Here is a 72,089-nt window from a genome sequence, read left to right on the forward strand (position 1 = left end):
ACTGAAACATTGACTGTAGAAGAATCAATCAATATCAGGTTTGATGATAAGCTTGGTTCTGAAAAACCAAAGCAGTATGATAATTTTGCAGATTGTGATATTGATGTATCAGAAGTTGTTGAGCCAAGAAGCAACGCATCAGAAGCAGAGCTTCTCAGAAGCAAAGAATCTGAAGATCAAGTATCAGCTTCTCTGGAGAATCTAAGCATTTCTGAAGAACCATCTGTCAGAAGATCATCCAGACTCATTTCTGGTCATTCAGAAGATGTCATTCTTGGAAAGAAGGATGATCTAATCAGAACAAGAGCATTCCTTAAGAACAATGCAGACTGTCAATTAGGTCTTGTATCTTTGATCGAGCCAACTTCTGTTGATCATGCTCTAGAAGATCCAGACTGGATAATTGCTATGCAAGAAGAACTGAATCAGTTTACAAGGAATGATGTTTGGGATCTTGTTCCTAGACCAGATGGATTCAATATAATCGGTACAAAATGGGTCTTCAGAAACATGCCCAGTGAGAAAGGTGAAGTGGTAAGGAACAAAGCCAGACTGGTGGCTCAGGGTTACAGTCAGCAAGAAGGGATTGACTATACAGAAACCTTTGCACCAGTGGCCAGGTTAGAATCTATTCGTCTATTAATTTCATTTGCCACTCAACATAACATCACTCTCTATCAGATGGATGTTAAGAGTGCCTTCTTAAATGGTTATATAGATGAAGAAGTTTATGTCCATCAACCTCCTGGTTTTGAAGACTCTATGTCTCCTAATCATGTTTTTAAACTAAAGAAATCGTTGTATGGATTGAAACAAGCTCCCAGAGCTTGGTATGAACGCTTAAGTTCTTTCCTTCTGGATAATGGTTTCACTAGAGGAAAAGTGGACACTACTCTCTTTTGTAAAACCTTTAAAAGGGATATTTTAATCTGTCAAATATATGTAGATGATATTATTTTTGGAACATCTAATGCTACACTTGGAAAGGAGTTTGCTGAGTCTATGCAGGCTGAGTTTGAAATGAGCATGATGGGAGAACTCAAGTACTTCCTTGGAATACAAATAAATCAAACATCAGAAGGAACGTATGTTCACCAAACCAAGTATGTGAAGGAACTTCTGAAGAAGTTTAATCTTCTAGACTGCAAAGAAGCCAAAACTCCTATGCATCCAACATGCATCCTAGGTAAGGATGAGGTAAGTAAGAAGGTAGATCAGAAGTTATACAGAGGTATGATTGGATCTCTTCTATATTTGACTGCTTCTAGACCTGACATTCTTTTCAGTGTTTGTTTGTGTGCTAGATTCCAATCAGACCCTAGAGAATCTTATTTAACTGCTGTTAAGAGAATTCTAAGGTATCTGAAAGGTACTACTAATGTTGGCTTAGTTTACAGAAAATCTAAAGAATACAACTTAGTAGGATTCTGCGATGCTGACTATGCTGGAGACAGAATTGAAAGAAAGAGTACTTCAGGAAGTTGCCAATTTCTTGGAAGTCATTTGATCTCCTGGTATAGCAAGAAGCAAGCAACTATTGCTCTATCAACAACAGAAGCAGAATATGTCGCTGCTGCTGGTTGCAGTACACAGATGCTCTGGATGAAGAGTCAGCTAGAAGATTATCAGATATATGAGAGTAACATTCCTATATTCTGTGATAATACTTCTGCTATATGTTTATCTAAGAATCCTATTCTTCATTCAAAAGCTAAACATATTGAGATTAAACATCATTTCATAAGGGACTATGTTCAGAAGGGTGTTCTATCTTTATACTTTGTGGATACAGACCATCAATGGGCTGATATCTTTACAAAACCCCTGGATGAAGATAGGTTTAAGTTCATTCTGAAGAACATCAGTATGGATTTATGCCCAGAATGAGAAGATGAGAAGTTCTTATGTATGAGTATCTTCTGAAATGAAAGTGGATTATTTTTTAATCAGAAGTTCTGATTAAAATCTTTTAGAAATTATGATTCGGTTATTACTAACGTTTCATTGTCTAAGTTGATTCAGAACCTCTTTTAAAGCAAAACAGCTGTAACGTTTTATCTCGGGATGATAAACCTGTCTTTACTGTTCATGGATAAGCGCGCGTGCAGTTGAAGGGACGCCGACCATAGGTAACTGTGCTAGTCACCTCATTTGTCTTTATTATCTCTCCTCATGTCACGTAACATTAAATGCCATCCATCATTTGTTTCATTTTATTTTAAATACTCTTCAAACGCTTCTCCTTCCCTCTTATATTTTCTCTATTACACTTTGTCTTTGCTTTCCTTCTCTATCTCTCTGCATTCATATCAAACCCTAGTTGTTCATTATCTGCAAATCCATCATGAACTCTTCATCAAGCCCAGGAAACCATGAAAATGATGAAAACAAAAAGAGAAAAGCTGTTGAAACATCTTCTTCCAAACCCAAAAAGATAAAGATCACCTATGACCCTCTCAAGGTGAATCCATTCGAAGCAAAGTTGTCTGGAAACTATTCTAGACGTGTGTTTCAACCCCCTGGTGAAAGCCCTCCATCATCTCCATCTTCTTCCTCATCTTTTTACCTTCAAGACTCAACTTCCCCTGGCGCAGATTTTGTCTTAGCTAGGGTCTTAGTCTTTGGTCTTAGTAGTTTTCTTTCCTTGTTGCATCTGCTTGTTAAACATCTTCTCATGTAATATCTTTTGATTATCAATGAAAAGTTTCTTTGTTTTTACATTCCAGTGATTTTATTTGTCGTTTTATACATCTGAATCTTTTGGAATATTCTTTTTGATGTTATGACAAAAAAGGGGGAGAAGATAAATGATAAATGATTTGATTAATCTATCAGTTGCTGGGTAAAGCTCCCACACATTTACTAACAAGAACTGCAAGTTCTATATGGTTTAAGTGTTTTGCAGGTATAAAGAAGTGAAGAGAATCTTCAAAGCAAAACCATAAGAAGCGTTATTCTGTAAAAAGAATAAGCTTATGGAAACTGAAGCAAGCTGAGTGCTGTCAAGCTTCAGAATCAGAAGCACTGATAATAGAATTTGATCCAAAATTTGTCTATTTGCTTTGACAAAATTCTATTTGCTCTGATACATTATTTTAACCTATATGGCTGTGATACATATCATGTGTTCTAATATACATTTTATGTTCTGACTCGTTCATGCTGACTTTTGTCGTTTAGTTTTTGTTCTGTAACATTTCAGGATGTAGAGATGCTCTGATGATGCTCTGGTACATTCAACAATGTTCTGATACAAATCTAGCATGAAGTGATGTTGGTAGAAATTCAAAGCTCTGAAGCTATCCGAGGGAAGCAGAAATCAGAAGCTGTGAATGTTCTGAAGATCAAAGAAATTCAAGTTCTGAAGCTGTCCTAGATGGAAGCAGGAATCAGAAGTTGTGAATGTTCTGAAGATCAAAGAAATTCAAGTTCTGAAGCTGTCCTAAATGAAAGCAGGAATCAGAAGCTATGAGTGTTCTAGGGATCTAAAGAAATTCAAGTTCTGAAGCTGTCCAATGGAAGCAGAAGTCAGAAGCTATGAATTCTCTGAAGACAGAAGATTATGTGATCGTCTCTACCGAAATAATCAGGGAAGTCTTTTATTAAAGTTCTTCGAGTATTTATTTCAGGGGGAGATTATTTATCTCAGGGGGAGATTGTTAATCTCAGGGGGAGACATATTCACATGCTTATGCTATAGCTGTGTAATTTGTCTTTTGCCGTCTACTCTTTCTGATCGCAAATTCATATCATTTATATATGTTTTTGTCATCATCAAAAAGGGGGAGATTGTTAGAACAAGATTTGTTCTGATCAATTATCTTAGTTTTGATGATAACAATAATATGAATTTTGCTTAAGACAATATGGTACTCTAATCAAATGCAATTTCCTTTTCAGGAAATATATAAAGAGTATGCATAATTCAGCGCTCAGAAGCTTTGTCTCAGAAGGTTCCGCATGCAACATCAGAACATGGTCTGGCAAGACATCAGAAGATGGTCGAAGCAGAATCAGAACATGGGTCTATGGAAGCATCAGAAGAACATGAGATCAGAAGCAGAAGCACTGAAGTTCTCATGGTATCACGCTCAGAAGCACTTCAAGGTCAGAAGATCAGAAGATGCTTTGCACCAAGCTGTTTGACTCTGATGATATTCAAACGTTGTATTCACAAACATCAGATCAGAAGGAAGTACAAGTGGCAGGCTACGCTGACTGACAAAAGGAACGTTAGAAGCTATTAAAGGCAACGTCAGTAGACACAGCGTGAACAAGGCTCGAGGTAGTTGACAAAAGCGTATAACATTAAATGCGATGCTGTACGGAACACGCAAAGCATTAAATGCACTCAACGGTCATCTTCTCCAACGCCTATATATATGAAGTTCTGATGAGAAGCAAGGTTAACGATTCTGGAACAAAACAACTCAAATTAACTTGCTGAAACTCTGTTCTATTCAAAGCTCAGAATCTTCATCTTCATCAAAGCTCACTACATTGCTGTTGTAATATATTAGTGAGATTAAGCTTAAACGTTAAGAGAAATATCACAGTTTGTGATTATAGCTTTTAAGAAGCAATTGTAATACTCTTAGAATTGATTACATTAATTTGTAAGTAACTAGAGTGATCAAGTGTTGATCAGGATACTCTAGGAAGTCTTAGCTTGTGTCTAAGCAGTTGTAATTAGAGTGATCACGTGGTGGTCAGGATACTCTAAGAAAGTCTTAGCTTGTGTCTAAGCATTTGTTCCTGGAGTGATCAGGTTGTGATCAGGATACTCTAGAAGACTTAGTCGCGGACTAAGTGGAGAACCATTGTAATCCGTGCGATTAGTGGATTAAATCCTCGGTTGAGGTAAATCATCTCTGCGGGGGTGGACTGGAGTAGTTTAGTTAACAACGAACCAGGATAAAAATAACTGTGCAATTTATTTTTATCAGTCAAGTTTTTAAAGCTACACTTATTCAAACCCCCCCTTTCTAAGTGTTTTTCTATCCTTCAGATCTTTGTTAGTTAAATTAGTTATTTCCGTCAATTTTTAATTTTAAAAATCTTAGGGGTACCAACATTGATGGTAGGCATGATAATGGGCGGGTCGGAGACGGTTTTTACCTCCCTCAAACTCAAACGCGAATTCTCTATGAATGTAGGTTCTCTGCCCAAACTCAAACGGGGATGGAGAATTAAAACTCAAACCCGTCCCAAACAGGTTCGGATTGGGTTCAGGTATCCCCGTCCCGCCACAATCTATTTAGTAAAATTAATTTTTTTTAATAAAAATATTTATTTTTCAAAAATCAAATTACATTATAAGTAATAAAATAAAACAATTTCAAAAAATTTCATACATACATTTTAAATATTTTAAATAATAAATACAAATCAAAGTATCAAAACACCAGCCACATTTTTAATAATATAAATTATGAAATATATATAATTATGTACATAATAAAATAAACGGGGCGGGTTCAAAGTGGGGACTAGTGTCTCCATTACCCATCCCCATATTTTATAATTGGGGAAAACCCAAATCCGAACCCAAACTCAGTCAAAGCAGGTTTTTCCCGTCAACTTCGGGGTGAGTTCGGGTGAGTACCCGCGGATATGGGTTTTATTGCCATGCCTAATTGATGGTGGTCGACCAAAGACCCTATTAATTAATTTTTAAATTTTAACCACTCAATTTTTTGATAAATAGGACACAATTAAATCTCGAAGATTTGTTGATTCTAACGGTGAACCATCAACGTCTATTTTTTTTATTTTTCTTCATCTCCTTCCATCTTCTTCATGAACCTTCATCCAAAATACAAAAACTTTCAAAAAAAAAAACAATGAGTAAAAAATCTAGATACTAAAATTATGTATTAACCAAAGCAAGACCAATACAAATAATCTATTATCTCTGTTCAATTTATGTGTAACTGCAAAATATTCGTAATATATACTCCCTGTCGCGGGTCAAAAAAATCATCGCCACGAAATTGTATCGAACAGAGTCGCCACCAAATTTTATTTATTCCAATGGGAAAGGGAAAATATTGATAAAACCCACAAATGAAATGAAATGGACAAAGATGGTCTTCGCAACCAAATTTGGGTTCGGGAGTCGGTTAAGCAAGGGGAAGGTAGCACCCCTTGCCTCCATCGTACTCGATGGGACCCATTTAGTCGTTTCGCAATCGAGTGTTAGCTTAAGTCTATGTTTATTTAATCAAGAGAAAGAACATGTTTTTTTCTGGTTTTTAATTGTGGAGGAAAAAGATAAGATTTTTTATTATTATGCTCGCCAAGACGTTTGAGTCTTGTGCCTACGTATTCCCAATGGGGAAAGTCAGAGCAATCGTAGTTCGAGGCTATGAAATTATATTTTTTATTATTAGTGTGCTCGCCAAGACATTTGAGCCTTGTGCCTACATATCTTCAATGGAAGAATCAGAGCGATTGTAGTTCGAAAGAACTACGAATTTGTTGATTGATTTTAGGATGGATGATTGCGGACGTTTAGTAAAGTATTTGAGCAAGGTGTTCACCTAGCGCGTCCTTTACTCAAGGTATTCAACAGGAGCGATCCCCATTGTCACTTGTTGTCCTTGTTAATTAATGTATTTTGATTCAAAAGATCAAGGTATTCAAGAGGTGTCCACCCCTTGTCACTTAACCTCTTGGTTTGATTAAAGTGTTTTGATTCAAAAGATCAAGGTTTTCAAGAGGTGTTCACCCCTTGTCACTTAATCGCTTTGATTTATTGTTTGATTCAAAGGATCGAAGGTATTCAAGAGGTGTTCACCCCTTGTCACTTAATCACGTTGATTATAATGTTTGATTCAAAGGATCGAAGGTATTCAAGAGGTGTTCACCCCTTGTCACTTAATCACTTTGACTTAATTAAAAAAATGTTTTTTATATTTGACTCAAAGGATCAAAGGTATTCAAGAGGTGTTCACCCCTTGTCACTTAATCGCTTTGATTTAATTAAAAAAGAAGCTTTTGCACTTGACGTTGGATCAAGCGTTTTAGGGTTTATGAAATGGGTCTAATCGCGCTTGGACAGAAAAAGACAATTTTTGAAATGAGACTCGCACGTGGGCGAGATTTGCACTTGGGCAATGAAAAGACTCCGCACTTAGGCGGAAAATGAAGTAATGAGTTTGAATTGATTTTTTAAAGTTTTTTGTGAGAAAATTTGAAATAGACTCGACATTGGATCGAGAAATTTTATTGAATGAAAAAATATGTTTTTTTTTGAGATTTTGAATTTATTCTAAGTAAAAAAGTCTTGTTTTTATGTTTTTCTTGAATTTATTTTGATAAAATGAAATTTATACTAGTACCATTCATATATTTGAAAATTCATTTTTGAAATTGGGCTTACAACATTAAAGCTAAAGTGATAAGAAAATGAAAACTAACAGAAGAAAACCCAAAGGGGTGGGGATCGGGTCAGGTTCTTGAGAAGCCCAAACCAAATAAATCCAAAAAAAACTAGAGATTAGGAGCTTCAACCGCTCCATACTCTTCCTCAATCCAACCGTGTTATTCGGTCATCTCTCTACTTTTTTCGAACAAAGAAAACCTCACGCTTCACTCTTTCTCTCTCGCAATTTCTCTCTATTCCTCTCGATCTCGATTGAACAGCAGCACAAACAAACAAGTAAACAACTAAAACCCTAACCCCATTCAACCCAACATTCCCCAATCCATCTATGTTCAGAGATTCACATGGTGATTACAAGTTAAAGTTGCAAGTATAAGCTGGAAAAATAAAAGACAAGGAAACAGGGCAAAAATTGAATCAGGATTTACCTCAAGGTAAACACGTTTTTTCTTTTCTTTTCTCCAATTTCGCTACTGCTTATGTGTGTTATGTTGTTGCTGTTCGGTTCGGTTGTGTTGAACTGCAGGTTGTGTTGATGTTGTGATTTTTTGTCGCACTGCGTTGCTTCTGTTTTATTTCTGTGTGCTGAAATCGTCGACGTTGAGAAGTGAAATTGAGTTTAGGTCATGGTTGTTGTAAGGATCTGAGGGATTGAGTTGAGGGGTTTATAGGTTTATGAGGGAGTATGGTTTGTGAGTTGAGTATGGGTGTTTTGTTTATGTTAGATATGAGTGAATCGTGAGCTATGGAATTACGGTTATGAACAGAAGGGTTGTTGAAGGCGTGGTTAGGGGGTTTGAAGTTTAAGGTGAGGTTGCTGAGGTTTGGATTTGTTTGGTGGAGTTTGTGTGTATTCTGAGATTTGAGTGTTTGTGAAATAATTTATGCAGAGGTTTGGGGCTCTTTGTTGATGATTGTTGGTGGCTCCCCCCACCTCTGGTATACTATGATAGCCTCTTTATAGGTGAGCTGGTGAGGAATTGGGGGGAAAAACTGAAGGGTTTTTGAACATAAGTGGTATGCTGATTACGGTTCTTTTTTTATGCAGGTTTGTATGGCTACTTTGGTGCAAGCTTGGAGCAGAGTGGAGCAGGATTTTTGCTGGGTTTTGGACTGTTGTTGCAGCAAGGCGTGGGAGCATGAAGAAGAGGAAAACAACAACTTTCTTTATTTTTATTTTTTTTGTGCAAATGGGCCAATTGTTGTTCTTTTTTTATGTAATGGGCCTCATGGACTTTGTAATAATGTGTATGCATATATGTATCATGGACTATATATTTTATTTTCTAATTTAAATTGATAATAACAATTGAATAACAATCCAATCATTAAATCAATCTAAATAGATATTGCAAAAAAGAAAATGCAAGTTTAACTTAAATAAATGCAAAAGTTGATAAAAAATAAAATAAAATTTAAGATGCACAAAATTGAATGAAAATATGCAAGTATAATTAGGAATGATTTTGATGCATAAAATAAAAAATTATTACTAATTGAAATGATGAGGAATCAACTTCGAATTTCATACTAATTTGAAATGTAATGTGTGAAATCGAAACTTATTTTGGATGCAGATGAATTGACCAATGCTAATGCAAATGGATCAGATGAAAAAACTTAGGTCAAAATTTAGGGTGCGACAGATGCCCCTATTTAATTATCTTTAGCCAGATAGCTCGAACGACTTTGATCTTCGGGATATCAAAGGCGAAAGGTAATTAAATACTAAGTGACCTAAATTTTGGCCCTTGATGCGATGAAATGAATGAATGCATGGATGCATGAATTCTTGTTGAGGATATGAAGCCGAAAAAGTAAATTATGTGGGGATTGAAATGATTGGTTAATGAGTTCCAATGGGAATACTTGCTGGGAAAAGGCAATGGTGCCAAAAGAATCGTTCTCAACCAATGAGTTGAATAGATTAGAAAAAGGAAACAACCAACATTGACCAATGAGCTAATGAAGGTGAACAACAATTCGTTACCAACCAATGAGTTGATTAAAACACAAAGCTAACATCAACCACAAAGTTGATGAAATTCGACACATCGTTCTCAACCAATGAGTCGAGTACGATTAAAACAGGAAACGCCAACATCAACCAATGAGTTAATGAAGGTAAACAACAATTCGTTATCAACAAATGAGTTGATTAAAACAAGGAAACAACCAACATTGACCAATGAGTTAATGAAGGTAAACAACAATTCGGTATCAACCAATGAGTTGACTTTAAAAGACATAACTAACATCAACCAATGAGTTGATGAAAGTCGACACGTCGTCCTCAACCAATGAGTTGAGTGTGATCAGAACAGAAATAAAGTTGCCATCAACCAATCAGCTGATGAGGGTATGAAGAAATTGTTTCAACCAATGAGTTGATTTGAGTTGAACGGAAAATGAAAGACTAACCACAACCAATGAATTGAAGAGGTAAATGATAAATTTCAACCAATGGGCTGACAACGAGAGAAAGATTATTCTCAACCAATGATTTAATTAAAATGACAAGAGAATTGACGATTGATTTCAACCCATGGGTTGGCTCAAGTTAACAAGAAGATAATGATCCCTTATGTATGCTTTGTGCTTATGTATGAGACATTTTGTTTTTTCTCTTTTGTGCAAATTGATGCACGTGTAATGATGCATATGATAATTTGATCAATGTAGGTAATGAATTTACTGGATATGTGCCAATGGGCAATGTTTTTTTGAGTATCCATGGTGAACCAGGCGTGGTTTTTTCAATGGAAAAGACCGAGCAAGATTGAAATTTTGATGTTGTGGGAGGTTGCCCCATGAATGATATGCATGATTGATGAATGCACGCTATGAATGAAATTTATGGTTTGGAATATTTGAAGAGATGCCCCAGTGGAGGGCAATGATTTTTTGTGAGGTGGAAAAGGTATTGTGGTAGGAAGCTTGTGCAATCATAATTCCCGACACCAATTTTTAGTTTGAGGAGTACTACTTGATATGGCATAGTCTGTTTGGACTGCTTGAAGGAAAGTTCTTGGCCTTGATTTGCCCCAGAATGCTGAGCCTCTGTAGAAATTTATTTTAACCAAGCTTTTGGATTCAAATTGATGATCCTGAGATGACATGCCCCAGTCCTTGGGAACTTTGAAATGAAACGGCCCCAGTGAAGGACTTCTAAAGTGATGCAACCCTGATGGTACCACTTTTATGCTCTTCAAATGATTTCCATTATTGGAACTTCCTTGATGGAAAGTGTTGATTTGCAGATAAAACTATTCCCTTCAAAATGGTAATTTTAATGCGACGTGCATGCGAGTTTTGAAAACAAATCATTTATTGAAATGAAACTGTGGTGTAAGATGAATAAATCCCAATGAGGATGCAATGGAAGTTTGAAATCAAAGATGTTAAAGATGATGTGATAACATGGTATCAAACAAATGATTAGTAAATATTCAGGAGTCAGGTTATCGCAACCTTGCTTTAGTATGCTTTCAAAAGAAACCTTGCTTCAATTAGGACTTTCGAAGGTTGTAATGTGGTCGGGTTCACGGTTTAAGAAACAAAAGATATAGGCTCAAATTTTGATTTTAACCCACCCATTCTTCGTGATGTACTCCAGTCCTAAGTTCAGTTGACTCTCATAAGTATTCAACTTCCAAGAGAATTTGCGGATGATGTTTGAGAACCAATGAGTTCTAAGGTGGCAGTCACACACTCTTCTTTGGAAATCACACAAGTTCGTTCGTGTTTTTTTTTTCGACTATGATCTTTTGATCTCTTTTTTTTTATTTTGACTTTTCTATCCCTAATTTTTGCCTAAGTCTCCTTTTTAGGTTTTGACTTAGCGGGCTTTTCTTTGATTTTGTTTTTTTTTGAACAAGCTTGTATGACATTTGTTCAATGATATGAGTTTGAGAGTTGCGACTGCCATATTGATGCTCCAAGGGAAACAACTGTTGTAAGCTTTGAATGTTCACTACTACTTCGACATTGTGTACGAAGAGAGGATGTGGTTGAACCTTTGATCGGGAATGGTTCCCATGAAATGATTCTCTTGGAAATCGGATGTATTAATCACTTTAACTGAACAACTACCCTGCCCCAGGTTTTTGATTAAGGGTTTCAATTTCGTGCGGAAAGAAAACACCTACTTCTAAGGCTCAAAGGGGTTAACAAGGGATTATCATCCTTATATCTCCAGTGTTTGGGGATTTGAAAGAATGCCTGTACATCATCAACAAAGTTTTGTTTGAAAGCACACTGATGCAAATTGAGTATTCGTTTTTCGTCATCCTCCCTCTAATCTTGCTTAGACTGAAAGCTGATAAAGAAAGTGAAGTGGAAGTGCATATTTTTTGTAATTTTGAATTTGTGTAAGTGATACGAAAATAAAACAAGATAACACAATATGATTGGTTCAAAACAAAATGCAATGCTCATTTCATTAAAATTACGATTAAGGATTACAGAATTCAAATGCGACAAAGCACAGTACAAACAAGGAAAATTAAGAAATGAAAAGACAAATGTCTAGTAACTATCAGCAGCAAGGATGAGCTTTCCCGTCTGATAACTGGCTTTAGGAGCATCCCTTGTGTTTCAGCACTCACCGGGGTAGAGGATTAGTGACCACATTCGGATTAACATCTCGAAAGGTGAGCATCTTGCTCTCGATCAGGTCCTGAACCTTCTCCTTAAGAACCCAACAGTCTTCAATGGAATGACCAACTACTCCACTATGAAAAGCACACTTAGCATTCGGATTATATCCTTTGGAGAATGGTGGTGTTGGAGCCTTAGTTGGCCTAGGAGCTACCAGCGACTTATGGACGAGTGCAGGCCACAATTCGGTGTAAGTCAATGGAATTGGGTCGATGCGACGAGGCTCCTTTGGTGGACCTTTCTGAGGCCTATTTTGATTATTCTGTCCATTCTGACTTTGTTGAGAATTCTGTGGAGCACTTTGCGGAGCATTCTGATGAGAAGCATTCCCTGGTTGTTGATGCGATGGCATGGGTAAGTATGGTTGTTGATGTTGAGCAGCTGCGACACACGGATACTGATAGTAAGGCATGAATGGCGTTTGTGGATAAATCGAAGCTTGGTAGGGTTGTGGATTCTGAGTTCCTTCACCACCAGTCACTACAGCATTAGCTTCACCTTCTTTCTTTCTCTGGAAGTTTCCTGGGAATCTCTTTGGTTGGTTGTTGTTGGGTGATCCAGCAGCATTGACAATCTTGCCATTTTTCAAACCTTCTTCGACCCTTTCTCCAATGGTGACTAGGTCAGCAAAGCTAGAAGATACACTTCCGATCATTTTCTCATAGAAAACTGGATGCAAGGTATCCATGAACATGCCAGTAAGCTCTTTTTCAGCAAGAGGAGGTTCGACTTGAGCAGCTAACTCTCTCCAGCGTTGGGCATACCCTTTGAAAGTTTCCCTATCTCTCATGGTCATAGTCTGAAGTTGTCTGCGATCAGGGGCTAAGTCCATGTTGTACTTGTATTGTTTCAGGAAAGCTTCGCCTAAGTCTCTCCATGTCTGGATATGCTCCCTCTTCAAACTCATGTACCATTTCAGAGAAGCTCCAGCTAAGCTATCTTGAAATATGTGAACAAGCAATTTGTCATTGTTGGCATAGGCAGCCATCTTACGAAAGTACATAGTCAGATGATCTTTAGGACAAGTATGCCCCTTGTATTTCTCGAACTCAGGGACTTTGAACTTTGCAGGCACAGTTAAGTCAGAAACCAAGCAGAGGTTCATGGTATCAAATCCAAAGATGTCATTTCCTTCAACGACTTTCAATCTTTTCTCGAGGACATTGTACTTTTCTTTCACCTTTTCCACCTCGTGGTTGTGTTCTTGATCACCATGTTCGGAATCATCAACATGATAGACAAAAGGAGGAGGCTGAACAGTAGTGTGAACAATCGGAGGCTGTTCAGCAATGACTGGTATTGGTGCAATCTGTTGCGCAGAAAGTCCTACTCCCAAAGTATTCGCGAATGGGGGAGTGTAGCCAGGTGGTAAACCAAATTCTGGCCATGTAGAAGGTGGCCTCTGAATAGTAATGGGATCCTCAACAGCTTCGGAGACTTCAGCTATGACAGTTCTTTGGGGTTCAGCATCCCTAGCTATTAGTACTTGCATCATCTCAGTGAGCTTGGTGATGCTTCCCTTCAACTCATCGATTTCCATCCTAACTTCCATGTTGTGTTGCTCTTGGTCAGCCATTCTTCTTCGGGAAACACTACGTGTCTGATAGGGATGTCGGGGAATCAGCTTGCCTTGTTAACTGTTGGCAGAAGACAGGTATGAATACTGGATTTTGGGAAATGCATGTTTAATGAATGCGAATGCGTGATGGTTTTTTATGCAAGAGTGATTCTTATGAGATGCAATGGCATACGTACATCATGGAATGCAACACAATGCTATTAAATGGATGGATGTAATCTGGGAAAAAACACAACCTAATGAGGAAGGCTCCTTATGATGGGATAGTTCAATGTTCTTTACCCAAAGATCCCCTCACATGATGGCTCTAAGGTTTTTGATAGTAGAGATGTCTACGTCACCATAGTTGGAACGGGTTTTAAAGGTCCTTGGAGTTAACGACGAAATCAGATTTCTGTCATGCGGCGGGCGAACCATCTTATGACAAATTTCATGACTAAGTCTCTTCCAAGTGGGGTTTTCGTATTAGCCATTCAAGGTGTTCACCTTGGGGACTAGCACTACACAACCACCTCCTAACTTATGTTTTCTCTCTTGTTTTTCAAAAGCTCGGGTTGAGAGCTTCACTCAAATATCATTCCCATACCCACAGATGAATATATACGGAAATAAAATAAAAGCGATAAAGCAAGATTAAATAAACATAAACAACAAAAGAGTAAACATAGAGAATATAAGAATAAGCATAAAGAACATAAGAATAAACAAACAAAAGCAAACACTCAAATGCAAAATGAACTAAACTAGGGTTGACTCTCTTAGGATTTCCCCAGCAGAGTCGCCAGCTGTCGCGGGTCAAAAAAATCATCGCCACGAAATTGTATCGAACAGAGTCGCCACCAAATTTTATTTATTCCAATGGGAAAGGGAAAATATTGATAAAACCCACAAATGAAATGAAATGGACAAAGATGGTCTTCGCAACCAAATTTGGGTTCGGGAGTCGGTTAAGCAAGGGGAAGGTATTAGCACCCCTTGCCTCCATCGTACTCGATGGGACCCATTTAGTCGTTTCGCAATCGAGTGTTAGCTTAAGTCTATGTTTATTTAATCAAGAGAAAGAACATGTTTTTTTCTGGTTTTTAATTGTGGAGGAAAAAGATAAGATTTTTTATTATTATGCTCGCCAAGACGTTTGAGTCTTGTGCCTACGTATTCCCAATGGGGAAAGTCAGAGCAATCGTAGTTCGAGGCTATGAAATTATATTTTTTATTATTAGTGTGCTCGCCAAGACATTTGAGCCTTGTGCCTACATATCTTCAATGGAAGAATCAGAGCGATTGTAGTTCGAAAGAACTACGAATTTGTTGATTGATTTTAGGATGGATGATTGCGGACGTTTAGTAAAGTATTTGAGCAAGGTGTTCACCTAGCGCGTCCTTTACTCAAGGTATTCAACAGGAGCGATCCCCATTGTCACTTGTTGTCCTTGTTAATTAATGTATTTTGATTCAAAAGATCAAGGTATTCAAGAGGTGTCCACCCCTTGTCACTTAACCTCTTGGTTTGATTAAAGTGTTTTGATTCAAAAGATCAAGGTTTTCAAGAGGTGTTCACCCCTTGTCACTTAATCGCTTTGATTTATTGTTTGATTCAAAGGATCGAAGGTATTCAAGAGGTGTTCACCCCTTGTCACTTAATCACGTTGATTATAATGTTTGATTCAAAGGATCGAAGGTATTCAAGAGGTGTTCACCCCTTGTCACTTAATCACTTTGACTTAATTAAAAAAATGTTTTTTATATTTGACTCAAAGGATCAAAGGTATTCAAGAGGTGTTCACCCCTTGTCACTTAATCGCTTTGATTTAATTAAAAAAGAAGCTTTTGCACTTGACGTTGGATCAAGCGTTTTAGGGTTTATGAAATGGGTCTAATCGCGCTTGGACAGAAAAAGACAATTTTTGAAATGAGACTCGCACGTGGGCGAGATTTGCACTTGGGCAATGAAAAGACTCCGCACTTAGGCGGAAAATGAAGTAATGAGTTTGAATTGATTTTTTAAAGTTTTTTGTGAGAAAATTTGAAATAGACTCGACATTGGATCGAGAAATTTTATTGAATGAAAAAATATGTTTTTTTTGAGATTTTGAATTTATTCTAAGTAAAAAAGTCTTGTTTTTATGTTTTTCTTGAATTTATTTTGATAAAATGAAATTTATACTAGTACCATTCATATATTTGAAAATTCATTTTTGAAATTGGGCTTAAAACATTAAAGCTAAAGTGATAAGAAAATGAAAACTAACAGAAGAAAACCCAAAGGGGTGGGGATCGGGTCAGGTTCTTGAGAAGCCCAAACCAAATAAATCCAAAAAAAACTAGAGATTAGGAGCTTCAACCGCTCCATACTCTTCCTCAATCCAACCGTGTTATTCGGTCATCTCTCTACTTTTTTCGAACAAAGAAAACCTCACGCTTCACTCTTTCTCTCTCGCAATTTCTCTCTATTCCTCTCGATCTCGATTGAACAGCAGCACAAACAAACAAGTAAACAACTAAAACCCTAACCCCATTCAACCCAACATTCCCCAATCCATCTATGTTCAGAGATTCACATGGTGATTACAAGTTAAAGTTGCAAGTATAAGCTGGAAAAATAAAAGACAAGGAAACAGGGCAAAAATTGAATCAGGATTTACCTCAAGGTAAACACGTTTTTTCTTTTCTTTTCTCCGATTTCGCTACTGCTTATGTGTGTTATGTTGTTGCTGTTCGGTTCGGTTGTGTTGAACTGCAGGTTGTGTTGATGTTGTGATTTTTTGTCGCACTGCGTTGCTTCTGTTTTATTTCTGTGTGCTGAAATCGTCGACGTTGAGAAGTGAAATTGAGTTTAGGTCATGGTTGTTGTAAGGATCTGAGGGATTGAGTTGAGGGGTTTATAGGTTTATGAGGGAGTATGGTTTGTGAGTTGAGTATGGGTGTTTTGTTTATGTTAGATATGAGTGAATCGTGAGCTATGGAATTACGGTTATGAACAGAAGGGTTGTTGAAGGCGTGGTTAGGGGGTTTGAAGTTTAAGGTGAGGTTGCTGAGGTTTGGATTTGTTTGGTGGAGTTTGTGTGTATTCTGAGATTTGAGTGTTTGTGAAATAATTTATGCAGAGGTTTGGGGCTCTTTGTTGATGATTGTTGGTGGCTCCCCCCACCTCTGGTATACTATGATAGCCTCTTTATAGGTGAGCTGGTGAGGAATTGGGGGGAAAAACTGAAGGGTTTTTGAACATAAGTGGTATGCTGATTACGGTTCTTTTTTTATGCAGGTTTGTATGGCTACTTTGGTGCAAGCTTGGAGCAGAGTGGAGCAGGATTTTTGCTGGGTTTTGGACTGTTGTTGCAGCAAGGCGTGGGAGCATGAAGAAGAGGAAAACAACAACTTTCTTTATTTTTATTTTTTTGTGCAAATGGGCCAATTGTTGTTCTTTTTTTATGTAATGGGCCTCATGGACTTTGTAATAATGTGTATGCATATATGTATCATGGACTATATATTTTATTTTCTAATTTAAATTGATAATAACAATTGAATAACAATCCAATCATTAAATCAATCTAAATAGATATTGCAAAAAAGAAAATGCAAGTTTAACTTAAATAAATGCAAAAGTTGATAAAAAATAAAATAAAATTTAAGATGCACAAAATTGAATGAAAATATGCAAGTATAATTAGGAATGATTTTGATGCATAAAATAAAAAATTATTACTAATTGAAATGATGAGGAATCAACTTCGAATTTCATACTAATTTGAAATGTAATGTGTGAAATCGAAACTTATTTTGGATGCAGATGAATTGACCAATGCTAATGCAAATGGATCAGATGAAAAAACTTAGGTCAAAATTTAGGGTGCGACACTCCCCTCGTCCCAAAATAAATGTCATACTTGACACTTTCACACAAATTAAAAAAATATAATAAATGAAAGGGAGAGAATAGTAATTTTACCAAATTATCCTTATCAACTATTGTTGTATTTGAATTAGCATTAATGTAAAGTGAGAAAACAATAAACTAAGAGTATTAATTGGATGGTACAATTGGAAGATGAAAACTAAAATTGCATTGGTAACCTAAAATGAAAAGTATTTTGGGACAAATAATTTTTTTAAATGTGACACTTATTTTGGGATAGAAGGAGTACTATATAACAAAGTGTATGCGACAGATGATGACTATTAGTTGGTTTTGATGATGACAACTGATGATGCAACAGTTTTGAAGACAACAACTTCAAAGGTCGAATGGCTTATGGGTGTTGAGAGTTTTATGTGACAAGAGGAGTTAATTTCAACTGCCAAAATAAAGCTCTTTCAGATGACACCTGATCAACAAGATATCTCAAGCCTCATTAGTCAAAAAATTCAAGTTCTACTTAAAGTGTTAAGTCATGGTTGTATCCAACAAGGGAACATGAAGAGGTGGAGTTGTAAAAGTGTGAAAGCTCGTATGAACATGTGGGTCAAGTCTTAAACTGATCAGTTAAAATGTAAAAGGTCAAGAGTAAGTCTTGACGTACCATGGAAATCACACACATAAAAAGAGGTTTTCAAAACCCTTTTTGATTTCACAAAATCTCTTGAAAATCTATCAAGACTTGTGTGAAATTGATTAAGAAGTAGTTCTAATCAATTAGGATAGTTTTTACATTGCCTAATAGATTAAGGATTGGGTCCAATCAATTAGAGCAAGGTAAAATGACCTCTTAATCTATTAGAAAAGCTTTAAATTGATTAATGCATATAGTAATTTTAGGATTTCCTTTTGGATTAGGGTTGTCATTTTTGAAGGTGTTTTAATCGATTACCAAGTAGGGTTAATGGATAAAATTAATAAATTGGCATGTGGATCATTTATATTTAGAGCAAAAACATTTCCTATATAAATGAGGTTTCTCCTCATTTTATTTGACACTGAAATTCTAATTAAAAAACCTTTTATTGTTAGGCTTTCACAACGTTGGGGTTACTGTAGCCTCTTTAACTCCAGGTAGCTTCATGTATGGTTTCTCCTTTGTTTGAAAAATTAGCTCCCATATTCTACTCTCCATCCAAGCAATGCCTTCGTTGGAATTTTTGGCTTCTAACATGTTACAATCAAAGCTGTATTGGTGGTTTACATTCATCTTTGTCCTCTTTGCTTTGTGCTTGATTGTATTTTTAACATCCCTACCTCGATTGTTCTTCTGGGCTTCATTGCAATCTTCATCATTCATTACTGCTCCTTCTTGGTATGTTTTATCATCTTTTTCTCTTTATTATTTCTCTTCCCTTTATGCATGTACTTGATATTATAGTTATGACTATGTGTGTTATGATTTGTCTTCTACAACGAGGTATCCTTATGAGGATTCTGGTTAAAATTTTCATTAATCCTGTCGAGGTTTCACCTTTTTCCTTTTTTTTCTCTCCTGCTTTTTAATTTATTTGTCCCATCATCTTCTGACCTATATCTATATACCTTGTTTGTACTCTTATTCGAGGTGTTATTTCTATTGTTGTTTTGATCTCTTTGCATGTTGATTGGACTATGAGTGTCTTCTTTGTTGAGTTGATTGTGAATTTTTTGATCATTTTTGTGAGTGGAAATATTACATATGTATTTTTTTATCATTGATGTTTTTAGTATGAATTTTCTTGATTTTAACCTTCTTATTTGATCCATTTTAGGTGTTGACGTGTATCTAGTTTTTTTTGTAGTTCTATATAGTACTTGTTCTTTGCTCCAATGGTTTCCCCTTCACACCAAGTGTTGTCTAAGCTAAATATTTTATCCTCTCTATCTCTAGCCTGATGTTTTTTGGAATATTTTTTACTAATCTACTTTCTTATTTCCAAATCATTTAGGTATTTACACATCTTTTGGATCTCGTTGTCTTCTTGATCTTTATCATCCATGATTATTTTCCTTTTGGATTTTTTTTCTTCCTTGACAAACATACATTATCTTCTCATTTTTTGTTACTACATTTGATCTTGCCCTGATTGGTGCAGGACTTGTCATTTATATGATGATCATTACTCTTGGTGTTGCCTTCAGGTATGCTGATGCCTTTATTTTTAGAAGTGCTTTGAGGATTATTGACTTTATTTATCATATTGCCCATGCTATCTCTATTAAAGGTGTGTCTATTTGTGGTGTTTGTTTTATATTTTCCATCATGTGCTCATCCTCATTATTATGAGCTATATGAAGAGACTTCTTGTTGATATGTTCAATGTAAATATTTTCTATGATATTGTTGTTGTTTCTTATTTTTGTGTGAGCCTGATTGGATTCAATAATCTTGATGATTTTGTGTGTAGTTTCCGTGTTATTAGTGGGAATGTTGTGGTTATTGTTGTTTCTAGTAGTATCTACCTCATTCTTCCTATCCAAGGGATTATAATCTAGGATGAATTTTTATGTTCTAGGATTTCATCCATATCTTATATGCATTATCATAGTTAGAAGGGTTAAGGTTATTAATACATTGATAGTTATGGAAATAGTGGTACTCTAATTTGACAAAGTGTTTTCCATATTTGTTTGTCATCCATATGATGGTATCCTCCTCATCTTGATGTTCTATAAGGATTTGAATGATTTTATTGTTGCCATAGGGTAAAAAGGTTTCACTAATGAGGAAAATGTTTCACTTATTATTGCTTTGGTCAATTAGGTAGAGCTCTCAAAACGGGTTATCTACCCCTAAACGGGTCTCTGACTTTTTAGGGTTGGGCCAAAAAAGATTTGTTGTAATATGGGCTAAATAATTTCTACCTGAGTTCGGCCCTACACGAGCTTTGGACTACTCGGCTCTAAATAAACTATTTTTTAATTTTTTTATACATAATTTTTTTTTTAAATTTGATTATATTTATTATAAATACAATAAAAAATTATGTTATTTTAAATATAAAGTATTTTCAAGAACTATGTTATATTTTATAAATATTATAACATATTTTTAAGTAAAATACATGTATTAATTGCATAAAATAAAACTAAAATATTTAACATAAGAGAAACTAATAGAATATAACATAACAATTAAATATTAATTTGATTATATTAATGTATAATATTTAAAAGAGAAAGATTGAATTGAGATAAAATATTGTGAGAAAAATCAATGTATTGTTTTAGAGTAAGACAATATATATATAGTTATGCGGACCTAGCGCACTAGTAGGGATAGCAAAAAAATCCATACCCGCGGATATTCGTGGATAAAATTCGTCACGGATACGAGACGGATAGCTTAATAGATATCCGCAGATAAAATAAATGGATATTTAAATACTTGTTTAATAATGGATATGGACACGGGTTTAATGATATCCATACCTGCGGATATCCATATCCGTTAATAAATTATAAGAATTACTTAAATATTAGTTTATTATATTTTGTCTTTTCATCTTCTAAAAACTAGTCATCTCATTTATTTATTTTTAAAGTTTTCTTTGAAGAAAACATTTTACATTCCATACAAATCAGATTGGTCATTTCCTATTTAAGCTTCTTATTTACTTCATGCCTCACTTCAATAATTTCACCGTCCGCTCGTTCACCATAATTCACAATCACAATATTTTTAGTTATTTTTTGGTTAAAAATAAAATGTATGAATTTTATGTTTTTGTCAAAATGAAGTAAATCAAAGTGATAATTTTTCTTAGTTAAAATAAAAGAGGTTTGTATGGATGTTATGTGATAATAACTTCTTATGTCTTTAAAAGAAGTTAAAAATATATTTTTTTCAAAAAAATATTAGAAAAAAATATTATCCACATATATCTGTAAATATCCATGGATACCTTAAAACCTGCGAATTATCCGTTTAGCGAATACTCGCACGGATATGAGGCGGATATGATATCATATCTATCTAACAGGGCGGACACAAATATCATGATATCTGTCTCCATGGATATACATTTACATCCCTACGCACTACCCATGGTACATATTGGCTAGCCCTAATGGATAGCAGGCTTTTTAGGATCGGGATAGAAAAGCCCTGAAAATATGGGCTCTAATTTTAAGCCTAAGACCTATGATTTTTCGGGCTTGACGGGTCGGTCCATATGGGCTAGCCTATTTTGACGGCTCTACAATTAGGTCCCTAACCTAAAGCACTTTGGGAGCCAAATGCCTCCAAGTTATGATTTTAAATCAACCTTGATATGGTATCCATGGATCTTGCCCCAAATTAGTAGACCTTCCATTACCATTTCTCCATCAACAATATTTTAGGAGGTCATCTTTGATTTAAATAATACTCACCCATATGTAGTTGTCCTTAGGATTACTTTTAACATTGTTGATATTAGAATTAGGAAAATGCTTAGCTTTGAGGATTTTGTTCATGATGGTATCCTTATTTATGAGGATTCTTCAAACTTGTTTGGCTAGGAGGCCATCATTGAAGATGCTCATCTTCCTGAATCCCATACCACTCTTGTTTTCATGCGGCAGGGTGTTTTTCAGCTGGTCCAACTTATTTTCATCTCTTCCTTCTTTGCACATTGCCAGTAAATCTGAATGACAATGAAAAGGTTTTTAGGAAACTTGAAAATACTCATAATAGATGTAGGAATGACTTAAGCAATAACTTTTATAAGAATGCTCTTTCCTGCATATGATAAGTTCTTTTCTTTCCAACCATTAAGTTTACCTATAATTCTGTCAAAGTTGAAGCCATTTATTTTACATCTACAAATATGGGTAGGGAAACCCAAGTAGCTCCCTATTTTGTTGGCCTTTCTAATAAGAATCCACATGTTGAATTTGGAATTGGTTTCTTGACTAACTTTATTGTTACACTATCACAGACTAGTCCAAATAGATCCTTCAACCTGGTGTGTTTTGATAAAGATCAAATATTTTTTAACTCCTTTTCTTTTTCCTCCCTTGCTCTACAAAAGATATGACTGTAATTAGCAAAGAAAATATGAGAAATGGCATGGGCAATTTTGGCTATGGCATGACCATGAATATTGCTCTTATTTTGACTATTGGTAGGGAGATAGGGGATCTCCTTGTCATATACCAGTAGTAGGATTGAACCAATTAGATTTATTTTCATTTATAAAAATAGAGAAATAAACAATATGCACACACTTAATAAAGGTGTTAGTCATATTATTGAGAAAGCAAGTGTCTTTTAAATTGTTCTGAATGAAAGACCATTCAATTCTATCATAGGTTTTTGTCATGTCAAGCTTTTGCCCCATATTAAATTTCTTGCTCTTATTGTTGTTAAGAGTGTGAAAAAAATCCACTTCTTGATGCTCTTGTTGTTGTTAAAAGTGTGAAAAAAATTCATAGGCCAAGATGATATTGTCATTTATAAGTCTCCCAAGAATAAATGAATGAAGGCACTTTGAAAAGATTTAATAATGGTGTTGAGATGTGCTTTAATTCTTTTTTTTAATCTTGGCATCTGACCTTGCGATCGAGTGATCTCAAAGGACCAATCACACCGTCCGCTTACAGAGACCCCGTTTAAAGTCAGAGCAAATCTTCATATAGACTTGGCCCAATACAGAAATTGTTTACGCCTAACGGAATTCGAATAATACACTTCGAGAAGAGTACATTCTCATTACTCGTGTCTTCGCCACTAGGCAACCCCTAAGGGTTTGATGAGATTAATTCTATTTGTAATAATTTTGGTTATTGTCTTTATAGTGATGCATAGTGATATATGCCTAAAATCAGAAGGGTGGTAGGGTTGTTAGTTTGGAAATAAGATAGATAAAAGGTTAATTAAATTTAGAGATATTTGTTGTTGAGAATGCTGTGGACAATCTTAATGATGTCATTATCTACAATGTCCCTGTAATGTTGATAGAATAGACTGTGAACCTATCCATCAGTCTCCGGAAAAGCATAACCTTTTATTTGAAAAATGGAGTTTCTAACCTCATCAACAGTAAACTATTTTTTCATCTTTTCCTTCGTGTCAGGGTCTAATCCGTTTTCCAATACATTATGGATGTTTTAGTGGTCTATAATGTGATTGGATTTAAAAATATTTTGAAAATGATTTGTGAACACTTTGAACATATCTATTTCATACCATCTAAACTTTTGGCTTGTTAGTAGACTTTGATTTGGTTAATTTTTTATTTTTTTTCTTTTGGCTAGCTCTTTGATAAAAATAGAGTATTTTTATCTCTTTATATCACAATTTTGCATGTCTCCTTATATCATAATTTTTCCCAAGTCTTAGATCAAACATATGCAGAGTACAAAAATATTGACTAATATAATTTGCAGAACCAATATCCAGTTATGTATGTAGTAGTAGCTAGAGGTTTATTGAGCAAGAATAAATAAATAAATAAGAGAAATTCTAACACTTTTCAATACTATTTTTAACACCAACTCTCTCATTAGGTAAAACACATAATCCTACTGTTTTATATGAAATTCATTTTCAAAGTGCGAAACTCTCTTGTAAGTCTCGATAAAAGAGTAATGTAATAAGGAGCGTTAAAATAGAGTGTTCCTAACACTCATCAAATATTAAAGGATTCGAGATATCAATCACAAAAGAAAACTGTAGTGCTTTCTTTCCAATGAATTTTAAAAAATAAAAAATAAAAACAGAAAATAATAGTAATAATTTTAGTGCAACCTCATATCCCCAAAAGGAAAGAAATATGTTTCTAATTGTTAAATCAAACTGTTAACAAGTTGCGGAATTGGTCAACATTTTATTTTGTTCTGGGTTCACTTTAAAGTTCTGTACCATATAGTCTTGTGAGGATTCTCTGCAGTGAGAATTTTATTGGAGGAAGTCCAGTGTTTATCTTTACTGTTCAATCAGTTTTTAACTTAATATATTACATGCAATTAAGAAAAATCAACTGCTATCAAAGGTTGTCACTCGATAAAATGCAATTTCTAAATTTGGAGAAGTAACACATCCAGCTTCATCAACCAGCGTTGTCATATACTAAACTATGGTTACTATGAGCAAATATCTCACATAACCCAATGTAGCTCAATTACACAACAAATTTAACATGAATTTTTCTTTCAAAAAACTACTCTATGCATAGGGGTCAAGAAATGAACTTGCAAAATAAAAACGGGAGCGACAAAAAGATAATAACAATCGTTGACCCACATTCATATATTTAATCTTGGAACACAAAAAACCGAATAAAATAGCGAGCCCGAATAACAATAATCATTATATCGTCATAGTGAAAGTGATACCAATATATGCATGCCGACCTTCCTTCTCAACTCATCAACCAATCTTAAATATCTACCCCCATTGTAGCCTGCATCTTCAGCTACCTCCAGATTTGAGTGTATTGCTCAACCTACACATCAACATTACGCAAGACATAGCCCCCGTGAGTAACTAAAGATGTTATTTCAAACTTGCAGCTGGAAACAGTGTAACTAAACATCTCGAAAAGGGATATATATATCAACATTGGCAAATACCTAACTGAGTAGATGATCAATGAGTTTTATTTATAACATTGGAAAAAATATCCTCAAAAAACTTATAAAAAATGAAAAAGAATAAATTAACAATGAAACAATATTACTAGTTTATGATGTTTGATATCCTAACAACCTTGAAATATCCTTCCATTTTAATAGACTTACCAGTCAAGGCCCTCAAAAAGTCCTTCGCCTTTGATGGCAGAAGTTTTAAAAATAGACCATTGGCGATTTTTAATCTTGTGCAACTCGAGAGACTCCGTCACAGCAGCATCATCAAGAGCACCAGGAAGGTCCTGAACAATGGAATGGGACACGCATGAGACAAATTAATAAATAAAATTCAAAATTTTAGCTTCACTATGTGCTTGCCATATAATCTATGTACATGTGCATAGATTAATATAAATTGAAGATATCTTTAGCATTATGCCAGTTAAGATAGACTTCTCCAAAATAATATCAGCTTCATAACTCTTGTATATTCAGTGCTCAATTCTTATCCCCCTAGGGAAACTATGTGAATCCAATAAATATATATAAAATTCTGACCTGTTTGTTTGCAAAAATGAGAACAACTGCACCTTTTAGTTCTTCTTCCTAACAAAAGATTCAGAGAAAATAATTAGTGTTACCTTGTTTTTGTATAACTGAAATCACAATCAGATGAGACAACACAACCACAGGCCATAGCCAAAGGGCAATAGGAAACAAATAAAATCTAACCAAACGAGAATAAGAAATAGATAAAATCAATTAGCCATCAAATTTTATTTTATGTTTCAAAAAAGAATTAGATTATAATCACATAAAAAATGAAATTGAAGCCAGTGCATATTTTTTAATCAACTTTATGATTCATTAAAACACCTCCACAATAATAGTGCAATTGATAGGGTTTTGTTTTGTTAGAGAAAACACTTTTTGTTACAGACTTACAGTTTTTATTGACAATTACAAAAATGCCACCAACTTTTAATTTGTTTCCTTCTATCAAGGAGCTTGTGACATGATGAAAACATGAAAAATGATGTAGTCACCATTTTCCAGACAAATCCTTAAAAACAGTAAACTACTTAAAACAAAGTAGCATCTCTATAATTACATTTACCAATGATAATAAGGAGTAGAAAAGTATTTTTCAAACAAAAAAGACTCTAACTAAACCTTCAACAACAACAACAACAACGGTAGACTAGGATGAATCAAACACCACAACTAAATTCAGTTAAAAACTAACTCCTCAAAGAGGCTGCATGGATCTAAATCACTATTAATTATTTCACCAGTAGTTTTTCTTGCTCCTCCTCTCTCTCCTTCCTTTGATTATCGACTATCTTCCATTTCATACGCTTTTCTTAATGAGCTCCCCACTCCCATTGGTTTTCTTCTCATATATCCAAACCATCTTTAGCTTTAGTTCTACCATCTTAATAGGTTCTATTCACCTATGCCCGCTTTTTCTTTGATTATCAACTATCTTCCATTTCATAAGCTTTTCTTAATGAGCTCTCGATCCCATTGGTTTTCTTTTCATATATCCAAACCATCTTTAGATTTAATTATTGCATCTTAATAGGTTATATTCACCTATGCCTACATTTTCTTTAATATATTCATTCATGATCTTATAGCACCATTGTAGCTATGCAATAAAAGTTTCCTCTTAGCTTAGGAGAAAAATATAATCATAAATAACACCTAAAGCATATTTTTGTTTAGTCCTCTTAACAAATGTTCAAGATTCGCATAATCTATATACTTTTGAAATACGACTTAGATACCTCAATCCCTGGTAAAAGAAGCTACACAGAATTTTAAGCGTAACAAACTGAATACTTGTACCAAATTTCTAAATGCAGTGTGTATCAGGAACATATACCTCCAGAATAGCATGGAACTCCTCCCTAGCAATCACAAGCCTATCGGTGTCACTTGAATCCACAACATAGATTATTGCTTGAGTATTTGGAAAGTAACACCTCCAATATGGCCTAAGGACAAAAATAATAATCAAACCCAGAAAAAAGGTTAGAGAATGTATAGAGATTGCATATTTATTAGGGACAAAGTTAATTTCCCATATTGTGGTTTGGTCCACCTGGTTTTCGATTTGCCAGTTATTTGTTCTTTTAATCATGCTACCACCATATAATTTATTTCCCCATTTATATGTGAAATGGCAAGTGTGAACTAAAAAGTGACTTAAAAAGTAATTATGATTAAAGTGAAACATTTTTAACGAACTGACAGTTATGATTGATTGCCAGTGTAAAAATCCTTACATTGACGGTGCTTGTGAATGAGAGTCTTAGAAATTTTCTCAATCCACCCTTAAAATGAGATGAGTTAATTGTAAACATGCTTTCGATAGCGTGTTTTGATAGAAAATATGTTACTGGAAGGACACTTCCGGTAGTGTATTTTGGCATATTTTAACTGTTAAAGTAAATTTATTTAAAAATTACACATGTTTCATCAGTCAAAAGAAGCAAGAAAGAAACCAAAAGGCTTACCTGATACTTGTTTGCCCACCTGTATAAACAAAAGTTGGATATCAGAAATTGAAATAAGCAATCATATGTTGCATAATATTAAGTTCTGTGCCACTATAAGCTCACATGACTATAAATAAGTAACACTATATTTATGGTTTGACGTGTGTTCATTTTCTTTCATGTGTCCAAAGAAAATAGCTCGACGCAAGAAGAAAAAATAATAGTTTTATTGTCAAAGGTTTCAGAATAGTATTATCTTCCCTTGCACTATATCAAAATTAAAAACTACAAAATGAAAAAAAAAATACTAAAAGCCAAAAGAGGACAAAAATTATCCAAACTTGTTTTGTTACATGTTGCACTTATCACTGCAGTACCCAGAAAAGAAACTAGCAAACCTCAAGTTTAAAACATGGGCCATGTAAGTTTGCTGGTGTCTAAAATGAGACAAAATGCCATGACAGTTGATATATAGTCCCATGTGTAGGGATGGTGTTAAGTCAAGCCAGGTTTACAAGTTGATTTATATTACTGAGTACAAGACTTTAGTGTTGAAAAACAATGGTTGTTGTTGTTGTACAGGATTTGGGCCAGACTCATCAAGCTCAGAAAAATGGTCTGGGAGTAGACTGTCTGTGAAATACTTATAAAATTTAACTTGACGTTACACCAAACTCTTTGTTTTGTTTGCCACCCATAAGTCATTAAGATGTGTAAGCCACCTACTCTACATAAAGGATGGAAATTGGACCTCAATAGACACAATAGAGTACCCACATAAATCGCCCACTAATAAATAGAGTTTAATATTATACAGGTACAGACATAAGTGATTAATCACCTACAAAAAATTAATGGTAATGGTACTTTAGTGCTCAATTCAACTAGTACTTTTATTTTACAACTTTGAAAAAAGAAAGACAAAATAAAGGGAAACCATATTTCACCATTTAAAAGCCAACACTGGTTTGGTCTATGTAAGGATCTTTTAATAAACGTGGGTAGCCTGTACAAGCATAAGTGCTTTTGTACTTTACTCACTGTTACCCCTATACTAAATTATGATAAAAAATGCAAAATTTGTAAACATATAACATGTTCCTCTCTATTACACTAGTAGGTTTCAAATATGTTTAACAGCATTATACATATACACCAAGAAACATACATAAAATAAAAACAAGCTAATTAAAGTCATTACCTAAATCCCAGACTTGAAATTTAATGTTGTTATACTGCACAGTTTCAACATTAAACCCGATCGCTGAATCAAATAATCAAACAAACCAGTCAGCCACCGCGTAAAAGGAGAAATAAAACTAAGCAAAAATATCATCAAATCCTGCATGTATTGATAAACTTAAAAGCAGCATGTATGCAAACATATAAGAGGCTACAGCATTCTTACATTCTGTTCCATCTACATTATATTCGTTGGAATACATGGCGGGACAACATATCCAATTTTATATAATACATACAGTTGAGTAAATGGAAATGTTGTTAAAAACAATTATTTTAAAATTGTAGCAATAAGTGTAAGAAATATTTGTAGTTAATTCCTAAACAACATTTTCATCGTTGACCTCCCAAGCATATTGCTAAGCACCATTTCAATTTGTGCACAATTTTGAACCAAATAGCATTGCTTCTAAGTTCTAACTTGAATTCAAAATTTAAAACTAAAATAAGACATTGAGATTTAGGTGAGAAAAAAACGCAAAACGAGATCGAGTACCAACTTGGAATGGTAGAGACAACTTCACCCATCTGAAGCCGATCTGAAAACAAAAACCAAAAAAATCACCAAAGCAATACAAAAATCACCGAATTGACTTCACAAAAAGCAGAGAGTTGCGAAAACATACAGAGAATAGTAGTTTTCCCGGCATTATCAAGACCGAGAACAAGAATTCTGGCTTCCTTATTACCAAAAACAGACGAAAACAATCTGGTGAACACCAATCCCATCTTCCGATTCGGCAGAGGGAAAATCACGGTACACGGTTAAGGTTAGAACATGAATCAGCTGAAAAGGATTCTTATTCTGAAATTGGATCGGATCTCGAAGAGGATAGTCTGAATCTGAGGAGAGGAAGTGCATGCAAGATGAATCTGATCTGTGGATAGGATGGAAGAATGTGAGATTTGGAGATGGAATTGTTAGGTTTGGGAAGGTTTTGAGAGGGAAGAAACGAATCGGGAATGGGGATGGTGAAAATGAGGATGAAGGTGATGATTTCGATTCCCTCACCTTTTTTCAGTTTTGGGATGTAGCATTCGTTTTTACTTCGTTTCGCGCATTTAGACAGAAATCGGGAATTTGGGCCTGTGGCTTTTCAGAAATTTTTCTTGCACCCCTGTATTTACACTCACACCTCTATAATTTTTAAAATCTTAGTTTTAATTAATTTTATAATTTCTTAACAATTATATTTAATTTTTATATTTTTAATTATACTTTTTTAAACTATTTAGATAGTGTTTACCGTAAAAATTGATAAACAACGTTAGTCTTTTATTAAAGTTTGTTTTGCAAGATCGACTAGTGAATCTCATAACATGTGCTTAGATTTTTCAAATGTAGTGAGAATAAAGAGTGTTTGGATGATTTCGACAGTGGTTAAATTAGCGTCGTTAGATATTGGAGAAAAAGTAACAGTAAAGGTTAAGCCAAAAACATAAACATATTGGTTGGACAATGTAAAAGAGATTAAAGAAAATGTAAACGAAAGACTTGACATTAATTAAAAGTTGGTGATTCAAACATACATTGCGCTCCTCAGACTCATTTCACTCTTCGGTGGGTACTTTTAGTTTTGAGTCAGTTTAAAAGTAAGTTTGAACTCCTTAAATCTAATTACAAAGTTTTTATTTATAATACAAGTTGATAACTGATTTTTGACGCCCTTTTCTCTCTCAGTACACCACGTATCCACTAACTCAACTCTACCGCTTCCGCATGTCTTCACGTTTTTTTTTTGGAAATCTTGAAATTCGGCTTTGCGACCGACTAATCCAAGAGGGATCAATCCAACCGTCCACTAGCGGACGCCCCTTTTAAAGCCAGAACAAAGTTCTGTATGGACTGGCCCAACACAAGGATTGATAGCACCTAGCAAGATTCGAACTCAAGACCTTGAGAGGAGCACACTCTAAAGACCCAAGTCTCCACTGCTAGACCAATCCTTGGGGTTCATGTCTCCACGCTTTTAGATACAGTCAATGAACGGTTATCACACCACGTTCTCTTATAGTTATTGCCCCAATTTGGATAGCTGCCTTTGTCGACCAATTTATCCTTTTACACAAGGTAGTTAAAACTGCGATTTAAAACCTAAAATCTATAAATTTTACGTTTCTAGGTCTGCATTTAATGTTATATCATAGGTAGAAACCTTTTTATATAAAATTGTATTTTAGAATGATTTTAAAATGATTTAAATCACTCTGAAATCGGTGAAATTGTGTAAAATTGTTGAATTTTATTCTTTGAATTGGGTTTACCTTTTATTGGTCAAATTTTATAACACAATTTCTTAATGCACCATTATGTCTTCTTTGAGGCCTTTGGCAAAATTTTCGTAATACCCCTTAATTCTGAGATGCATCTCCGAATGCATCAAATATTTTATTTTCAGTGGATTTTTGGATATACATATCCGAAATAATTCAATATTTCGTCTATAGGAGGTTTTCGGATATGTATATTCGAACTAATATAGTGTTAAAAAAATTAGAATTAAGATATATCGATTAAAAAATACAAAAAATATACATTCTAACATGGTCTTATTAAACACATATTATATATAATAAAAAATACATTAATAAAAATATTGCTATCTTTTTTTAATATAATACAGAATAATATTTGTTTTTATTAATGTATTTTTTATTAAATATAATATGTGTTTAATGAGACCACGTTAGAATATATATTTTTGTATTTTTTAATTTATTATTATAAAAAACATTATGTTATTTTTTATCACATATAGTTATGTAGTTATTCATAAGTATTTTATGTATTAAAACATGTGTTTAATAAGACCATATTAGGGTATATTTATATTCATTTAAATTGTATATAATAAGATAGTACACTTTGATTCTAATTTTTTTCACACTCCATTAGCTCGGATATGCAAATCCGGAAACCTCCTAAAGACGAAATATTAGATTATTTCGGATATGCATATCCAAAAATCCCCTAAAAGTGAAATATTGGGTGTGTTTGGAGATACACCAGTGTTAATTAGTCTCTCAAGAAGGTGTGGATGAACGTCGTGAAGGTAGAACTTGAGGTAATCCAAATAAACAAGATATGGAAATTGACCGTTCTATCAAAGAACAAGAAAGCCATCAATGTGAGATGGGTTTTCAAGATTAAAATGAAGCCATATGGGTCAATTTACAAGTATAAAGCAAGGTTAGTAGCTATAGAATTTTTATAGAAATTTAGTTTAGACTACTTTGAAGTGTTTGCACTTGTAGCTAGACATGAAAAAATCAGACTAGTGATTGTTATAGCTGCAAATAGGAATTGACCTCTGATACATTTAGATGTAAAGTCAGCTTTTCTTAATGGTTCATTGCAAGAGGAAGTTTATGTATTACAACCTCCTGGATTTGTGATAGAGAACAAAGAAGGGATGGTGTACAATCTGCATAAAGCTTTGTATGGAGTTAAACAAACTCCAAGGGCTTGGAATATGAAAACTGATTCATTTTTCAAGCATCAGGGATTCAAAAAATGTGAAATAGAGTATAATATGTGAATGCAGCGTACCTCTGATGGCAATTTGATTCTGGTGTGTCTTTATGTAGATGACATATTTCTATTAGGGAGTTGTAGTTCTAAGAAAAACAAGTTCAAAAAGGTTCTAATGAATGCTTTTGATATTGATGACCTTGGAAATGTGGTATATTTTTTAGGAATGGATATTTTATGCTCTGAAAAGAGAATAATTGTTCATCAACTTAAGTATGAACTTGAGTTGCTGAAGAGATTCGATATGATGGATTGTAAGTATGCAATCACACTTGCAAAAACAGACCATAAACTGGACTCTGATCCATATGGTGAGGAAGTAGATGCTACAATCTTCAAACAGTTGATTGGTTCGCATAGATACATGTGTAACACTAGGCCTAACATATGCTATGCGGTTGGAATGATAAGTAGGTTTATGAGTAAGCTAAAATTGTTACATTACCAAGATGCAGTCAAAATCCTCAGGTATATTAAGGGAACTTTGAAGTATGATATTATGTTTCCATTTGGAGTGTCAAATGACTCTGAATTGATATGTTATTTAGATTTTGACTGGTGTGGTGACAGAGTTGATAAAAGAAGCACAACAGAATGCATGTTTATATATCTAAGTGCTCTCATTTCTTGGTATTCCAAGAAGCAACCAGTGGTTGCACTGTCAACATGTGAAGCAGAATACAGTGCTGGAGATTGTCTGCGTGTCAAGTTGTTTAGATGATGAGTTTGTTGCAGGAATTAAAGTTCAAGGTGAGCAAACCAGTCAAATTGATGATTAACAATAAATTTGCTATAAGTTTTGCCATGAACCTAGTGTTGCATGGGAGAAGCAAGCGCATTGACACAAAGTTTCATTTTCTACGCGATAAAGTTCAGAATGGAGTACTTGAGGTTAATCAGAATGGATGAATTTATTTGAAATGGATCATTTTATTGCAAGTGCGTATAACAAGGTGCATTCGATCTGACAAGATATGATTTTTCAAAAACATTTTTTCCACTTTAAAGTGGTCCACCTCAAAATTCAACCAGATGCGTCGTGTTTATTAGGTGGCTTTCAAAATCACAACATTTCGTTCAAGTTTATTTGAAATTGGGGTGTCTTATACCACAAATATTCCTAGAATGGACAACTCATTCCACAAAAGAAATTGAAACTTGGTCGGATAACTTTATGGATTGGATGGAAGAGTTCATCAAGTTCAACGAGATTGAAAGAGAATCAAATGAGCAAAAATTACATGTGAAACCACTCATAGATATAGATCCAGGTGGTGACATATTTTTGATATATTTTTAATTTTTATCTTACAATATATTTAGGTGGTGACTCATTTTTGGTATGTAGTGTTGGATTGTTATTTTGAGCAATGTAATCCGGATACATTTTCATGTGTTTATATATATATATATATATATATATATATATATATATATATATATATATATATATATATATATATATATATATATATATATATATATATATAACATTACTTATATAAACATTACACTTAAATTTTCTAAGTCAAAAAACACATTCTTTTTGTGACAGGTTCTTCTTGTAAGGACGAATATGCGTTAAAAGGACGAATATGTAATTCAATATTTAGAATATCCCCTAAGACAATATTGAATTTTTGAGGTTGATCTAAAACTTATATAAATATGTACGTCCCTTATGTTGTTAACAAAAACAACAATTAATGTCTCTATGTTCGTATCTTGCATTTATCTACTTCAACGACGAGAGACTCCCTCTTGAGAATGACTTTGATTCGGGTGTATCCGATTTTTAATATTTGGACTTGTTTTTATCTTTGATTTGACAAAAATATGAGAAAACTTGTCATTTTGGGTGCGTCTGGAATTTAGAGGTATTATTTAATTTTCACTAATGGTAGATGAGCAACACACCGTGGGAAGGGCGATCCAAACAAATAAAAATGTAAAATAGTAAATGATCCCCGTAATAAACAGCAAACAAATAAAAATGTAAAATATTTTAAAAAAAAAGGTAGAAATATAACTATTAATTCTGCATGATAAACTGTCATTTATAGCCAGAGAAGGAATGCGACACATCAGTTTTATACAAAAGTTAACATGCACTTCACCTGGCTTCGAATGCACAGGGGAACCCAACAGATATATTGGCTCCACGCATTATTTATCACAAGCAAAAATAAGCAGCTTGATACTATAAGTTAATCTGGATTTTCATTTATTACACCACTAAAACTAATACTATTGCCGTAAACTGTTCCTAACAAAAAAGGACAAGAAATACAACTTGCACGCAGAGCTAGATGCCTGCTTTCTACATAGCAGACTGGAAGATCATCTCAGCTAGCTCCTGTAACATAGTTAGACATATTTATTAGAATAAGTAAATATTGAGAGGACTAAACATCAATAGGTATAAAAATGCAATAACTTGGTAAATGTCCTCATGATTCATGGGAATTATAATTCAGGCCCAAAAAAAGGACCAACACGTTTTCATTCCGATCTTGCTTCAAAAAGCTCGATTTTGACCACACCGGCAACGATCTTTTGCTGATCATAGCACTCTTAGGCATCTTTGGTACGTAAGATCTTGCGAGGTATTGATATCTCTTATTGTTACAAGAGATTTTGAGTTTTAGTTTACCTGTTTTGCAGAAGCAACCTTTGGCTCTCCCCATTCCTTGATCTTCTTCTCAAGGAAATCAAAGTCGGCTTTTCCAGCCTATGGCAACATACATATCCAATCAAATAAAACACAAAAAGCATTGAATATAAATGAAAAGAAAATGTCCGGACAATATTACCTCTATTTGAGCCCCAATTTCTGTATCAAAACTTTGATATCTCTTGCGGACAAGCTCGGCCAGAGAACCGTCCTTTTGGTCAAACATAATGAGAAATTATTAGTTTACTTGTCAGGAGAGATTGAAAAATATAAGCTTTCAGATTGACATTACAGATCTGAATATTATGAGGACGAAAGTTGATGGAAGGGAGGATAGAATGTATCACCTCAACTAGCTTGGCAGCATTTCTGAGACCTCGGGCCATTGTATCCATTCCGACAATATGAGCTATGAATAAGTCTTCAACATCTGTGCTCTCTCTCCGCCTAAAATGTCACTTGGTAAGTAAAATGTAAAGGCGTAAAAATGGATGAGTACAAAAAATAGTGAAGGACTCACAATTTGGCATCAAAGTTGAATCCACCTGGTGCAATTCCATCCTAGAAAAATCAAGAAAAAAAAAAGAATAACCCCGTCAGATGATAGTGTTTCTAAGGTGAGGAGTCTTGCACTTCAAGACACAAATCACGAAACAAGTACTTCCATACATTTCTGATAACACTGAGCATAATCATTGTTGCCTCTTGGATATCAACGAGAAACTGATCTGTGTCCCAACCTGAAATTGAGATAAAAGCTTTTCATATTACAACTTCCTATAATACATTGTGACAGGTTAATACTCAGTCTTCCATGTTAGAAGTTCATTATTTTTATTTTTTACATAGAGAATTTGCACATACCAACTTGAGGATCACCGGTATTTGCATCAATATTACCCAACAATCCATTAATCCTTGCAGTTTCAAGCTCGTGATGACAACTACGACAGGCATTGGAAAGTATAACAAACATGTCCAGATTCAGTAATGAACAGCAAAATTAGAATAGAAAGTATCATCAGTAACTTCACACGTGAGCACAATGTACAATGAAAGATTCACCTGTGACCAGAAAGGGTGGCATGGTTGCACTCAATGTTAAGTTTGAATTCCCCTGCAGAAGGACCAAAATTGAGGAAGTGAGAAATTTGTGCAAGTAATATAACACAATTTTAATGACGAATATCAGAGAAGCCTAAAACACATGCAAGCAGCAAAGAGATTTGTACCGCGTTTGTTGGGGTGCAATTTTGGCTAAATTTATACATATTAGGGATAATGTTGCCATTAAATTCAAGTATAAATAAAATTTTCTAACTCAGGAAGAGAGGAGAAATACAGTTTCAAAGAGGAAAAAGTAGCATACAGGACTTAAGATCAGCATTTAGATTTTAAGCCAAAGTAAATTACAGATTTAGAAGAAGATAAAGAGCAATAAGAAATTGTATACAGTTCAAAGTCTTACTCTTACTGGTGTACTATTTGACAACATAACAAATTCATTATAGAAAGACATCACGCCCCATTTTATGATTCTTGGGAGATATTTGAATGATGAATACAAGCAAATATTACCTATAAGTCCATATTTTCGCAAGAAATTAGCTGAAGTTGCAGCATCCCAATCATACCTGGAGGAATATATATTAGTAATGAGCTTATAGGCACTGGAATTTTTTATTGAATATGTAGAATACGTACTGGTGCTTTGTAGGCTCTTGTGGCTTTGGTTCAATTAAAAGTGTCCCTAAGAATATAACAGAAAATAATCATAAGAAAAAAAATTATGTTGTAGTCCGTATAGAGATAAAATTATAGTTGTGCTCTACTCCTCGTCTCCTCCTATGTTTCATAACGTAGTGATATACAATGATCCAGCTAGTTGGTATTCCAGGGAATGTTTACCATTGAATCCAATCTTCTTTTTATGCGCAATAGCAGCTTCAAAAAATCTAGCCTGTAATCAGGTAAATATGCGGAAGCATTGTTTTAAGAAGATACAACACATTGCAGATTAGAAGGCAAAAACTACATAAAAATTTTGGAGTAGGCAATGAATTACCAAAAGCTAGAGTGTCTCATTATTTTATATGTAAACTACTATGTAAATGGACAAATAATTTCTATTATAGATATAGAGCATTTTATAAAATCAAAAATTTTCGCAAGGCTTCTTGCTGAGCTCCTAATTACATTTTTTTAGCACTAACGTTGATACCTGGTTATTCCTGTTGTTGTAGTGTGCAAATTGATACTAGTATTATTTCTTTATTTTCAAGGATATTTCTTTTGCATTGTTTACTAGCACAAGAGGCAAAAAGAGAGCACAATCAGATCACTACAAAAACAGATAGATTCACATACCAAGTGATTAAGCTCTCGTTCCATATCTGTGTTCAAAAGAGATTGGTAACCCTCACGGCCACCCCAAAACACATAATTTTCTCCTCCCAAATAATGTGTCACCTGCATTTTATTTATATCAACAGCAAAAATGAACATTGGTTCTGAAAATAAATCGACCTTGTTACTATTACTATACTATATCTATATGAATGTACCTCCATGGCTTTCTTCACTTGAGCAGCAGCATATGCATACACCTCTAACTCAGAGCTGTAAAGAATTTCACTTAGTGAGTCACAAGGACTGTATAGACAAGCTAGGAGATAATGGTATACAATGTTACCTAGTAGCAGCACCATGCATATAGCGAGGATGCATGAACAACTGAGCTGTTCCCCACAAAACACTCTTTTTACCCTATATATGAAAAGGTGGAAAAAAATTGTGATTTCAACATTTCAAAACCATAATTCACTAAAAAAAATCTAAAATTTCTGCATTTCCTAAGTTTCTAAACATTTCATAATATATATTTGAAGTGAAGCATAATTACTGGAATTATGTATTGATTTGAATATAAAAAATACCTGTTTTCCAACTTTAAGCTGATTATCAGAAAACAATTATTATATATTAAGATATTCATTCATGTCAAATTACCTTAGTCTGAAGCTCTTGAGCAAGAGCCACCACTTCATCCAGGTTTGCATTTGTTTCCTAAGACAAAGGCAACAAGTGCAGTCCAATAGCTCAGAAAGAGTATAAAACCACAGTAAATGTAGCAGTAATGCATATTATTCAAGAAAACACATTCCGTCAACTATGTCTATGACCACAATTCAATAATCTCATACTTTGATCCTCTATAAGAACTAAAACTAAGTAAAGCTGATAAATTTTAAAGACTGGCTCACCTCAAGAGTCGGCGCATCAGGTGCTATATCCCTATCGTGAAAGCACCAAAAGTCGACACCAAGTTTGTTTATGAACTCAAAATTTGCTCTCACTGAGATAATTAAGAAAATTTTATTTAGTATCACATTATAATCTCCAAAATATATGAAGTATATCAAATGTGAGGGTGAAGAATTGACATACTCCTTCTTTTAGCCATGCTTAATGAATTGGTACCATCTTCCCATGGCCAATGTTTGGTAGGTGCACCGAATGGGTCACCACCTGTTCCACGGAATGTATGCCAAAATGCAACACTAAATCTGAACCAATCCTAAAGTCACATAGAGTGAAGTCAAATCAAAATCCAATAGTAGGTCGAATAAAAAAGACTGCTTATATTATAAATGAAAACCAACCTTCATCTTCTTCCCAAGAACTTCCTCTTCTGCATTATACCATTTAAATGAAAGTGGATTCTTACTCGAAGGCCCCTGAAAATCAAATAAATGTACTAATAAATTGACACACAACACATTACTATGATCAAATTACTAGATCAGAACTCATTAAACTTCAAGGGCATCTAAGATTTCTCAGGTAGGGCAAAATTGGACATTATCATGCAAACACCATAACCCTCCCATGCTAATCTTCGAAAAGAAGTTTGAATTTTCAAAAATTTGGAGGAGTTAAGAGGATCTCAAACTCCCAAATAATCAAATAAACCTCTATTATCCTCTTGTCTCCCTTCAAATCATTGCATCCCCTTAATTCCTTACATTTTCCTCATGGTTTTAAATTGCAGTCCGCAATCGCAGTCGCAATATTGCTGATGGTAGTCTCCCCAACCGCATCGGACTGCAACTTCGGACAGGTTTCTTAAGTATTTTAGTCCAAACTCAAAATTTAAGATCCCAAAACTCAACTTACTTATGAAAAATATAACATTAAATGTTTTTTAACTGTGTATTTCAAACTCTTCTCAATCAGAAGTCATGCTGCAAAGGCCGCAATGTGCATTGCAGCAACTGCAATGACCGCAATCCCATCCGCAATCGCAATTTAAAACCATGATTTTACAGTCTTATATCAATACAATCTTCACATTATTATGTTGACAAAAAATAAAAAGGAAAAATAGTGATAAAAAAGTTAACCTCATATTTAATTTTGGAAATGCCAGGGAAAAACTCCCCTTCCCAATCATCTGAATCCCCGCATTTACCAACATTAGTAGCAGGACAAGTCTCAGGTACAGCAATCTGATATCCATCAACAAAAACAAATCTCAAAAATTGAATAATAAAATACACACAAATATATAGTGAAGAAAAAAATGTATCAGTACAGTACCACTGCATAACAGAAAACACTGAAACTAATCAACAGTGATAATTTCCCAAATTTCATCGTCATAGATTAACGAAACAAAACTCCTGCAAAATACAGAGTAACGAAATCGATCATCGATTAACACATTAACATCAGAAAACAACGAATTGGAAGAAAAAGAAGCGGTGAAGAATGGAACCTAATGAGATTGACGGTGTCGCCGATCGATATCGTAAAAATGGCGATTTCTGAATTGATTTCTTATTCAGATATAGGTCTGTTGAGCATTTATTTATGCGAAAAATTCGTGAATTTATATTTAGAAATTGAGGAATTTGAGTTCTTGATTGCTACGGTGTGTGGCATAGTTGGATAAGAACGATATCAATTATATAGTGGTATATCACGTGTCATCGTGTCAAAAAATGGATATTGCATGAATTTGTTTTTATTGTTTTTTCTATTTTGGAATAATGAAAAATATTATTAGTATATGGTTTTCTCAAAAATAAACTATTAGGTGACAAGCCTTCCTATAAACCAACATATATGGTTATAATACAAGATGAGACATGCATGTTGTTATATAGGTTTGTTGAGCATAGGGGTGGCAAACGGGCATGCCCGTCCCGTTTAGGCCCGTCCCACAAAATTCCGCAAAAAGTGAGGGCGGGGCGAGAAAAGCCCACGGGCATTGAACCTTTTAGGCCTAAAAATAGTAAAATTGTATGAAAAAGCTAATGCCCGCAAAAGCCCGCAAAAAAACGGTGCGGGGCGGGACGGACACTGTCATACCCCAAAATTTGCCCACACTTTTCAAAAATTCAAAACTATTTCAAAAATTGGGTTTTTATAAAATCTAGGTTTCATTTACGTTGATATCCTGAATTTTATAAATATTCGATTTAAAATCTATTTTAAAATATAATAGTTTACTCTTAAATTGTTATATTTTAAATAGCGAAATGTTGATTGATGCTTCATAAACTTTCAATTGGCTTTTTATTTCGAATAAATAATATAGCACAATTGGTAAGGAAGCAAGGGTGAAGTTAGTTTTATTTTAATATCATTTAACCACAAAATCACAAATCAATAACATTCCAAAACAACCGTAAGACAAGAATCATGAAAAATTAAAAGAAATTAACACAATAGACAAAGCTCATAATATCAATTAATGTGTTTGTTCAATACCATTTTGTGACATGGTTTCAAGATTAAAAGGGGTCTCTTTCACCAATTGACGGGATTCACGTACATAATCACAAACCCTATTTTCTAACAACACTTTTCAGACTTCTTCACCCAAGAACCCTTATTCTACCGCCACTAACTTTTCTCATACGTCGATTAGTACACCTTTTCAGGTTGTTGTTGCTTTGACGAGGACAATAATTTTTCGTAAAATTATCATGTTACAATAACAATAATTTTTACACGAAACCAATATCTTCTTGCCCACCTCTAATCAACTTCATGTACTAAATTGCAAACGAAATTTGCTGATACTAATCATACCTCACCAATATTTGTAGAATATTTTTTTGCAGGTAAACTAAAAAAAAGGAGAAGAACAGTGGATTTGCATTTGGACATGACCGATGTAGAAATCGATCCACACACAGATTCGCCACCGCCGCGAGGATCATCTGGCCACCCATGCCGGAGACGCACCTACAACCGACGCCGCCCTAAAGCTTGCCGTCGACGGCGCACCACCATTGAGCCCCGTTCAACCATCGCGAACACAAGCTTCTCGTGCTTTCGATCTGAACCGCCACCATCCCGATCTCGCGCTTCCGGTAAAGCCCTTTTATTCCACTGTTAATTTCTGTTTTATTTTCCTTAATTTGTATTGAAAGATTCGATCTTGGGTTTTAGAGGGTGATGCGTGTGTTTTTCATGATGACGAGAGTCCTACCATGTCCTCTGCTTGTTCTCAGTTTTTTTCAATAGCTGCTGTTTTGTGAGGATAAATTATAAGTCAATTAGGGTTATGTTTTCAATTGGGTTGGGCTGGAATACTTAATAATTCTAAGGTTTGTTTTAGTTTCTCAAATGAAATGAATAATAATATTATACAGCATATGTTTTCAGGGGAATTTAAGAAACCGAAGCCGACGTATTTTTATATTAGTCTAACCAAAACTAGTACAAGTTATTCTAACTGCATCAAACATTTTTATACAATTTAATTTGTTATTAAAATAATCTTAATATAAACATTTTTGTTAACTTTTTTTTTGTACTATTTTCAAGAAATAATTTTGTATAACATTTGTAAATTATATTCGTTAATATATAGGCTGTTCTTATTAGAATTTTATTTTTTAAATCATATGTTCATAAAGTACAAAAAAATATCATTTAATATAATTATTGATCCATATTTGTTCATATTTTTTACCGTTTTCTCATACATTATTTTATGCTTTGTCTCTAACTTTTTGTTTTGATTGTGAGGTACCATACTTGAGGCTCTTGGATATTTTTATGGGCGTTTTATGACCGCTTTAATTCAAGTTTCTTGTAATAACGTAGTTCAATTCTTTCCCCGCATATTTTATACCTTTAAGTAACCGTTCATGGGTTGTAATAGCTCTAAATTAGGTTTTATTTTTCGCACCTCATATTATGTATCTCTCCCAAAGCCATGTAATAGTCTAGGGCCTTTATTTTTCCGCTTTACTTTCTGCAACTATAAACTGCTATATACTGCTTAGATGTATGTTAGGATTGTATGGCAAGATAACTTAATTAATCGTTAGATCACTAACTAAGATTAAATATTCGAATCCAACACACATGTTTGGTGCACACACCCACCTCTAGGGTACGCCCCTCTCGGTTGCCTTACGATTATATGGTCGTGTCCCTCGAATGTAGAGGTATCTTAGCAAACGATGACCCTTGAAAATATCATCATAGAAAAGATCTTAGTCCCTCGATGACCCTCGATTGTTGCCTACGGTAAAAGATCTTGTCCCTCGGAGTCCCTTCGGAAAATGATGATAGTCCTGCTAGAATGCTAAGGTTCCTCTATCATGTTGCCTTCAACGACCTCGATGACCCTTCGATGACCCGCACGTCCAATATAACAGGGACTACCTACTTCCATATAGCATGGATAGTCCTAGGAACTTTAAAAAGTATAGAAAAAGACTGTCTGTTTAGGGTAGTGCTCTTAATATGCCTAGCTCGATTAAAAAACATCTTTTCAATACTTTTTCAAAGACTAAGGCTACGCATTTACGCTAAAGTCCTTATGTCCCTTTTCAACTCAAATCAAACAAACAAACATGAGCTAAGCAAGTTAAGATCCCGTAGATAACTACGGATGAAAAGGGTGCTTACACCTTCCCTTTTCATAACTTACCCCCCGAGCCCGTTTTCTTTCAAAAGGTCTTTTTCTGTACTTTTTACCTTTCCTAACATTGGACAAAATAAAAGTCGGTGGCGACTCATGCTCACCGCAACATTGTTGCATATTAAAAATAAAAGTCAGTTCACCGAGTTACAGAACTGGCGACTCTGCTGGGGACACTTTTAAAGAGGGGTTTACCTTAGGGCTTAGATCACTAATTTGTTTGTTTGATTGCTTTAATTCTCATGGTTGCTTGGGTTTTGTGGAAGATGAATCCTATACCCGGGTTCGAGTGCACTTTAAGATAGGAGCGGCATAGTCATGGAGACCTCCCTTGTGCATGCTTGGGATTGGTCAAAATGAAGTTCGCGCTTGAGTTAGGCCTCCATTGGTTATTGTGTACCTCTTTTGCATGAGAGAGGTTTACGTATGTATCTTTGGGTGCGTCGGAGCTCAAGGACCTTTAGTCACCTTTAACCCATCTTAACTTTTAGGAACGTAGTGGGAGGGCTATTCTTGGTGCATGCCAAGTTATGGTCGCGACCCGATACTACAGCTCAGATAGGTTTCTTCTTAAAGTGTCATTGCGTGGTATGCATGTACCATGTTCGAGGGTGCTTTAGAAGGGGCTGACAATTCTGGGTCACTGGTAGAACCCGTTGCTGATATTATCCTTATCCTTAGAAGTACCTTTGGGGAAGGGTAATCACCTGGTCATACTCCATGCAAGCCGTAAACCTAAGGACTCTTGTGTGACATGTTTGTTATCTAACCACTTGATCTCCTTGCAGGTTTTGTTTGTAGGACTTACTTGTCCGTACTACCCTATGCTTTTCCATAATGTGCTGACTAACATTTTCAGGGATCTTTGGTATTTAGGATGCATAATTCCCAGGTACTATTATGGAGCCTTAATTCATATCAAGGGGCAAGAGGATTTATTTTCCTCTAGCCATATGCCTTCAAACTCAAGGGTACAATTCCTATCAAGGGGCAAGAGGATTTATTTTTCTCTAGCCAGATGCCTTCAAACTCAAGGGTACAGTTCCTATCAAGGGGCAAGAGGATTTATTTTCCTTTAGCCACATTCTTTTAAGCTCAAAAGTACCATACCCCGAATCAGAGGCTATGACCCACTGGATATGGTGAGCCTGATTCTTAAAGAAGGACGTTCAAAGACGGAAGTCGAAGTTCTTCAACAAAGCTGCAACTACATGTCAATGTTGCAAATTGGGTTCCAAAAAGATCCTTGAAAGCATTGCATATGCATTTGCATACATATCATTGCATAACAGGTTTCCAGACAACGAGCTTCTCATTTTCTACCTCAAATCCCTAAAGCTTGATACTTACAACTCCTTTGTGGCCTCGTCAGAATCTTCTTCTTAGAAGTAATCTGTAGTTCAGATACGAACGCTTGGTTTGGTTTCCTCTCTGGGGCACTTGGTCAGTCGATCGATAATTGCCAACCAGTCCGAGATAAGGTACAAGACCCGATTGATGCAAAGGTTATCATATTCACACCTGCAGGCCAGATTTGAAGTTCTCCCTCGACTCAATGGACCTTCTGAAGCAATAAGTCCATACGGAGAAAATCTCCTCAATGTTGGCAATTCGTAATTTCTCATGCATTTTCATGTGTAATCTTTCTTGTTCTTGTTCAATACTGTCTATATGCAATACTTGTGTGTTTTTGAACTATAATAACGATGCATTGGATGTGTTTGTCTTGAAAAAATTCATTCGCTCTCGCTCTAATATGTTCTTATTTGCTTGTGATACCAAACTCTCAATGATAAAGCATGATGACTCTGAAGGGAGAATGACGAACCTATAATACCTATAATCTCAAATGGTATGCTTTCGAGTAAAACCCTGTTGATGATGTACAGGCATTGATTCAGATCCCTAAACACTGGAGATATAAGGAAGTTAGTCCCTTGTCAACCCCTTTGAGCCTTGAAGTAGGAGTTTATTTTTCTATACGAGAAAACCCTCGCATTTAACCTAGGGGCAGGGTAGTGTTCAGTTAACCTGGTTGAGCATTCAAAATTCATCAGGAGCACGCATATAAGGATACAACAATGGTTATCCTTCAAAAGGTTGAGGAAAAGTCGAGACCGCAATGGTCATCTCTCGCGCAATAAGAGGTCAAATATGACGATACAACAACGACTATCCCTCGTCGACCAAGAAATGAGACAGTCATAATCTTTCCAACAAATCAAAGACGTCTCAGGATCATACGACTTGCTCAAAAAAAAAGAAAAAGAACGAATTAAAAAAAAAGAAAGCCCGCTAAGTCAATAACTTGAAAACAAATGACTAAGGCAAAATTTAGGGCATCCCGCTGGACTTCAAACTCAGAATTCAAAAGAATTTGTCCAGGCAAAAGTTAGGGAAACAAAAAAGATCCTCAACAAAAGGGGCAAATTCGTGTGTCTATAAATTCAAGATCGTGTGATCAGACACCAATAATAAAAGGTAAGTGACTGCCATGTCCAAACACCTCATCAACTCCTCAATCGTACGTCTCCAGCTCCTCTTGAAGGATGAATGCTCGCGTCAAGTTAACTGAACTTAGGTTGGAGAACATCACGAAGGGGGTGGGCACCAATAAATTTTGAGCCTAAAAATCTTTTTTTAAAACCATGAACCTGGCCATGTTACAACCCTCAAAAGTCCTAATTGAAGCAGGGTTAATTCGAAAGCATACTGTAAACGAGAATACGGTAAACCGACTCCTAGGAGTTTTGCTAAACGCTTGAGTTGGTATCACACTATCTTTCAAAAAAAATCGATGTTTTGACATCCTTTCAAAAAAAAAAAATTTCTTTTAAACTTCAAGACAAACATGAACTTTGCATTAAAATTATGTTTCTCATACTAAACATTCTTTGCATATGAACAAGTATTTGACACCAGGAAAGCTTCCATCATGAGCTGCTGATGAAAAGTTTAATCCTCTCAAGGGAAAAGTTGTCTTCAGAACTCCATTGAGTTTGAGCAAGAATATCTCAAATTCTGATCAGCCTCAGGGGCACAAAAGCAGTCGAAGTACTTCGTCAAGTAAGCGTTCAGACATCTGGGGCAATCAGGTCATGACTCGAAAACTCCCTCAGAAGTGTTGATCAATCAGGGGCATTGTTCCTAAACTCATGATACTGGGGCAAGTTGCTTATAACAGCACAAATCTCAGGAAGCCCTCGCGACAGGCATGCTTCGGAAGTGCTCCAAAAAGCATAAAGATTTCCCACGACTGACTCAGTTGGCTAAAACGCCAATATGTACAAGGGGCATGACATGTTATTATCCAATTCATCTGGGGCAGTCAAGTCGAGATTCAAAAAAATCTCTCAAAGGCGCTGAACAGTCAGGGATTTATTTTCCCCGCAAAACACTGATACAATTTACTATCATCATTAGCAACATTCGCATTCATACATCATACATCTCACGGCATATGCATAACAGTCTCATTCATTTCAAAAAACATACAATACATACATCATGACATTGCATAAAACCAACTTTATCTTTCAGGTCGACCAATCGGTCAGGAAACTATCGTCAACAAAATTAAATACAGCCTAAAGTATGGCTCTTTCAGATATGGTCTAATGAATGACTCGTTCTGACATCCTTCATCAGATATGGTTTAATGAATAACTCGTTCTGATGTCCTACTTCCAGATATGGTCTGATGTACGGCCCGTTCTGGTATTCCTCTTCAGATATGGTTTAATGAATAACTCATTCTGATGTCCTACTTCCAGATATGGTCTAATGTACGACCCGTTCTGGTATTCCTCTTCAGATATGGTTTAATGAATAACTTGTTCTGATGTCCTACTTCCAGATATGGTCTAATGAACGACTCGTTCTGGTATTCCTCTTTCAGATATGGTCTAATGAATGACTCGTTCTGACATCTTTCATCAGATATGGTTTAATGAATAACTCGTTCTGATGTCCTACTTCCAGATATGGTCTGATGTACGGCCCGTTCTGGTATTCCTCTTCAGATATGGTTTAATGAATAACTCATTCTGATGTCCTACTTCCAGATATGGTCTAATGTACAACCCGTTCTGGTATTCCTCTTCAGATATGGTTTAATGAATAACTCGTTCTGATGTCCTACTTCCAGATATGGTCTAATGTACGACTCGTTCTGGTATTCCTCTTCAGATATGGTTTAATGAACAACTCGTTCTGATGTCCTACTTCCATATATGGTCTAATGTACGACCCGTTCTGGTATTCTTCTTCAGATACGGTTTAATGAATAACTCGTTCTGATGTCCTATGCCAGATATGTTCCGGAAGCTTGAACCCCGGATGATCTGAATTCTACGCCAGAAACGTTCCGGAAGCATGAACCCCGGATGTTCTGAAATCTACGACAGATATGTTTCGGAAGCATGAACCCCGAATGATCTGAAATCTACGCCAGATATGTTCCGGAAGCTTGAACCCCGGATAATCTGAAATCTACGACAGAAACGTTCCGGAAGCATGAACCCCGGATGTTCTGAAATCTACGGCAGATATGTTTCGGAAGCTTGAACCCCGAATGATCTGAATTCTACAACAGATATGTTCCGGAAGCTTGAACCCCGGATAATCTGAAATCTACGATAAAAACGTTCCGGAAGCATGAACCCCGGATGTTCTGAAATCTACGGTAGATATGTTTCGAAAGCCTGAACCCCGAATAATCTGAATTCTACGGCAGATATGTTCCGGAAGCTTGAACCCCGGATGATCTGAATTCTACAGCAGATATGTTCCGGAAGCTTGTACCCCGGATGATCTGAATTCTACGCCAGAAACGTTCCGGAAGCATGAACCCCGGATGTTCTGAAAAACTACGACAGACATGTTTCGGAAGCTTGAACCCCGAATAATCTGAATTCTACGGCAGATATATTCCGGAAGCTTGAACCCCGGATGATCTGAATTCTACAACAGAAACGTTCCGGAAGCCTGAACCCCGGATGTTCTGAAATCTACGGTAGATATGTTTCGAAAGCCTGAACCCCGATTGATCTGAATTCTATGGTAGATGTTTCGGAAGCTCGAACCCCGAACATCTATGAATCTCTATTCCAGATATACGTTTGGAAGCTTGAACCCCAAACATTCTGAAGATCTATCATATACGCGCCATGGGAAGCATGAGCCCCCAGGTTGCTGACAAGCATCTCAGTTAGGTGGCATCTCTAAGCCCATCTCAGACAGTTCTCTGTCAACCTCCGGATGGCATCTTTAAGCCCATCTCATACAAAAGTCCCTCCATCAACAAGGGCAAATTTCTGGGTATTCTAGTGTTCAATCCTCTTCCACCTTCAGATTCCGATAGGCACACAAGCCAATCTACATCCTCAAGTTTAAGAAGATTGAACAGGGGCAGCTGTCATACCCCAAAATTTGCCCACACTTTTCAAAAATTCAAAACTATTTCAAAAATTGGGTTTTTATAAAATCTAGGTTTCATTTACGTTGATATCCTGAATTTTATAAATATTCGATTTAAAATCTATTTTAAAATATAATAGTTTACTCTTAAATTGTTATATTTTAAATAGCGAAATGTTGATTGATGCTTCATAAACTTTCAATTGGCTTTTTATTTCGAATAAATAATATAGCACAATTGGTAAGGAAGCAAGGGTGAAGTTAGTTTTATTTTAATATCATTTAACCACAAAATCACAAATCAATAACATTCCAAAACAACCGTAAGACAAGAATCATGAAAAATTAAAAGAAATTAACACAATAGACAAAGCTCATAATATCAATTAATGTGTTTGTTCAATACCATTTTGTGACATGGTTTCAAGATTAAAAGGGGTCTCTTTCACCAATTGACGGGATTCACGTACATAATCACAAACCCTATTTTCTAACAACACTTTTCAGACTTCTTCACCCAAGAACCCTTATTCTACCGCCACTAACTTTTCTCATACGTCGATTAGTACACCTTTTCAGGTTGTTGTTGCTTTGACGAGGACAATAATTTTTCGTAAAATTATCATGTTACAATAACAATAATTTTTACACGAAACCAATATCTTCTTGCCCACCTCTAATCAACTTCATGTACTAAATTGCAAACGAAATTTGCTGATACTAATCATACCTCACCAATATTTGTAGAATATTTTTTTGCAGGTAAACTAAAAAAAAGGAGAAGAACAGTGGATTTGCATTTGGACATGACCGATGTAGAAATCGATCCACACACAGATTCGCCACCGCCGCGAGGATCATCTGGCCACCCATGCCGGAGACGCACCTACAACCGACGCCGCCCTAAAGCTTGCCGTCGACGGCGCACCACCATTGAGCCCCGTTCAACCATCGCGAACACAAGCTTCTCGTGCTTTCGATCTGAACCGCCACCATCCCGATCTCGCGCTTCCGGTAAAGCCCTTTTATTCCACTGTTAATTTCTGTTTTATTTTCCTTAATTTGTATTGAAAGATTCGATCTTGGGTTTTAGAGGGTGATGCGTGTGTTTTTCATGATGACGAGAGTCCTACCATGTCCTCTGCTTGTTCTCAGTTTTTTTCAATAGCTGCTGTTTTGTGAGGATAAATTATAAGTCAATTAGGGTTATGTTTTCAATTGGGTTGGGCTGGAATACTTAATAATTCTAAGGTTTGTTTTAGTTTCTCAAATGAAATGAATAATAATATTATACAGCATATGTTTTCAGGGGAATTTAAGAAACCGAAGCCGACGTATTTTTATATTAGTCTAACCAAAACTAGTACAAGTTATTCTAACTGCATCAAACATTTTTATACAATTTAATTTGTTATTAAAATAATCTTAATATAAACATTTTTGTTAACTTTTTTTTTGTACTATTTTCAAGAAATAATTTTGTATAACATTTGTAAATTATATTCGTTAATATATAGGCTGTTCTTATTAGAATTTTATTTTTTAAATCATATGTTCATAAAGTACAAAAAAATATCATTTAATATAATTATTGATCCATATTTGTTCATATTTTTTACCGTTTTCTCATACATTATTTTATGCTTTGTCTCTAACTTTTTGTTTTGATTGTGAGGTACCATACTTGAGGCTCTTGGATATTTTTATGGGCGTTTTATGACCGCTTTAATTCAAGTTTCTTGTAATAACGTAGTTCAATTCTTTCCCCGCATATTTTATACCTTTAAGTAACCGTTCATGGGTTGTAATAGCTCTAAATTAGGTTTTATTTTTCGCACCTCATATTATGTATCTCTCCCAAAGCCATGTAATAGTCTAGGGCCTTTATTTTTCCGCTTTACTTTCTGCAACTATAAACTGCTATATACTGCTTAGATGTATGTTAGGATTGTATGGCAAGATAACTTAATTAATCGTTAGATCACTAACTAAGATTAAATATTCGAATCCAACACACATGTTTGGTGCACACACCCACCTCTAGGGTACGCCCCTCTCGGTTGCCTTACGATTATATGGTCGTGTCCCTCGAATGTAGAGGTATCTTAGCAAACGATGACCCTTGAAAATATCATCATAGAAAAGATCTTAGTCCCTCGATGACCCTCGATTGTTGCCTACGGTAAAAGATCTTGTCCCTCGGAGTCCCTTCGGAAAATGATGATAGTCCTGCTAGAATGCTAAGGTTCCTCTATCATGTTGCCTTCAACGACCTCGATGACCCTTCGATGACCCGCACGTCCAATATAACAGGGACTACCTACTTCCATATAGCATGGATAGTCCTAGGAACTTTAAAAAGTATAGAAAAAGACTGTCTGTTTAGGGTAGTGCTCTTAATATGCCTAGCTCGATTAAAAAACATCTTTTCAATACTTTTTCAAAGACTAAGGCTACGCATTTACGCTAAAGTCCTTATGTCCCTTTTCAACTCAAATCAAACAAACAAACATGAGCTAAGCAAGTTAAGAGCCCGTAGATAACTACGGATGAAAAGGGTGCTTACACCTTCCCTTTTCATAACTTACCCCCCGAGCCCGTTTTCTTTCAAAAGGTCTTTTTCTGTACTTTTTACCTTTCCTAACATTGGACAAAATAAAAGTCGGTGGCGACTCATGCTCACCGCAACATTGTTGCATATTAAAAATAAAAGTCAGTTCACCGAGTTACAGACACAAAAAAGGGAGTGAGCCTAAAACCTTGCCCCGCCCCGCGTAAAAGTGCGGGTAAAACGGGTTTTCCCCGCAGGCAGGGCCCGTTTATGATTCACATTATATTTGACCAACACTTTGTTGCAAAATTATGTCGCTCATCACTGATGAGCACTCTAGGAACTTCGAATCTAGAAAAAAAAACATTTTTTTTTCAAAAATTAATGACGGTTTGGGCATCATTAGCGACACAAGTGATTGCTTAAACCCATTTAGTGACATAATCAACACTAACAAGAAGGTAAATACTAGAGTTGGACAGGGGAAAGGGACCTATGCAGTCGATTCCCCAACAGTCAAAAGATTCAATTTCTATTATACCTTTAAACAAAATTACATCTCGCTTCGAAATGTTACCTATTTGCTGGCACTCTTGCACATATGACTTACCATCTTTGAAGGGTGTCGGCCACCAAAAACTGCTTTGAAGTATCTTTGTTGCTATTCTTTCGCCACTATGATGGCCTTCATAAGCTGAGTTATGGCAGTGCCACATAATGTCTCTAGCTTTTTTCCTGTAACACATTTGTGGATCAAACCGCCAACACTAACCTTAAAGATATAAGGATCATCCCATATATAACTGTTAGTTTCTTTGTAGACATTTTTTTCTGACAAGTATAGTCCTCCGATACACTTTTTGTAGCTCTATAGTGGTCATTCTAGCAAACCAAGATCGTACGCTGATTTCCATCAAATGCTCACCTGGGAACTCTTCATTGATGCCTTTGTCCTTCTTAGTTACTTCCTCATTCTCTAATTGGGATAAGTGATATGCTACAACATTTTCAACTCCTTTCTTGTCTCTTATTTCCAAGTTGAACTCTTGTATCAATAATATTCCACGAAGTAACCTTGGCTAGAAATCTTCTTTTTTGAAAAGGTACCTCAATGCAACATGATATGTAAAAACAACCACTTTGGAACTAATCAGATATGCCCTAAAATTTTCCAAAGTAAATCCTACGGCTAGTAATTATTTTTCATTGGTGGTATAATTCATCTGATTTTCATTTAAATTTTTACTAGCATAGTAAATTTCATGGAAAAATTTCTCATGGTGTTGACTGTAAACTTCGCCTACTCCGTAATCACTTGTATCACACATTATTTCAAAAGGTAGTTCCCAATTTGGTGCAACAATTACATAACAAATAAGGATTTAAGGCAATTCTCATAAAAGCTCACTTTCCTTAACTAGAAAATTGCAAAGAGGTTTTTGAAATGTTTGAGACCTCTTTACAAATATTCGGTAAAAATCGACATGGCCTAGGAAACTTCTCACTCCCTTACATTCACAACATCGGTAATTTTTCAATAACTTTTATATTAGCTGGATCCACCTCTATACCTTTCGTTGAGATTTTATGTCTCAAAACGATACCTTCAGTTAGCATAAAATGATATTTTTCCCAATTTAAAACCACTTTCGGTGCATATCTCAAGAATGACATTGAGGTGTGTAAGAAAATTATCAAAATTATAACCAAAAATAAAAACTTATCCATAAATACCTCAATAGACAAATCGTCCATATTTGAAAAGATAGAGAGAATGCACCTTTGAAAAGTGGCAGGAGCGTTGCACAAACCAAATGGCATTTGGCGATACCCAAATACTCCGAAAAGGCATGTGAAAGCAATCTTTTCTTGATCTTCGGGATCTACAACAATTTTATTATATCCAGAATTTCCATCCAGAAAAAAATAGTAAGCTTGACCTGCTAACCTTTCTAACATCTGATCCATAAAAGACAAGGGAAAATGATATTTTCTTATTTCCTTATTCAACCTCCTATAATCGATACACATTCGCTATCCAGTCACTATCGAGTTGGAATTAACTTATTATTTTCATTTCTAATGACACTCGTGCCTTCTTTCTTAGGGACTACATGTACTGGACTCACACATAAACTATCAAAAATAGGATAAATCATATGTGTGTTGTTTACTTTTGAGTAGTGTTTATGAATGTTTATACCTCGCTTATGCGTGTTGGTTAGATCAGATGTCTCGACATGTCATAAGGACATCTGAAGTATGATATACCAGAATTTCATGTTTGCTATGTGCCAGCACATAAGCCTTTTCAGTTCTATGTGCCAGCGCATAGAAATTTCACGTCGGCACATATTGCTATTTGGGTCAAAATTTTCATATTTTTCCAATTTCGAAGTTTCCCTTTTTGCCACCAAAGTTCCACACCTATAAATACATCATACATGCTTCATTCCAACTTGATGAAAATATAAACACTTGTTGCATTTTCTATTCATATGCAACCTCTAATACATGCATACCCACTAATAAATCACGCATAATCATCTTTTGTTCGGGTGTCATCTAGATGAGGTTTGATAACGTCCGATTAGGTTCTTGTGTAGCCGAGAATATTGGGTTGAGATTTGCAGGGGGTTTCATCCAGAAGAATAGTGGGTTTGTCCTCTAAGATATTTGGTAGATTTGGTGATTTTTGTGCAAGACGGTCCAAGAAGGAATCGCAGCCCAATGAAAGCTTTGGAGATAAATCATGCAAGGGAGTAGCACGAGAGCGGGGGATTGAATTGGGAGTCTTGTGTTGCAATAGGTATAATTGATCGTGCATGATGTAACACCCCATATTTTCTCTATATTAATTTAATTAAGATTTAAATTAATTAGTTGGAAGTGCTTAGTATTTCAATTGAATTAAGTGGAGAAATTGAGGAATAATGTAATTGGGCCAGAGTTGTGGTTAGTAAAGATGGGGTGTCGATTATTTGGCTTTTTTACTAAAGTATATTTCTATTTTTTTCATAAAAGAAGGAGAATAGAGAAAATTGAAAAAAAGAAGAGAAAGAGCACATTGGAGAAAAGCTGAATACGTGAAAGAGGAGAAGAAGAGGAAGAGAGCTTTCAAGGATTTCAAACTCTAAGGTAAGGGGGGACTCTTCCGATTACCATCTCTTATGTATTCATGGGTAATAGGATTGAATAAGTGTATTATTTGATTCAATTGGGATATGTTAGGTTTTGGGGAGTTTCATAGTTATGGTGAATTGATGAAATTGGATAATCATGCTTTGTGTTGTTGTTGGGATAATCATGGTAGAATTATGATTTATTAAATCGTACATGTATGATTATGAGTTTTGAATCTTCATTATTTAGTTTTATGAGAATTTAGGTGGTTAGAGTTGTGACCTAAAACTAAGATTCAATGATGAATTGGAGTGAAATTAGAAGATGGAAATATGGTGTTTTGATAGTTAAAACATGTGTATAACTTGTTCCATGAAAGTGTTGATTTGTTGTGAAAAGTTAGGATTTTTAGGTTGAGAATCAAAAGAGTTCGTAGCAGAAAAATATTGATTTTTGGATTCTGCAACAGTGGGAACCGGTTCCTAGTTGGAGGAACCGAGTTCCCGGACGTTCTGTTGCGCAAATATTGAATTTTTGGGGATGGAAACCGGTTCCTAGACTTCAGGAACCGAGTTGCCATACTTTCGGGAGAGAAAAATGTGATTTTATTGGATGGGAACCGGTTCCCCTAATAAGGAACTCGGGTTCCACTGTTCCAAAATGTTTCAAAACTTCGAACATCCATAACTTTTGAACCGTATAGCCGTTTTAGGTGTCGTTTTGAGCACAAAGAAGATAATTAAATAATTTATGTGATAAGATAGTGAAATGGTCAGTGGCCCGATTTTATTTTAAATTTTGATTTAATTTAAATGATGAATTGTAGCATTGTGTACATATATGTGTGAATGTAGCAATGTGTTCTAATGGTGACGAAACTATCTCAATTTTCATTGTGACTGGATGGTGTTTGACTTGAATATGTGTGATATGATTGAATGATTTCTAAGACATGTGCATGCTTATTGGTGATGAAATGGTGAGTTGTAATGAGACGATGTGATGCATCGGATCGATGATGTTATAAGTATGTCATATGTGTGCATTCATTAATACGCATTTTTGGTGATGTATCCCGGTGATGTTGTGGATCAAATGGTGGACATAATTCTCATTGTATGGAATTTGTGCCGGTTGGGCTGTATCTTGGTGATGAATAGATCAATCGGATGGGTTTAGCCCATATATGGTACCACATGCATAGTCAGTTTATTCATGTGCATAATGATATAGTATAATTGAATGATTTTATTGTCATGTTCGGTAGTGTGTTGTTGGAATGGTTGTTTGATTGATTGTTTAAAAATCTGAATATATTACAATTGGGTGAATGGTATACTCATGATATTTTATTGTTTATGAACGCATAATATTTGTTAATTGCGAATGAGACTCACCCTTACCGTTGAACATTTTTCAGATTGAAGAGTAGCGGTCTTTGGCTTGGTGAGGATAGCTTATAGGCTAGTCCGTTTAGTGTAGCGTCGGTGTCATGCTCTGATTTGTAACACTTGGGAATGATAGACTTAGAGTTTAGTTATTACACTTCGTTTTATTGGTTTTTGGATTATGTTTCGTTGGTTTATGCATTGGTGATGTTTATGCTATTCCATTTTGAATAAAATTCCGCTGTGTTGAACTTGAATTGTTATTTGGTGAATCGTTCCTAATAAAGCATGACAGATAATTTATACTTGGTTTTAAATTATTTTAAAATTGTGGCACCCTTGTTTCATGTTACTCTGAATAATTTATTATTTGTCGCGTGGGTTTAGAAGGGTGTTACACATTAAGACTTTGGATATGAATAACTCAAAGGAGTAACAATTGGTAGCTTTTGCGTCCTGGTCTTGTTGAAGATCAAAATAAGAGAATGGGTTGAATCAACATCAAACGGTTAGGACTTGTAATGGTTGCTCTTGGAACACTTCTCTTGTAGTTACTTTTTGCAAAGTAAGAAATCATTTCTCAATTTAATTTGAAATTGAGGGCAGACGTACCTACACGCGAGGACGACGTGGGGAACTACCTTACTAAATCCTTGGGTCGCTCTCTATCTCTTTCTCTCTTACTCTCTTACTCTCACTTAATTTCTATATGAAATTTGTTAAGTGTGGTGTTTGATAGATCGATCCGTATATATATATATATATATATATATATATATATATATATATATATATATATATATATATATATATATATATATATATTCCTTGTTTATTAAAGTTGAAAATTGATTTGTTGATTATCGTACAATCACTTTGATTGTAAGTGCTTTGTATATTAACAAAGCTTAAAGGAATAATCTGAAAAATTGATCACACACCATGTGTTTGATAAAATGCTAGTTTTGGTTTTCATTACGTAATTTGTCGAATAACACTGTTTGATCGATCGACGCATAAGAATTTTTCTATGTTTGTTAAAGTTGTATATTGATTAGTGTCATACCCCAAAATTTGCCCACACTTTTCAAAAATTCAAAACTATTTCAAAAAATTGGATTTTATAAAAACTCGGGTTCATTTACATTGACATCCTGGATTTTATAAATATTCGACTTGAGGTCTATTTTAAAATATAATAGTTTACTCATAAATTGTTATATTTTAATAAATAGAAAAATGCTTGCCTATGCTTCATACACTTTCAATTGACTTTTTATTCCGAATAAATAATATAGCACAATTGGTAAGGAAGTAAGACTTGCAAACATAAAGTCATGGGTTCGAATCTCAATTGATACAATTTAAACTTTTTTATTATTTTATTGTCACTAATTTTATTTCCATTTTAAATTATATTTAATAAAATCACAAAATTGTTTTTTTAATTATTTAAATTGAATTTTCGTTTTCTATTTTAAGCTTTTTTTAAAATTATTTTTTTTTTTCATTAAATATTGATTTTTTGCACTTTTTATCATTAGTTAATCATATCACAAAATACCAAAAAAAAAGTTTCTTGTTTCCATGTTTAGAATAGCATTTTTAAGAGTGAATTAATATTATTGATTTTTTTTAAAATTATTACTTTTATCTCACTAATTTTCTTTCCATATATATTAACCTAATTGTCCATTATAAATAGGTCCCAAAAGATCAACAATAAAAAACATCCATAACCCTATTTTTCTGCCACCGACACTGTACAAATTCCACACCCACTAGATCTACCAATTCTTCACATGCTAACACTCCCATCACCCGTACGTACACCCTATCCAGATTCCTCATTCACTTTCTCACAAAGAAATAAGCCTTTGTACTAACATTGTTTTTAGCCTAAAGTTCTAAATCCATCATACATATGATTTTCTCAAAATACTCATTCCATTGATATTAATCAAAAACACCATTAACCTTCAAACTTTTATCAATGACAACCATTACTATAATTCCATCGGCCTTGGCACAACCTTAAAACAACAAAATATCAAATAAAAACCATGCCAATCTCACTCATTCATGAGTTTTTGTCTTTAAAATTCATTAACCATTTACATGAGCAATATAACATAAACCATACTAATATTAGTATTGTAATTTGTATCATCGTGACATAACATTTGTACAAGTTTTTGTTTTGTTTGTTTTTGTAGAAAGAAAAAGGCAAAAGAAGAACAAGTAAAGAGGAACCGATCATCAGCAAACATCCAACATCACCTCCCAGCCACGCCAAATGCTTTTTTTTTTCTTTTGATTTTCAACCTTTTAGCATACAATACACCTTTTTCTTTTAATCAAAATTAATCTAAATAAAATTAAAAAAAAACAAAAAATGATTAGAACTTAGGGTTTTTACTAATTATTTTTATTAGGTTTTTTTTATTTGATTTAATTATGAAGGTTTAGATTAATTTTAGATTAAATAATTAGATTTATGATTTAAACTTAATTAATTATTTCTTAGTATATAATTTAATTTAGAATTATTTTGAATAGATAATTAGATTAATGTGGGTTTTCAATTAATCTCCGTTAGAATCTGATTTTATTCCAACTCTAAATTTTACCCTCGATTCTTCTCTTATCTCGAAATCACTTGTATGACGCGTGTTTGCTTATGTTTTTATTTGAGTATTAGAATGTATATAGGTCAAATGTAAATATTATAGTGAACCTCTTTATTTTCCCGCATTTTTAATTTCCGTATTTTTATTGTTTATATTGCTTAGATGTATGCTAATTAGGGTGTGTATGGCAAGATAAATCAAACGTTAGCTCACAAAAAAATACAAGATAAACTATGATCGAATCCAACACACTTGCACACACTCACCCTTAGGGTACGCCCCTCTTTGTTGCCTTACAAACTAAACGGTCATGTCCCTCGAACGTGAGGATACTCTTAGCAGGGTTACCTACGAATAAAAATCATCATAAAAGATCATAGACCCTTCGAGTTGCCTACGGTAAAAATGATCTTGTCCCTCGATGTTGCCTTTGATTAAATGATGATAGTCCCTTCGAAATGCTAAAGTATCCTCATAAGTTGCCTTCTACGACCTCGATGACCCTTCGATGACCCACACGTCCAATATAATAAGGATTTCCTACTCCTATATAGTATGGATGATCCTGGGAATCGTAAAAAGCATAGAAAAAGACCAATAATTAGGGTAGTTCTCTTAAACTGCCTAGCTCAATAAAAAACATCTTCCCAATATCGTTTCAAAAACTAAGGCTATGCATTTACGCTAAAGTCCTTATGCCTCTTTCAAAACAAACAAACAATATGAGCTAAGCAAGTTAAGAGCCCGTAGATAACTACGGATGAAAAGGGTGCTTGCACCTTCCCTTTTCATAACTTACCCCCCGAGCCCGTTTCTTTTCAAAAAGGTCTTTTTCTGTACTTTTTACCTTTCCTAACATTGGACAAAATAAAAGTCGGTGGCGACTCATGCTCACCGCAACATCTGTTGCTTTAAAATAATAAAGTCAGTTCACCGAGTTACAGAACTGGCGACTCTGCTGGGGATACTTTCGAATAAAAGAGGGGTTACCTTAGAGCTTAGATCATTTAATATGCTTGTTTTGTTTGCTTTACTTTTCAAGGTTGCTTGGGTTTTGAATGGAAGATGAATCCTATACCCGGATTCGAGTGCACCTTAAGATAGGAGCGGCATAGTCATGGAGACCTCCCTTGTGCATGCTTGGGATTGGTCAAAATGAAGTTCGCACTTGAGTTAGGCCTCCACTGGTTATTGTGTACCTCTTTTGCATGAGAGAGGTTTACGCATGTATCTTTGGGTGCGTCGGAGCTCAAGGACCTTTAGTCACCTTTAGCCCATCATGACTTTTAGGAACGTAGTGGGAGGGCTATTCTTGGTGCATGCCAAGTTATGGTCGCGACCCGATACTACAGCTCAGATAGGTTTCTTCCTAAAGTATCATTGCGTGGTATGCATGTACCATGTTCGAGGGTGCTTTAGAAGGGGCTGACAATTCTGGGTCACTGGTAGAACCCGTTGCTGATATCATCCTTATCCTTAGAAGTACCTTTGGGGAAGGGTAATTACCTGGTCATACTCCATGCAAGCTGTAAACCTAAGGACTCTTGTGTGACATGTTTGTTATCTAACCACTTGATCTCCTTGCAGGTTTTGTTTGTAGGACTTACTTGTCCGTACTACCCTATGCTTTTACATAATGTGCTGACTAACCTTTTCAGGGATCTTTGGTATTTAGGATGCATAATTCCCAGGTACTGTTATGGAAGGACTATCAAGAGCCTTAATTCATATCAAGGGGCAAGAGGATTTATTTTCCTCCAGCCAGATGCTTTTCAAACTCGAAAATAGAATAAACTTCTGTCAATGGGCAAGAGAATTTATTTTCCTCTAGCCAGATGCCTTCAAACTCAAGGGTAAAATTCCTATCAAAGGGCAAGAGGATTTATTTTCCTCTAGCCAAATGTCTTCAAACTCAAGGGTACAGTTCTTATCAAGGGGCAGGAGGATTTATTTTCCTTTAGCCACATGTTCTTAAGCTCAAAAGTACCATACCCTGAATCAGAGGCTATGACCCACTGGATATGGTGAGCCTGATTCTTCAAGAAGGACGTTCAAAGACGGAAGTCGAAGTTCTTCAACAAAGCTGCAACTACATGTCAATGTTGCAAATTGGGTGCCAAAAAGATCCTTGAAAGCATTGCATATGCATTTGCATACATATCATTGCATAACAGGTTTCCAGACAACGAGCTTCTCATTTTCTACCTCAAATCCTAAAGCTTGATACTTACAACTCCTTTGTAGCTTCTTCAGAATCTTCTTCGTAGAAGTAATCTGTAGTTCAGATACGAACGCTTGGTTTGGTTTCCTCTCTGGGGCACTTGGTCAGTCGATCGATAATTGCCAACCAGTCCGAGATAAGGTACAAGACCTGATTGATGCAAAGGTTATCATATTCACACCTGCAGGCCAGATTTGAAGTTCTCCCTCGACTCAATGGACCTTCTGAAGCAATAAGTCCATACGGAGAAAATCTCCTCAATGTTGGCAATTCGTAATTTCATGCATTTTCATGCGTAATCTTTCTTGTTCTTGTTCAATATTGTCTATATGCAATACTTGTTTGTTTTTGAACTATAATAACGATGCATTGGATATGTTTGTCTTGAAAAGATTCATTCGCTCTCGCTCTAATATGTTTTTATTTGCTTGTGATACCAAACTCTCAGTGATAAAGCATGATGACTCTGAAGGGAGAATGACGAACCTATAATACCTATAATCTCAAATGGTATGCTTTCGAGTAAAACCCTGTTGATGATGTACAGGCATTGATTCAGATCCCTAAACACTGGAGATATAAGGAAGTTAGTCCCTTGTCAACCCCTTTGAGCCTTGAAGTAGGAGTTTATTTTTCTATACGAGAAAACCCTCGCATTTAACCTAGGGGCAGGGTAGTGTTCAGTTAACCTGGTTGAGCATTCAAAATTCATCAGGAGCACGCATATAAGGATACAACAATGGTTATCCTTCAAAAGGTTGAGGAAAAGTCGAGACCGCAATGGTCATCTCTCGCGCAATAAGAGGTCAAATATGACGATACAACAACGACTATCCCTCGTCGACCAAGAAATGAGACAGTCACAATCTTTCCAACAAATCAAAGACGTCTCAGGATCATACGACTTGCTCAAAAAAAAAGAAAAAGAACGAATTAAAAAAAAAGAAAGCCCGCTAAGTCAATAACTTGAAAACAAATGACTAAGGCAAAATTTAGGGCATCCCGCTGGACTTCAAACTCAGAATTCAAAAGAATTTGTCCAGGCAAAAGTTAGGGAAACAAAAAAGATCCTCAACAAAAGGGGCAAATTCGTGTGTCTATAAATTCAAGATCGTGTGATCAGACACCAATAATAAAAGGTAAGTGACTGCCATGTCCAAACACCTCATCAACTCCTCAATCGTACGTCTCCAGCTCCTCTTGAAGGATGAATGCTCGCGTCAAGTTAACTGAACTTAGGTTGGAGAACATCACGAAGGGGGTGGGCACCAATAAATTTTGAGCCTAAAAATCTTTTTTTAAAACCATGAACCTGGCCATGTTACAACCCTCAAAAGTCCTAATTGAAGCAGGGTTAATTCGAAAGCATACTGTAAACGAGAATACGGTAAACCGACTCCTAGGAGTTTTGCTAAACGCTTGAGTTGGTATCACACCATCTTTCAAAAAAAATCGATGTTTTGACATCCTTTCAAAAAAAATTCCTTTTAAACTTCAAGACAAACATGAACTTTGCATTAGATTTATATTTCTCATACTAAACATTCTTTGCATATGAACAAGTACTTGACACCAGGAAGACTTCCATCATGAGCTGCAGATGAAAAGTTTAACCCTCCCAAGGGACAAGTTGTCTTCAAAACTCCGTTGAGTTCGAGCATGAACATCTCAAATTATAATCACCCTCATGGGCACAAAAACGGTTGAAATACCCCATGGACTAAGCGTTCAGATATTCGGGGCAATCAAGCCAAGATTCAAAGGATCTCTCAAAACTGCTAGAATTACCTCCAACCCTGATCAACCAGGGGCATGATTCCTAAGTTCATGATACAGGGGCATGTTGCTTATGATAGCACGAATATCAGAAAGTCCCCCGATAGATAAAGCTGCAGAGACGTCTCATACGCCCGACTCGGTCAGTCAAAAGCTTGTATATACAAGGGGCATGACATATCTCATTCATCAGGGGCAATCAAGTCAAGATTCCGAGAATCTCTCAAAGATGCAAAAAATAATCAGGGGCATGTATCCAAGTAAATCTTAGTCTATTTCCAATCAACATGGGGCATTGTTCCTAAACTCATGATACTGGGGCAAGTTGCTTATAACAGCACAAATCTCAGGAAGCCCTCCCGACAGGCATGCTTCAAAAGTGCTCCGAAGAGTAGAAATATTTCCACGACTGACTCAGTTGGATAAAACGCCAATATGTACAAGGGGCATGACATGTTATTGTCCAATTCATTTGGGGCAGTCAAGTCGAGATTCAAATAATCTCTCAAAGGCGCTAAACAGTCAGGGATTTATTTTCCCTGCAAAACACTGACACAATTTACTGTCATCTTTAATAACATTTTGCATTCATACATCATATACCTCATAGCATATGCATAACACTCTCATTCATTTCAAAAAACATACAATGCATTACATGCATCATGACATTGCATAAAACTAACTTTGTCTTTCAGGTCAACCAACCAGTCAGACAAATATCATCAACAAATCAATCACTATCGAATATACAGTCTGGAAGCTTGAACCCCAGATTCCCGAAGAAATTCGCTCCGGAAGCTTGAACCCCGGATATTCCAAAGAATTCTACGCCAGAATCGTTCCGGAAGCTTGAACCCCGGATGTTCTGAAATCTACAACAGATATGTTTCGGAAGCATGAACCCCGAATGATCTGAAATCTATGCCAGATATGTTCCGGAAGCTTGAACCCCGGATGATCTGAATTCTACGCCAGAAACGTTCCGGAAGCATGAACCCCGGATGTTCTGAAATCTACGACAGATATGTTTCGGAAGCATGAACCCCGAATGATCTGAATTCTACAACAGATATGTTCCGGAAGCTTGAACCCCGGATAATCTGAAATCTACGACAGAAACGTTCCGGAAGCATGAACCCCGGATGTTCTGAAATCTACGACAGATATGTTTCGGAAGCATGAACCCCGAATGATCTGAATTCTACAACAGATATGTTCCGGAAGCTTGAACCCCGGATAATCTGAAATCTACGACAGAAACATTCCGGAAGCCTGAACCCCGGATGTTCTAAAATCTACGGCAGATATGTTTCGGAAGCTTGAACCCCGAATGATCTGAATTCTACGCCAGATATGTTTCGGAAGCTTGAACCCCGAATGATCTGAATTCTACAGCAGATATGTTCCGGAAGCTTGTACCCCGGATGATCTGAATTCTACGCCAGAAACGTTCCGGAAGCATGAACCCCGGATGTTCTGAAATCTACGACAGATATGTTTCGGAAGCATGAACCCCGAATGATCTGAATTCTACAACAGATATGTTCCGGAAGCTTGAACCCCGGATAATCTGAAATCTACGACAGAAACGTTCCGGAAGCATGAACCCCGGATGTTCTGAAATCTACGACAGATATGTTTCGGAAGCATGAACCCCGAATGATCTGAATTCTACAACAGATATGTTCCGGAAGCTTGAACCCCGGATAATCTGAAATCTACGACAGAAACATTCCGGAAGCCTGAACCCCGGATGTTCTAAAATCTACGGCAGATATGTTTCGGAAGCTTGAACCCCGAATGATCTGAATTCTACGCCAGATATGTTTCGGAAGCTTGAACCCCGAATGATCTGAATTCTACAGCAGATATGTTCCGGAAGCTTGTACCCCGGATGATCTGAATTCTACGCCAGAAACGTTCCGGAAGCATGAACCCCGGATGTTCTGAAAAACTACGACAGACATGTTTCGGAAGCTTGAACCCCGAATAATTTGAATTCTACGGCAGATATGTCCCGGAAGCTTGAACCCCGGATGATCTGAAATCTACGACAGAAACGTTCCGGAAGCATGAACCCCGAATGTTCTGAAAACTACGACAGATATGTTTCGGAAGCTTAAACCCCGAATGATCTGAATTTTACAACAAATATGTTCCGGAAGCTTGAACCCCGGATAATCTGAATTCTACGACAGAAACATTCCGGAAGCCTGAACCCCGGATGTTCTGAAATCTACGCCAGATATACGTTTGGAAGCTTGAACCCCAAACATTCTGAAGATCTATCATATACGCGCCATGGGAAGCATGACCCCCCAGGTTGCTGACAAGCATCTCAGTTAGGTGGCATCTCTAAGCCCATCTCAGACAGTTCTCTGTCAACCTCTGGATGGCATCTTTAAGCCCATCTCATACAAAAGTCCCTCCATCAACAAGGGCAAATTTCTGGGTATTCTAGTGTTCAATCCTCTTCCACCTTCAGATTCCGATAGGCACACAAGCCAATCTACATCCTCAGGTTTAAGAAGATTGAACAGGGGCAGCTGTCATACCCCAAAATTTGCCCACACTTTTCAAAAATTCAAAACTATTTCAAAAAATTGGATTTTATAAAAACTCGGGTTCATTTACATTGACATCCTGGATTTTATAAATATTCGACTTGAGGTCTATTTTAAAATATAATAGTTTACTCATAAATTGTTATATTTTAATAAATAGAAAAATGCTTGCCTATGCTTCATACACTTTCAATTGACTTTTTATTCCGAATAAATAATATAGCACAATTGGTAAGGAAGTAAGACTTGCAAACATAAAGTCATGGGTTCGAATCTCAATTGATACAATTTAAACTTTTTTATTATTTTATTGTCACTAATTTTATTTCCATTTTAAATTATATTTAATAAAATCACAAAATTGTTTTTTTAATTATTTAAATTGAATTTTCGTTTTCTATTTTAAGCTTTTTTTAAAATTATTTTTTTTTTTCATTAAATATTGATTTTTTGCACTTTTTATCATTAGTTAATCATATCACAAAATACCAAAAAAAAAGTTTCTTGTTTCCATGTTTAGAATAGCATTTTTAAGAGTGAATTAATATTATTGATTTTTTTTAAAATTATTACTTTTATCTCACTAATTTTCTTTCCATATATATTAACCTAATTGTCCATTATAAATAGGTCCCAAAAGATCAACAATAAAAAACATCCATAACCCTATTTTTCTGCCACCGACACTGTACAAATTCCACACCCACTAGATCTACCAATTCTTCACATGCTAACACTCCCATCACCCGTACGTACACCCTATCCAGATTCCTCATTCACTTTCTCACAAAGAAATAAGCCTTTGTACTAACATTGTTTTTAGCCTAAAGTTCTAAATCCATCATACATATGATTTTCTCAAAATACTCATTCCATTGATATTAATCAAAAACACCATTAACCTTCAAACTTTTATCAATGACAACCATTACTATAATTCCATCGGCCTTGGCACAACCTTAAAACAACAAAATATCAAATAAAAACCATGCCAATCTCACTCATTCATGAGTTTTTGTCTTTAAAATTCATTAACCATTTACATGAGCAATATAACATAAACCATACTAATATTAGTATTGTAATTTGTATCATCGTGACATAACATTTGTACAAGTTTTTGTTTTGTTTGTTTTTGTAGAAAGAAAAAGGCAAAAGAAGAACAAGTAAAGAGGAACCGATCATCAGCAAACATCCAACATCACCTCCCAGCCACGCCAAATGCTTTTTTTTTTCTTTTGATTTTCAACCTTTTAGCATACAATACACCTTTTTCTTTTAATCAAAATTAATCTAAATAAAATTAAAAAAAAACAAAAAATGATTAGAACTTAGGGTTTTTACTAATTATTTTTATTAGGTTTTTTTTATTTGATTTAATTATGAAGGTTTAGATTAATTTTAGATTAAATAATTAGATTTATGATTTAAACTTAATTAATTATTTCTTAGTATATAATTTAATTTAGAATTATTTTGAATAGATAATTAGATTAATGTGGGTTTTCAATTAATCTCCGTTAGAATCTGATTTTATTCCAACTCTAAATTTTACCCTCGATTCTTCTCTTATCTCGAAATCACTTGTATGACGCGTGTTTGCTTATGTTTTTATTTGAGTATTAGAATGTATATAGGTCAAATGTAAATATTATAGTGAACCTCTTTATTTTCCCGCATTTTTAATTTCCGTATTTTTATTGTTTATATTGCTTAGATGTATGCTAATTAGGGTGTGTATGGCAAGATAAATCAAACGTTAGCTCACAAAAAAATACAAGATAAACTATGATCGAATCCAACACACTTGCACACACTCACCCTTAGGGTACGCCCCTCTTTGTTGCCTTACAAACTAAACGGTCATGTCCCTCGAACGTGAGGATACTCTTAGCAGGGTTACCTACGAATAAAAATCATCATAAAAGATCATAGACCCTTCGAGTTGCCTACGGTAAAAATGATCTTGTCCCTCGATGTTGCCTTTGATTAAATGATGATAGTCCCTTCGAAATGCTAAAGTATCCTCATAAGTTGCCTTCTACGACCTCGATGACCCTTCGATGACCCACACGTCCAATATAATAAGGATTTCCTACTCCTATATAGTATGGATGATCCTGGGAATCGTAAAAAGCATAGAAAAAGACCAATAATTAGGGTAGTTCTCTTAAACTGCCTAGCTCAATAAAAAACATCTTCCCAATATCGTTTCAAAAACTAAGGCTATGCATTTACGCTAAAGTCCTTATGCCTCTTTCAAAACAAACAAACAATATGAGCTAAGCAAGTTAAGAGCCCGTAGATAACTACGGATGAAAAGGGTGCTTGCACCTTCCCTTTTCATAACTTACCCCCCGAGCCCGTTTCTTTTCAAAAAGGTCTTTTTCTGTACTTTTTACCTTTCCTAACATTGGACAAAATAAAAGTCGGTGGCGACTCATGCTCACCGCAACATCTGTTGCTTTAAAATAATAAAGTCAGTTCACCGAGTTACAGAACTGGCGACTCTGCTGGGGATACTTTCGAATAAAAGAGGGGTTACCTTAGAGCTTAGATCATTTAATATGCTTGTTTTGTTTGCTTTACTTTTCAAGGTTGCTTGGGTTTTGAATGGAAGATGAATCCTATACCCGGATTCGAGTGCACCTTAAGATAGGAGCGGCATAGTCATGGAGACCTCCCTTGTGCATGCTTGGGATTGGTCAAAATGAAGTTCGCACTTGAGTTAGGCCTCCACTGGTTATTGTGTACCTCTTTTGCATGAGAGAGGTTTACGCATGTATCTTTGGGTGCGTCGGAGCTCAAGGACCTTTAGTCACCTTTAGCCCATCATGACTTTTAGGAACGTAGTGGGAGGGCTATTCTTGGTGCATGCCAAGTTATGGTCGCGACCCGATACTACAGCTCAGATAGGTTTCTTCCTAAAGTATCATTGCGTGGTATGCATGTACCATGTTCGAGGGTGCTTTAGAAGGGGCTGACAATTCTGGGTCACTGGTAGAACCCGTTGCTGATATCATCCTTATCCTTAGAAGTACCTTTGGGGAAGGGTAATTACCTGGTCATACTCCATGCAAGCTGTAAACCTAAGGACTCTTGTGTGACATGTTTGTTATCTAACCACTTGATCTCCTTGCAGGTTTTGTTTGTAGGACTTACTTGTCCGTACTACCCTATGCTTTTACATAATGTGCTGACTAACCTTTTCAGGGATCTTTGGTATTTAGGATGCATAATTCCCAGGTACTGTTATGGAAGGACTATCAAGAGCCTTAATTCATATCAAAGGGCAAGAGGATTTATTTTCCTCCAGCCAGATGCTTTCCAAACTCGAAAATAGAATAAACTTCTGTCAATGGGCAAGAGAATTTATTTTCCTCTAGCCAGATGCCTTCAAACTCAAGGGTAAAATTCCTATCAAAGGGCAAGAGGATTTATTTTCCTCTAGCCAAATGTCTTCAAACTCAAGGGTACAGTTCTTATCAAGGGGCAGGAGGATTTATTTTCCTTTAGCCACATGTTCTTAAGCTCAAAAGTACCATACCCTGAATCAGAGGCTATGACCCACTGGATATGGTGAGCCTGATTCTTCAAGAAGGACGTTCAAAGACGGAAGTCGAAGTTCTTCAACAAAGCTGCAACTACATGTCAATGTTGCAAATTGGGTGCCAAAAAGATCCTTGAAAGCATTGCATATGCATTTGCATACATATCATTGCATAACAAGTTTCCAGACAACGAGCTTCTCATTTTCTACCTCAAATCCTAAAGCTTGATACTTACAACTCCTTTGTATCTTCTTCAGAATCTTGATACTTACCATATTTGTTTCAATTCCATACGGCTTAATGAATATCTGAGTTCCAATAGCATGGTTCGTATTGGCGACTTGTTAGATCTATAAGGATACCTTCCGCTAGCATTTTTTCAATAAACTTTCAAAACCATATTTTAATTGGTACATTTTATATTGGTGATCTATTCACCCCTCTATATACACTGTCGTCGCCTAACACCTTTAACTTTCTCATCATGGATAACGACATCAGATTTATGCTAGCTCCTAAATCACACAGATATTGTTCTCCAATTTATTTATTTTTCAATCCCTTATTTTTGCATGGACCAATTATTTTGAATTTGCGGTCCATCGGGATGTCCTAACTTTTGCCTAAGTCAAGTTTATTTTGATTTTTACTAGACTTAGCGGCTTTTTATTTTTTTCTGAATTTCTTTAAGTTTTTTGATTTTGAACATTTGTGACTGCCATGTTGATTGTTGTGAGCTTCATCTTTATCGCTTCCTCGATCTTGAATGATGTAATAAGGAAGAAGACGTCGTGGATTTTATCTTCATTGATTCCTTTATCTGTGTTGATGAATGTGAGGAAAAGGGTGTGCTTGAACCTTTGCTTTAATTTGACTTGATTCTCCTGAGATTTGAATGCCCCATTGAATTAATCGAAATCTACCCAGCCCCTGGTTGAAATTAAGGTTTTTTAGAAAATAGAATAAAATACCAACTTCTGTCTCGAGGGGGTTAACTACGGATTAACTTCCTTATTTATCCACTGTTTAGGATTTGAAATAGTGTCTTACATCATCAGCTCAGTTTTACATTGAAAACATATGTTAGCAAAATTTTAGTTATTTATATTTACATCATTCTCCCTTAAAGTTTGTTAAAGGCAAAAGATGAAAATGGAAAGGTGAAAAGTAAAAAATGGAAAATCGTTGATGATTTTTGTACAAAAAGTGACGGCGTAGAAGATAGTGAATACTGATGAATTAATTCTAAAACATGCATGAATATTTTATTAGAATTACTGATCCAAAGATACAAGTTTACGCCAAATACCACTTAGCAACAAAGAAATTATAACTTGAAATTGATAAAGTCTAATGATCCTAGAGACGAGCTTCTTTGTTGATACACCAATCTTGGGAGACACCTTCTTAGTTCTTGGACTTTGTCAAAGTAAGGGGCAACCTTTGTCTTTCTTTGTCTGAGGCATACCAATTCTGCCGATAAGGCAATTGATGTTAATCTTGTTACTTTTGATATAGGAGATCACCCATCGTAGTGGCATCTAAGGTGTTGTAGGATTTTGACTTGTATGATGAAGAGTTGCCTCCCCTCTCCAATAGGACTTGTATATCTTGAGTTTCTTTTTGAGTTTATCTACGAATATCGGTAACCCGCTAGCTTGGATGACAGGTTGATAATGATAGACAAGGAAGGCATTACTGCGTGCTGGCATGCTACCATTGTTTGATGGTGACCGTGTGGTCCCTGAGATTAACTCAGGGGCGTTTGATCAAAGCGACTGAACAGACGATGATGGTTGAAGGAACATAGTATGAATCAAGCATAGAATTATAGTTCAAAGATCCTTATAACGCTTCTTGTTGAAGGCCACATGTCGTTATAGATGCTACACACAGAGAGAGTATATGATTTAGCTGTTTTGACTAGGGAATATCATAGAGACGCACAAAGGATTGCACCATAGCAACCTCACCACGCGGCCAGTTCATGCCGACGTGTTGCAAACTAAATGAAGTCATGGAGGGAGTATATGTGGGTTATCCTCCCATTTTATTTTCATTTCTACTCTCTTCTCTCATCGTTCTCTCTTCTCTCCTCTTAAAAATTCCAGGAAATAGTGAAGGCATGCGGCCTAGAGAATGTATGGATGTGAAATTCTGGTAAGACAGACTCAGGATGTCACTCACGATGTCAAGACATTTGATCTGTTATTAGCTTAGCAAAGGCAGAACAAAAATATCCCCAATTTTAATTACCCCTAATAAGGAGTCCATGAGTACTGGGATCATGTGTGTTCCGTCAACATAACCAGATTGTAATATTTGTTGGTTTTGTAAAAGGAACAGCTATCAAACCGGAACCTGATGTTATACGCAATGTTACAACATCCAAGACTGAACAGACAATATAATGCAGAAGATAAATAACACTGTGAATTGTTAACCCAGTTCAGTTTAAATACCTACTCTGGGGGCTACCAAGCCAGGAAGAAGATTTCACTATCAGTAGTATTATTTTATGTAAATGATAAGTGCCAATTTGTAGTGCTTTTATATATATAGTTTTGTGGCACTTATAGTGTTTTGTATAAATTCTGTTGAATAATCCCCCGTTTTGTGTGTAAATACGTTTAGTTTGTTTATACTCGTGTTTTGATTCCTTTATGTACCATTTGGTAGTTTTCTATTCATTTTGTAGGTATTGAGGCGTATTTGGAGCATGGGCAATAAAGTGTCGAAGACACGGCTTCAAACGAGCGATTTTGAGCAACGAAATCAATTCATCAAAGAATAAGGCTTAAAATAAGGATGATAAAAATCATCAATTTAGTTGCCATTTTGTCATTGTTAGATAAATCATTGAATAAGCTTTCCAACGCTTCGAACCGGTCGCAATTCGGAGTTACGGTTCTCAAGTTATGGCGAAAACAAAATTTGATTTTTTTTCTGCTATCGCTTAACGAGATTAAGCTCGCTAAGCGAAATCACCTGGGACAACAACTCGTTAAAAGGGGCAAAAAAACACATTTTTAGGTTATGGTTTTGGGGTATTTGTTCCCAATCCATCAAACCTTCATTTTTTGGTCTAGATAGCTTAAAAAACACCATTGGAGGTTGTAATCAGATGATCCGGACTCGAAGCTTCTTTGCTCGTGATTGACACCACGAAAAATTTGGTTTTCTTCTTCTCCTCCTCTTCTCTTTGTAACCACTTTTGTTGGGTTTGTTGTAAGTTTACTCTAAACTTATGTATGTTTGTTACTCTTTCTACTAGTTGTATAAAGTTTGCTTTACAAATCTTAATCGGTGTTTCCTTCATCTTTTTGCTTAAATGCTTTGGATTTGTGTTGTTGTAGAAATAGGCATCATAAGTCTTGATTAGGAGAATACCTGTTAGTTCTAGATTCTAGACATAGGATTGGGTTTAACATCCACATAATGTCTAAGTTTAATGTCTCCGTGTTGTTCAATCGGTTGAGACATCGTCGAAAGAGCAATATAGTTGAGCTCTCGTCGGTGTTGCAGAAATGGACATTGATGTGAGAGATATGTGGTGATTCTGATGAGTATTGTAGATTGAGTACGACGGAGTGATAAATCTAAGTTTGTGAGGAGTAGTTTAGATTCAAACCAGATAAGTTATTCTCTATCAAGAATGAATTCTTTTTATGTTCATATGTTATATTTTTTCGTTTTTACTTAAAACCCATTTAATCCAAACTCATAACTAAGAATCTGTCGAACGGCAATTCAGTAGCACTAATCTCTGTGGACACGATAATTTCCCGGATAAATACTTACAGAATTTTTGTTGCTTGCCCTTTACCGCTTCAACAGTAAACAACCTCTGGTTTACCTAGTCACTACCCAAAGCAACCTTTATCTTA

General features: G+C 35.5%; 4 protein-coding genes across 4 annotated transcripts; 1 reads left to right on the forward strand and 3 right to left on the reverse strand.

Moving 5' to 3' along the window:
- Window positions 1-11,990: 11,990 nt before the first annotated feature.
- LOC131646014 (uncharacterized) lies at window positions 11,991-13,622 on the reverse strand. The gene has a single exon (XM_058916215.1). The coding sequence runs from the start codon at window positions 13,620-13,622 to the stop codon at window positions 11,991-11,993; it is 1,632 nt and encodes a 543-aa protein (XP_058772198.1).
- A 10,931-nt stretch (window positions 13,623-24,553) lies between these two features.
- Window positions 24,554-29,866, reverse strand: LOC131628111 (ADP-ribosylation factor 1). The gene is made up of 8 exons (XM_058898978.1): window positions 29,450-29,866; window positions 29,324-29,362; window positions 28,783-28,845; window positions 27,600-27,618; window positions 26,966-27,077; window positions 25,636-25,683; window positions 25,249-25,379; window positions 24,554-24,953 (listed from the first exon to the last, which is right to left on the reverse strand). Exons 1-8 carry the CDS (start codon window positions 29,550-29,552, stop codon window positions 24,920-24,922), a joined length of 549 nt encoding a protein of 182 aa, XP_058754961.1. The 5' UTR covers window positions 29,553-29,866; the 3' UTR covers window positions 24,554-24,919.
- LOC131646103 (uncharacterized mitochondrial protein AtMg00810-like) lies at window positions 29,684-33,076 on the forward strand. The gene is made up of 2 exons (XM_058916275.1): window positions 29,684-29,813; window positions 32,412-33,076. Exons 1-2 carry the CDS (start codon window positions 29,684-29,686, stop codon window positions 33,074-33,076), a joined length of 795 nt encoding a protein of 264 aa, XP_058772258.1.
- Window positions 33,077-34,381: 1,305 nt separating this feature from the next.
- On the reverse strand, window positions 34,382-39,975 carry LOC131628120 (xylose isomerase). The gene is made up of 21 exons (XM_058898989.1): window positions 39,807-39,975; window positions 39,629-39,711; window positions 39,433-39,537; window positions 38,692-38,766; window positions 38,477-38,606; window positions 38,293-38,384; window positions 38,039-38,095; window positions 37,722-37,795; window positions 37,594-37,648; window positions 37,397-37,498; window positions 36,938-36,989; window positions 36,734-36,779; window positions 36,608-36,663; window positions 36,095-36,146; window positions 35,894-35,973; window positions 35,699-35,769; window positions 35,550-35,590; window positions 35,377-35,476; window positions 35,169-35,240; window positions 35,009-35,086; window positions 34,382-34,711 (listed from the first exon to the last, which is right to left on the reverse strand). The coding sequence occupies exons 2-21, from the start codon at window positions 39,689-39,691 to the stop codon at window positions 34,676-34,678; spliced, it is 1,437 nt and encodes a 478-aa protein (XP_058754972.1). The 5' UTR covers window positions 39,692-39,711; window positions 39,807-39,975; the 3' UTR covers window positions 34,382-34,675.
- Between the last annotated feature and the right edge of the window lie 32,114 nt (window positions 39,976-72,089).

The sequence above is a fragment of the Vicia villosa genome, linkage group LG1 (genome assembly GCF_029867415.1).
Source record: "Vicia villosa cultivar HV-30 ecotype Madison, WI linkage group LG1, Vvil1.0, whole genome shotgun sequence".
Taxonomy (NCBI): domain Eukaryota; kingdom Viridiplantae; phylum Streptophyta; class Magnoliopsida; order Fabales; family Fabaceae; genus Vicia; species Vicia villosa.

Coding starts and splice junctions, on each gene's coding strand:
- LOC131646014 (XM_058916215.1), bottom strand. CDS start 13,622: ATGGCTGACCAAGAGCAACACAACATGGAAGTTAGGATGGAAATCGAT.
- LOC131628111 (XM_058898978.1), bottom strand. CDS start 29,552: ATGGGATTGGTGTTCACCAGATTGTTTTCGTCTGTTTTTGGTAATAAG. Junction 28,846..29,323: donor AGTTGTCTCTACCATTCCAA/GTTGGTACTCGA, acceptor TATTTGATTCAG/CGATCGGGTTTAATGTTGAA. Junction 24,954..25,248: donor CTTTTTGAGGGCCTTGACTG/GTAAGTCTATTA, acceptor GTTGATGTGTAG/GTTGAGCAATACACTCAAAT.
- LOC131628120 (XM_058898989.1), bottom strand. CDS start 39,691: ATGACGATGAAATTTGGGAAATTATCACTGTTGATTAGTTTCAGTGTT. Junction 35,477..35,549: donor TTCAACTTTGATGCCAAATT/GTGAGTCCTTCA, acceptor GTGACATTTTAG/GCGGAGAGAGAGCACAGATG. Junction 34,712..35,008: donor AGGTTGCTTCTGCAAAACAG/GTAAACTAAAAC, acceptor ACTATGTTACAG/GAGCTAGCTGAGATGATCTT.
- LOC131646103 (XM_058916275.1), top strand. CDS start 29,684: ATGCAAGATGAATCTGATCTGTGGATAGGATGGAAGAATGTGAGATTT. Junction 29,814..32,411: donor TGGTGAAAATGAGGATGAAG/GTGATGATTTCG, acceptor GTCTTTATGTAG/ATGACATATTTCTATTAGGG.